Below are 72,089 nucleotides of genomic sequence, written 5' to 3'. Positions count from 1 at the left end.
CACTCTCTCTTTGTCTAGAGAGCTATTAACTCGCTCTCCCACACTTTTCTCATCTCTCACAAGCGCTCCTTGTTTATCCAATTCCAGTCACCTTCTCACTCTACGAACTCTCAGAGAATTTGACTCACACTCTCTCTTTGTCTAGAGAGCTATTAACTCGCTCTCTCACTCTCTCTCAAGCGCTCCTTGTTCATCCAATTTCAGTTGCCTTCTCACTCTACTAGCGCTCACTCACAAATGATGTCTCACAAAACAGTACGGATATATCGCTCCTTGTCTAACTCACTCTATCTCTGTATTTCTCTCTCACTTTTCTTATCATAACCTCTCGATTTTCCTTCCTTCTCTACAGATCAGTCTTCATCATGTCTTATCGCTGCCCCTTCTCCTACCATGATGATTCTCTTTTCTCTCTCACTCCTTTGGTGATGTCCACGTTATAATGGCAGTGTTTGATTAGCAATGGTATTGCTATCCTTATTGTCTATCATTCAACAAACCGGATAGCGCTATCTCTTTCTCGCTTCGCTCTGTTGCCAAATCATCTTTTACCAATGTAGAATAATTAGTTAATTTACAAAATATCTCATCATAATTATGGAAATTCACTATTAAATTATTGAAAAATATAATTGATTATTTTGAACGAGAATGAACAGATAATATTACATCAATCAGCTACCGTCTATAGAAGGCATTGACGAGACAGAGGATCGGCAACGTTGCTCTGCTATCTTTCTCCACTGCCATTATAACGTGGACCTCACTATACCTTAATCATTCTCATTTCTCTAACATTACTCTCCCAGTTAATCTCTCTTGTAAACGTTTCTCTCTCTCTCTCTCTCTCTCTCTCTTGTGTTCTAAATATCTCTCCTTTTCTATCGTATTAGAATGTTTGTTCTCTCACACGCTCTCTCTCCCACACTCTCTCTCTCTTCATGACGAATAAAGTCTATCTATCTATCTCACTCACTATCTCTCACACGTTTGATTAACACTATTAAGTCTGCGTGATCTACTCTCTCACTCTAATACACATATATAATATACACAAACACTCATGCAATTCTACTGCCACACATCCTATTAACCGATGACTATTTCCATCTCACTCTCTCTCACTGTCTCTCGTATCTCCCTCTTTCCAACACACAGAACATAAACACTGAAGAAGAAGAAGAAGAAATAAGAAGAAGAAGAAGAAAGAAGAGAAGAAGAAGAAGAAGAAGAAGAAGAAATAAGAAGAAGAAGAAGAAGAAGAAGAAGAAGAAGAGAAGAAGAAGAAGAAATAAGAAGAAGAAGAAGAAGAAGAAGAAGAAGAAGAGAAGAAGAAGAGAAGAAGAAGAAGAAAGAAGAAGAAGAAATAAGAAGAAGAAGAAGAAGAAGAAGAAGAAGAAGAGAAGAAGAAGAAGAAGAAGAAAGAAGAAGAAGAAGAAGAAGAAGAAGAAGAAGAGGAAGAAGACGGAGGAGGAAGAGTTGGAAGAATATAATGATGAAGTAAAAGGAGATATAGTAGATGAAGAAGAAGCAGAAGAAGTAAAAGAATAAAATCTGTGAGGGGAAATACGTATCTAGAATAGCATGGTGGTAAGAGATGAAAAAAAAGAATCATCTCATCTCATCCTGGTTTCTGAAAAAAAGTTTTTACCACAGTGGTGGGTGGGGACAAGTGAGAGGGCTTTGGCTGATAGAAACAGAGAATGTAGAGAGAATTGGGGGAGGAAGTTTTATTGTGATGAAGAGGATTAGGTGGAGGTGTAGGAGGGGGAGGAGTATGAGGAAGAAGGAGAGGATGATGTGATGTTGGAGTTATAGAAAGAGGTGGAGAATGATGATGATGATGATAAGGAGGGGGTTGAGGTGATGGTGGTGGAGGATGAGGAGGAGAATTTCCCCGTGATCTACTGTTGGTGTGTTAGTGTATGTGTGTGTGTGTGTGTGTGTGTGTGTGTGTGTGTGTGTGTGTGTGTGTGTGTGTGTGTGTGTGTGTGTGGTGTGTGTGTGTGTGTGTGTGTGGTGTGTGTGTGTTGTGTGTGTGTGTGTGTGTGTGTGTGTGTGTGTGTGTGTGTGGTGTGGTGTGTGTGTGTGTGTGTGTGTGTGTGTGTGTGTGTGTGTGTGTGTGTGTGTGTGTGTGTGTGTGTGTGTGTGTGTGTGTGTGTGTGTGTGTGTGTGTGTGTGTGTGTTTGTCTGTGTGTGTGTGTGTGTGTGAGTCCACATTTCGGTAGGTAGTATTAGTGGGGTAGAAAGAGATATCAGTGAGAGAGAGTGAGTGATACAAATATCCCTTGTGTGTATATAGCTATAGTATATAGCTATACACTGTTATATACATTATTCTTGCGTGCGTCTGTGTTTGTATCAGTGAGAGAGAGGGTGAGTGAGTAAGTGTGTTAGAGAGAGATAGCCCTATGTGTGTGTGCGTCTATGTTTGCATCAGTGGGAGTGAATGATTGATTGATTGAGTACTTTATGGAGATTACAATATATACTTGCTTATACACTTATATATAATAGATTACAATACAGCAAAATTATAGATGAATTTACATAATATAGACTAAGAATAGTATATTTCGCACCTAGAGCAGAAAATGAGATTTTTCCGGCTCGAAATCGGTTTTCAACTATAAAAGATTGAGAGCCGGAAAAACATTTTTGCCCATGGTGCAAACGATATTTTTCGCCACACTACAGGTATTGCTGAAAAATGAATAAAGAATACAAAATATATCGTACCTATCTCTTGATTTTAGTGGTAGAAGATTTGCAGTCAGGATTTCAGATTCTTTTAAAATTTCACTTGGAATATCACGGGCGTCGTCATGTTCAAGCATTTTTGAAAATTTGGAATGCGCTAATCAACAATAAATAATTGAATAAAACTGCTTGCAAAGCAAATGCTGAATAAGTTTGATTGGAAACTCGAACTGAAATCATGGCGACTTCAGCTGATGAAGAAAGTGGACACTCGCACGATCTAGCGGATGACTTATTAACTACGGACTTCCATGAGCGGCTGGAAAGAGATCACTTTCTGACCTAGACAGGAAAAGAAACCCTTTTCTGACGTCAGACGAGAGTCGTCTGCAAACAAGGTCTTTCAGATCTATGTAGGGACTGGAAAACAGCTGCTTTCTGTGCAGTGTGGCGAAATAGTTATTTGTGCAACTAGTGCGCAAAGTGACAGTTTGCTGCACTGAAAGAAACGTTTACACCCGAGCCGTAGGCAAGGGCGGAATGGCTACTTGAGTGCAGCAGAGGAACTTTGTGCATGTATTTCACATTAAATTTTTCCTACAGTTACCATTGACTATGAAAAGTGGGTAATTATGGATAAAATGATGGCTGAAATCCATCAAGTATCTGTGTGTGTGATGCTGTTATTAATAACAACCCTAATTCATTTAAAAATTAATAATCCAATTGAAGTTGAAAATTCTCAGCCAAAGTTCTCATTTTTATTCATTGAAGAATCAGAAAAAATACAGATAAAACAAAAAATTCGCATTCAAAATACACGCCAACATCAGCTGGTTGGGATGACTGCAAAATTGCTGAACCGACAAGCATGCGACCTAGCGGGAAGAATCGTATCTAACTTTGTTTCATCCAGCTAAAAACAGTATTCAGTCATTTAGAATTATGATTAACTAGAATTACCGAAGAATACTATAAGTAAACTGAAAAATATTTATAAAATAACATAGACAACAGAAAATATTTTATTGTAGTATATTCTAATGTTATTTTATTAATTTCATTGACATGGATTTCGAACGGTAATTATTTAACCTGAAAATTCGAATTTCAAAATGTGTGTTTGCTACATTTCTCATTGCTTTGAGTTGAAATAATTATTACTGTCAATAGAAAATAAACATTATTTTTTATTAAATGATGAGAAGTTATTATTTAATTATGATTTAGATAAACATTATTCTTGTTTTGAATTTCTAGATTGGGATTTTATCATAAATGTTGGGTAGCCATTGAAATGATTCTTATCTAAATCTAACCACAGTCATTGTTACCAACTTAATTTTTGTTTTCGTGCACTAATTCTCCATATAACCCACCAACTATTAGGTGTTGCTATGTTGCAAATCTGGAGTGCAGAAAATTTTTTTCCCGCACTAGAGCGGAAAAGTGATTCTTTGCGTTCTGTAATTAGTGCAGGAATGGCCACTTTTCAAGGTAACTGTAGGAAAAATAATTATTGAACTGTATATGATATTAAAAAGCAATTTGTAGTATAATAACTATAGATAATTATATTGTTATGCATCTACATAAATTAATTGGCGGAGCATTGGACATATCAATGTCCATTCTTCGGAAAGAGTATTAAAAAATGAGAGAGATTGTGTGATTGATTGATTGATTGATTGATTGATTATATGCCTTTATTACGACGGAGTTAGGACTCCTGGTCCTCTCTGCCACACAACCCTTACAAAATAAAAGAAAATCTACATAAGAATACAAAAATAATATATTAAATATTTAATAAGATTTAATATTAATATGTAATAAGATTAGTAGAAATAAATAAAATTTTTAATCAAGATACAATTACATATTTTATAATAAAAGATGATCTAAAACTTTATTTTTAATACAATAATTGAAAACAATATTTAGGGAGAGTTCAGATTAGATTTCTTTATTTACAGTATTTACTGTATTACAGTAATTATGAATACAGTATTTACAGGCTTATCGACGAGAATAAATATAGAAATGCAATTAGAATAATGATAATATAATATTGTAAAGTAACTTCATTAATCGACGGTGTTTCAACAAATAATTGTCGATTCTCTAAGAAGGATATAAAATAATTTCCTCCCCCTCAACACATGACCGGGAGAGAGAGAGTGTGTGAGAGAGAGAGAGAGTGAGTGTGAGAGAGTGAGAGGGAGAGAGAGTAAGATAGAGTGAGTGTGAGTGATTTAGAGAGAAATAGCCCTATGTGTGCGTGCGTCTGTGTGCGTTTATGTGTGCTTCTTCTTCCTCACCTACTCCTCCTCCTCCTCACTACCTGAACCACTCCTCATCATCATTGTCATTCTCCTTCCAATTCTTCTCCTCCTTCTTCTTCTTCTTCCTCCTTCACCACCACCTCCTCCACGTCCCCCTCTTCATACTCCTCCAACGCCTTCCTCTTCTTCCTTTTTTTCTTTCTCTTTTTCTTCTTCTTCTTCTTCTTCTTCTTCTCCGTCCTCCAACTCATCCTCTTCCTACTCCTTCAACACCTCCTCTTACTCCAATCATTTATGACCAGCACGGGTTACCCGTGCTTCGCAAGGGTCTTTCTTAAAACTTGATGTAATGAAATCTAGAAGAATTCAAAATAGGCCTATAAGAATCCTCGGTTGATTAAGAATTTATATGCTGCATTTCAAGTAAATCAGTATGACCACCTTTCAATTAAAAAAAGAATTTGGATTCGAAATGGCGGAAAAAATTTGGGTGTGACGGGAAACCTGTTTTTATCATTCGAAAAGGATCCCCAATCATACCTATCTTCTAATTTCCCTTTTAAGAGAAATCTTCTAAATAATAAATAAATAAATAAATAAATAGATTTTATTGTCGTAGACCAATATAGGTAATTGACAAAGTCATGGTAATACAATTACGAAATAATAAAGTCAAAGCAATAGTTTAAAGTCACAAAGTAGAATTACATCAAGTAGAATCGAAAAACTCTGTCAAACAATAGAAAGGTCTCAAAACCAGCCACTCAAAAAGTATTTTTTTAAAATAACAATATTTTCACAACATTTGATATCCAATGGCAACTTATTGTACATTCTCAAGCCTATGCTGTCATAGTGTTTCATGCTTATGACAAGACGTTGATATGGAATATCAATGTGGTCTTTTTTCCTGGTGTCATAAGCATAAATATTGGATCTTTTATTCAAGCTATGGAGATTCTTTCTAGTGTGCATGATTACTTGAAATATATAGAGATTTATGACAGTCAATATTTTTGTTTTTTTGAAAAGAGGTCGACAGTGATCTAGATACCCTGCACCTGTCAATATTCTGATAGCCTTTTTCTGCAAAAGCAAGACCTTATTGATGTGGCAGCTGTTTCCATATACTAAAATTCCGTATGCAATTATGCTTTGAAAAAAAGCAAAATATGAGCTTCTGAGGTATTTTTCCGGTACAAGATTCTTCAACTGCCTTAACAAAAAGATAACCCTAGATAACCTAGCAGAAACGAAATTTATGTGGGGTTCCCAGGTCAACCTGTGATCAAACATTAAGCCTAAAAACTTTAAACTATTGTTATTGTTGTGTGTGTAATCCCTGAGACCAAATGTCATAAGCTGAGTTTTATCCTCGTTCAATTTGAAGCCATTAGCTCTGAACCACTTGGAAGCTTCCGCCAAGGTATCAGCTGTCATATTATGTAAAGTGTGTGCATCTGAATGAGAATGTGCATTCTGCTGCTTCCATACAAACTGGAAGCATGACAAATGATTGAAAACTTGACAAACTGAAAACTTGATGTAATCAAATCTTGAAGAATTTAAAATTGGTTTATAACCACCCTCGGTTAAGCAAGAATCTATATGCAAAATTTCAAGTTAATCAGTCCAGTAGTTCTGACGTGATAATGCGTCAAACATAATTTCCCTATACTTTACACCTGTATAGGCTACGTTTATAATCCAGTTCTTTCATTTATTATAGTATAGAAGATGATACATGGATGGATGATCATTGTTATTTTACTAAAAGATAGAATAAGTTGAATAGTTTCCCTTTCAGAGGGAGTTTTGACAACCCACAAAACTCATTTTTCATTTGAAGATATAACGGAAAGGTGCATATGACCTTATTTTTTTGCTCAGCTTGCCAAAATACCCCTCATTCCAATATTAAAATTTTCGACTGACTGTACAGTGAGTCAGTCATTCTATCAGGGCTCGAATAATTTTGAAATTTCAATTAAATAAAAATGGAAGAATATAATTTCTTGATGTAAATAACAACACCTTCATTCAAGACATATATTAACTGCATGCGTTTTCATATTGCCGATACAGCATTGATGAAACTGTAGACGTTTATTTAGCACTTTGTCTCAAAAATTGTTCTAACTGAAAAATTAATAATCCATGCCACGTGTAGGCCTAAACATTGCATCAGGAAAACGAAGTTTCAAAACTAAGTTTTTCAGGTAGAAAGCAATATAGAAACAGATGTTCCTTTTTAAATTTCGACCATATGATTTGGTGATTTTTTAATGAAATCGAATGTACCATTAATGAATTTTAAACATTAATTCTGAAAAATCTAGAGGTAGAATTAAAATTTGGGCTTCCATGTGCACGAGATTGATATTTTTAGAATCTATGTGCAAAATTTGGAGATCTAAATCATTCCCGTTTTTCCGGTATGCAATCCACGAGTTGACATGTTTTGATGCGAACAAACGAACACACGAACACACGAACACAAGAACAAACACAACCCTACTCTCTCTTATTATATAGATTTTCTTTTGTTGTTTCCGATGTTCTTTTTTATTCTATTATTCTCCTCTTCGTTCAATTCTTCTTGTTTTTCTCCTCAATCGTGACATGGTCTCACCCCTAGCCCTCTAAAGCCGCGTCCACACTATGTCGATCGACACCGATCGACAAAGTCGATCGACAATGTCGAACAAGTCTGGACGTGTCGCTAGACATTGTTGAGCGCTGTCGAGTCGAGTCGAACGCAACCCGAATCAGGTCGGTCCGGATCAAAGACAGTCGAGTCGAAGGCACCAGTGTGGACGTGTCACTGCCGTTTTAAAAAATAGAATAGTGCTATACTGTTGTTCAAGTGCTTACATTTTTATTGAAAATGAATTGGAATGATACCCAGACGTCAAATTTTATTGAAATGTACCGTGATCGTTCTTACTTATGGGATTCAAGTGATGTTGACTATAAAAACAGAAACAAACGGCATGATGGTTTGGTGGAAATTGCGGTGTCATTTGGCATTGAAAAAGTGGAGGTGGAAAAGAAAATTAGAAATTTGCAAAGTCAATTTGCAAGGGATAAAAAGAAAGAGAGTGAGTCGAGGAAGACCGGGACTGGCGCTGATGACGCCTATACAAGTGGTTTGCCAATGAAGTGTATGAATCGCCAGTTGCCAAAAAGCGCAGCGTTACTGCAAGGCGATGGTTTACTGGAATTGCTTTTCTGAATGGTGTGTCTTTTTTAATTACGTTAGGCGCAATCATTTTCAAAAGATTTTCAAAATCGGAACTTTTCATTCTAAAAAAGTTTTTAAAGCCCGCGTCACATCTATATTCTAGATTTAATTCGTCAACCTCATCCAGCAATAAATCTTCCATAAATTCCTCCGTACTACACTTTTTTTGCCTCGAACAAGGCTAGGCCGTACCCAAAATCTCCGCGGACGACGATCTTTTTGGCTTCCCAAGATGGCAATAAGAATTGCAGCAGAAGCCGCTGCTCCAGCATCTTCATCATCACTCATTTTTTATAAAAACTCGATTTATATTTAAAATAAAACACTCGATTAAATATAAAACACTCGATTATGTATGAAAATTTATGATGGTTGTCGGTCGACTCGTCCACATGTACTGAGGAAATTTTGTCGAGTTGACACAGTCGAAGGTGTCGAGCGACTTCATCGATCGACCGGGTCGACAGAGTCGATCGACATAGTGTGGACACGGCTTAAGGCTGGCCACTAACGACGGGACATGCAAGATCTACATGTGTGTACAAGCATGACGTCATAATTATATTATTGCGTGAATTGCGTCTCCACAGCGGAAGTCTTGCAACAACGTTTTCCGAGGTAGGATTTTTGTATTTCCGATTCTTGGTTGGTAGGCCTACATTTGGTTATTTGGTTGGTTATTCTTCACCATTCCATTCGAGGTTATTTTTTTCCCTACAGTTACCTTGGAAAGTGACCATTTCTGCACTGATTGCAGGCCACAAAAAATCACTATTCCACTCTAGTACGCAAAGTATTACTTTGCGTACTCTTAATACTTTGCGTATTATCTTGCAGCCATCCCAATCAGCTGTAGACATTGTTGGTGTGTATTTCGAATGCGAATTTGTTCTATACAGGGTGTTTCAGAAGTAGTGTCGAGAATTTTAGGGTATTGTACCTGGATGCTAGGAGACTAAAAATGTCATATTTGAAGTGTCCAAAACTCAGCGGTTATCCTTATAGCTGCCATTTTGTTTTTTTCACTTAAAAATTTTTATCTCAAGAACGAAATGTTGTATTGATCTGAAATTTGGCATGAATATTTATGCTATAAAGACTCAACTATAAAAAATAAAAAAAAATTTTTCGTTGAAATTTTTCAAAATGGCGGCCATTTTAAATTTTTGATGGCGAATATCTCGAAAACCGTCCATTTTACAGAAAATTTACAAGAGACAAAAAAGTTAGCAAATTTTTTCACAATTCCAATGATACCTAATTTATTAAGATTGGTAGAAGAATAACAGAGAAATTAATTTTTTTCGTACTGCATGCATGACCACTTTTCACCATTTAAAGATCAATATTAATTTTTTTTATAATTTCATGAAAACCGTTCTTATTACAGAAATATACAAGAATAACTTCCCTCCAAATTTTATTTTACATTGAAAAATATTAATTTCACTCAAATCGGTTCACTGATACTAATGCAGCAATTGCTCAAAATGCCGTCCTTCAACTTGATTACACAGTCTGCACCTTTCAATCATGGACCGAGGTGCATTATAAAAAATTAATTTCTCTGTCATTCTTCGACCAATCTTGATAAATTAGGTATCATTGGAATCGTGAAACAATTTGCTAACTTTTTTGTCTCTTGTAAATTTTCTGTAAAATGGACGGTTTTCGAGATATTCGCCATCAAAAATTTAAAATGGCCGCCATTTTGAAAAATTTCAACGAAAAAATTTTTTTTTATTTTTTATAGTTGAGTCTTTATAGCATAAATATTCATGCCAAATTTCAGATCAATACAACATTTCGTTCTTGAGATAAAAATTTTTAAGTGAAAAAAACAAAATGGCAGCTATAAGGATAACCGCTAAGTTTTGGACACTTCAAATATGACATTTGTAGTCTCCTAGCATCCAGGTACAATACCCTAAAATTCTCGACACTACTTCTGAAACACCCTGTATATATTATTTTCTGATTTTCAAATGAATAAAAATGAGTACTCATTAAATTATACATTCTTAATATTACAGTATTAATTATTCATTGTTTCAAATAATATTTTTTTCATTCATAAATTGATTGGTTGAAAATTATTTAGAAATTAAGATTTATTCAAATTTTCAAGTTAATTGGATTAATTTAATTTGTAATTCGAATAAATTTTTGATTATTAATTTTCAATTGGATTATCAAGTTTAGAATAAATTAAAGCTGTTATCAATAACAAAATTATACAGACAAACATTTGATGGATTTCAGCCATCATTTCACCCATAATCAACCACTTTACTACATATTCAATGGTAATTGTAAGAAACATTCAATGTGAAATACGTGCACAAAGTTCCTCTGCTGCACTCAAGAAACCATTCCGCCCTCGCCTACGGCTTGTGCATGAACGTTTCTTTTGGCGCAGCAAACTGTCACTTTGCGCACTAGTTGCACAAATAACTATTAATTTGTTATTTCCCAGTGGCTTATTTATTTCTATTGGTTGTTTATATTATGTTAGAAGTTTCTAGCTGATGACAAAACATGCATGATTAAGATGTGCATGTACACACATGTTCTACCGTTAAGGGCACGCCACACCAAGCTCGCTACCGCGGCGGTAGCGAAGTTTTAAAAATCGCTAGCCATGTATTCAGGTTGAGCGCGCCACACTGAGCTCGCTTTGTCCGCCGTACTACCTCTCAGCGAACTTTTGTTGAATCGCCTAGCAGGCGGTCGTAGGTGGTAGTGCGCAGTACTACCGCCGCGGTAGCGAACTCGGTGTGGCGCGCTCAACCTGAATACATGGCTAGCGATTTTTAAAACTTCGCTACCGCCGCGGTAGCGAGCTTGGTGTGGCGTGCCCTTTAGTGGCCAGCCTAACATCCCCTCCTCCTTGTACCCCACCACCTCTCTCTCTACATTCATGTCCTCCTCTTTCAGCACCTACAACACACCTCCTCACCACACTTCCTCTTTCTACACCCATTCATCCTCTCCTCATTCTACTTTTCCTCAAATCTCTCAATATTCGGACATACGCAAGTTGCGCCGAGCGGTCAAATGGGAGTGATACATGGCTCCCTTACACAAGTACACTGTTCACGTAGTGACGTCATCACTGCCAGTCCTATTATTTGTCCCACTCACACTCTTTCTCTCTGTCGAAGAGATAACTGTATATATGCTTTTCGATAAACATCTGCTGTATAACGACCACTACTTCCTATTCGCCTTATCCGTTCGAACATACATAACTACCGCTCAGCGGTCAAATGGGAGTGATACATGGCTCCGATACACACGTACACTGTTTACGTCGTGACGTCATCACGGCCAGTCACATTATTTGTCTGTATCTCTCTCTCGCTCTCTGCAATATTGTATTCACTATTACTCATTCTAATTTCATTCATTCATCCCATAATTCTAAGATTCAAATCAACTAGTTTTTCACTTATTAAGTAGAGTTTCTTACTTTATAATTTGAACATTACTTGGAGTTATAATTCCCAACAGCTCTAATTGATCACAGCCCGGTCGAGTGTTGATGGGAAGGATATTATTTTATATCCTTCTTAGAGAGTCGACAATATTATTTGTTGAAACACCGCCGATTTATGAAGTCACATCACATTATTATATTATTGTTATTCTAATTGCATTCAATCTTCATTCTCATTGATTAATGATATTTATACCTTGTAAAATTCGTTGAATAACTAGCATTATCGTCATTCAATGTGTATTAGTGTATAAGCCAGTAAATATTGTAACATACATAAATAAAGAAATCTAATCTAATCTCTCTGAAAGTGATAACAGTATATAAACTTTCCGACAACCATCATCTTTATAACGACCATTCCTTTCCTATTCGACTCCAAAAGTGTAACATTGATTTAGCTCGACTTGTAACGAATTTTGAAATCATGAATACGCATAGAATTTCCAGCTCTGACAGTATGTTGAAAAGGTTGACGACCAGGAATCCCCCGGTTTGTCAAAACCACATCACTCCATCAACTTTTTGATAATTAGCACATATTGACTCTTTTAGGCTGTCACCATGAGTGAGAAAATGAACGGTGTTGATATGTTTGCTACGCTGAGTGACGGATGTTCAAAGTTATCAGTGATTGAAGGCTTTAAGTATTCGAAAAATATATATTTATCTATCACCCACATTGTCTTTGTCATTAAAACGAAATTCAGAAATGAAAAGTCAAAACATTAGAATGAATGATTGAGACGATGTGTCTGCTAGAACCAATTTGACAGTGATCATTCAAGCTCATTTCATGCTCCATCACAGGACACAACATCAAAACCTGCCCTTCAATCGATAAACCTCCAGTATGTTTTAACTGCAAAAGAGCTGATAAACCCTCAGACCACAAAGTAAACTATCTAAAGTGTCCCAGCTATGTGAAAGCATTGCAACAATCAATTGATCGAAAAAATTATGGAAGTGCTTAAAAAGATTAAAAATAGAATTTCCAGCTCAAAATCATCGAATAAATTCACAGCATCAAATATAAAAATAGATATTCAAGATTTCCTATCATCTATTAAAAAACAGAATTAATAAAACAGTCAGCGAAAAGTAGGACGTCTTTGATTTTCAGCTCTGGTCAATATACAGATTTTAATTTATCATTAGCTCGCTGGAATAAAAATAGTTTACGTATTTCAGAAGGCCTTGCACATTCAATCAAGAAGAAAACGCTGAGTCAAGATGAATACAATAGCTTACCTACTGTTTATTTACGAAACGTAAATAATAGCTCAAGTCGTTTTCATCTTGCTAAAAATTCATTGACATTGATATTAGCGCAAAATAATAACAATGAGGCTCAATTAGGTATCCGTGACCTCTTAACTGGTAATAGACGAATATGCATCGATAAATCTTGACTCAGCGTTTTCTTCAACATTACGATTGGAATAGATTCTTTTGATATTGACTCCGTATTTACATGCTTGGACATTTTAAGTTTAGTAATTAAAACTAAAAACCTGAATTATGTATTCTATTACAGAGGAATAAACAATCTAAATTTTTTGGATATACCACATGAAAACGATGGCTCTGAAGATTGTCCAAAAGAATACCTACCGCATGATTCTATTTTCTATGCTTATTTGAACAGTATGATAGAACTAAGGAACTTTATTCAACAGTATGATGTTCTGAATGCGGATTTATATAGGGAAGTACTATCATCACTGAGTAGTACTTCAGCAGCATGTATACAAGAGATAAGGCGAAACGAGATGAACATCTACGACAACCAACTTAAGACTTTCCTGTGGCCGACATCCACTACATATCGAATGGGCTTCTGTTTTGAAAATGAAGGAAAATACGTACCCTACAATGAAACAACAAAGTCATTCTTAACTAAGGAAAAGTATATTCTAGTCAGTAGAGACACCCAAATCATGCTGAATGCTGAGCTACTGAAGAATATTCTAAAAGTTGACATCACAAATTGTAAGATGCCAAAAATAACTTGGATGGATGGAGTTCCAGGTTGTGGTAAAACTCACTTTATCCTTCAACAACATACACCAGGTAAAGATCTCATCTTGTGTCAGACAAGAGCTGGAATAAATGAAATTAGGCAAGAGGTGAATAGAATTCACAAAAATAAATATGAAAGACTAATTAAACAGAATTATAGAACAGTTTCATCTTTTATAATAAACGGATCAAAAAAGCAGTAAAAACGTGTATTCATAGATGAAAAGGCATGCAGGTTTCGTGGGATTTGTCTCATCTCTCGCTGGTGCTTCTGAGATTATTCTGCTAGGAGATTCAAACCAAATACCTTACATAGAGAGAAGTAAATTAACAGCTGAATGGTCACACATTTCTTCTCTCTGTGAGAAGAGAATCCATCAGACAGTAACTAGAAGGTGTCCAATAGACGTCTGCTACATCCTTTCCAGCTACTACCAGGACATTGGTACGAAAAATGAGGTCCTGTTATCCGTCAGACCTCCAATAATAAATGGAGAACTTGGACCACTTGAACCCAACACTCTGATTCTTACATTCACTCAGCTAGAGAAGAAAACAGTGCTAGAAGAGCTGCAATCAAAACTTCACCCTTCAATTAAAATCCATACAATTCATGAAGCACAGGGCTTAACTTACAAGAATGTAGTTTTGATAAGGAACAATAAAAAACAACTTGGAATATATAACAGCACACAACATGTAATAGTAGCAATGAGCAGACACACACAAACCTTCAGATATATCACAACAGGGCAAGAAGATTTAGTGCTGAACCTAATTCGAAAACTAAAGGATGTTAGTGGAGAGTTTCTCTTGAGCTGGAATGAAAGAAACATGGAAAGTATTAATGAGAGTTTAAATAATGAGTAACAACAACTTATCAAATTTGCTCAGCTTCGAGGATCTTGATTATTTTGAAGGAATAAAATAATGATGAAGTGATCAACAACAGTCAACAACTTTGTGCAGCATTGAGTTCTTGTGATTTGAGCATCTTCTGTCTCAATATAAGGAGTATCAGAAGAAATTTTGATGAGCTGATGATTCAATTGTGCGACATTAATTTTTCTTTTGATGTTATTATTCTAACCGAATGCTGGATTAGGACTGAATTTGTACTCCAGTCCATTCGAGGATATGATGTATTTTTCACCATAAACAACCCATTACAAAATGATGGTGTAGTTGTTTATGTTAAAGATAGTATAAATGTACAATGTGTTGAGCTACGGATTAACCAGGCAAATGTCCTACATATTCGGTTGGATGCAGCAGACAAAAAGTGGAACATCCTTGCAATATACAGATCACCGTCCTTCAATGATATTTCAGATTTCCTGAGTGACTTAGAATCGATCCTGAATGAATTAAGAGGGCAACGAGTCATATGTGCAGGAGACATGAATATTAACACCCTTCAAATTCGTCCACATCATCAATTGAATGACTACTGCGATCTTCTAAGCGAGCATGGGCTCAGACTCTGCATTAAGCAAGCAACCAGAACTACAACACAAACTGCTTCTTGCATAGATCACATAGCTACCAACTCCAGAGATAATTTTTTCCAATCATTTATGAATCAACAATAAATGACCACTTCACCACAATTCTAGGAGTGCAACATATTTCGAGAAATAGTGCAAATGAAACTGGAACACATGAAATAAACGAGAAAATAGACATTAATACCTTGAAGAATGAACTACTGAATGAGGAGTGGATTCATGTTTTAGAAGATAATAATCCAGATACATCTTATGACACCTTCTTATCAACTCTGAGACAACATATACAAAATAATATCAAGCAGCATCGGCGGCAGAAGAAGTACAAACCCATCAAACAATGGATCACCAGAGGTATAGTAGCAGCAATAAGAACCAGAAATCTTCTCAACAAAAGAAGAAAGGAAGACCCAAACAACATTAACTTAACCAACTTCTATCGTCGGTATAGGAATACACTCACAGCTTTAATTCATGAAACAAAGGACCAATACTATAGAGAGAAATTGTATGAAGCTGGAAAGGATAATAAAAAAATGTGGAAAGTAATCAAAGATGCTACTGACTCTAAATCAAAAACAAAAATGAAATTGGATGCTATTAAAATGCATGATAGGATTTTCAATCTAAAGGAAAATCCAGAAACTGTGCTCAACCACATGAATAACTTTTTCACAAATGTAGGTGAAGAAATGGCGGAGACAATAATAGATTCCTTGAGAAAACCACTAGACCAAATCATATCCCAATATAAACCAAGAACTTTACACTCCATCTACTTTCACCCAGTAACTGAAGATGAGCTTCTTGAAGCTATTAGTAGTTTGCGAAATGACAGTGCTCCAGGACTTGATGGAATCAATAATAGAACATTGAAGTCGATAAAAAATGTAATTGTAAAACCATTAATTCACATATTTAATTTCAGTCTGTCAAAAGGAATTTTTCCAAAAGCTATGAAAGAGACTTGTGTCAGACCATTACATAAAGGAGGCGACAAAACAAATGCCACCAATTACAGGCCTATTTCACTTATAAGCAATATTTCTAAGATTTTGGAAAAACTGGTAAAGAAACGTATTGTGAATTACATGGAAAAAAACAACTTACTATCTAGGAATCAATTTGGCTTTCGTGAGGGGAGGAGTACAGAAGATGCGGTATTAGAATTGTCAAATTTTGTCACAGATAAGCTAGAAAATAACAAAAAATGTGCAGCAGTGCTCCTGGACCTAGCAAAAGCTTTTGACACTGTTAATCACAGTTTGCTGCTGAAGAAATTAGAAGCCATGGGAATTAGAGGAGTTCCTCTAGCATGGTTTAGATCATACCTCTGTGACCGGCGTCAAAAAGTCAAAGTTGAAGAACATCTCAGTTCAGAGGAAACGATGAAGTTTGGGATTCCCCAAGGAACACATCTTGGGCCAATTCTGTATTTGGCATATGCAAATGAGCTATGTTCAATTAAGATAAGAGGAAGAGTAATAGCTTTTGCTGATGATACGTGTATACTATTTGAAGGAAACACCTGGGAGGAAGTTTTTAATCTGGCGCAGGAAGAATTGATGAAAATCGATAAATGGTTGAGAGAAAATTTGCTTACAGTAAATGCAACAAAAACGAAATTTTTAGCCTTTTCTCTGACAGAACGGACGAGACCACCGGATTCTTCAATAATCCTGCATCACTGTGGAAGCACCAACAACCCGTGTGATTGCCTGCCCTTCGATTCAACAAGTCAATGGAATAAAATATTTAGGAACAATAGTGGACAACAAATTCAAATGGAACAAGCACATTAATCTATCAATTACCCGGATCAGGAAGCTTCTCTACAAATTCTATCAACTCCGTAAAATCCTCAACTATGAGACATTAAAAACTGTTTATTTTTCTTTAGTGCAATCAATTTTAAGATACGTCATAATTACCTGGGGAGCTACGAATTTTATACATGTTGAACCTCTCTATAAACTTCAAAAACGAATACTAAAAATAATAGGCTTCAAGGAGAATCAATTCCCCACGAACATTCTTTTCAAGGACAGAAAAGTACTGAGTGTAAGACAACTAACTCTACATCCAGGCTATCATCACGCGAATGAGGAGAAACAACGAACACATAAGACTGGCAGATCATAACCATCAAACAAGGCAGAGAAACACGCATTCAATAGTACCAAGGATGAACACTACATTTGGGCAGAGAAACTACATATATTTGGGACCAAAAATTTACAATTCAATACCAAGTTACATTAGGGCAGAATTCAATAGACACAGGTTCAAGAAAAGTTTATTTTCCTGGTTGGTTGATATTGGGGTGGAATATTGTGAAAATTTAGTTAGACTGTAAATATTGAAACTATTTATTCTTCATTCTTCTCTTTACTGTTTTTCATTTTTCTAAAATAACCTTTCTTATTATTATCCTTAGTAGAGTATTAATATTTATCTACTAATTCCATAATTTTGTTTGTATTATAAATTTTTACCAATTTTATTATAAAAAACTTTAATCCTATATCAGTGAATGAAGTTTGTAAATAGTAATTATAACACGCAATAAGCAACTAATTACTTATACCCCAACACATATAATTTATAGTGGGGTGTATATTTATTCATTGAAGTTATTCAATCTTCATTGTAATTAATACGTTTTCATAATATGTGAAACTTGTTGCATGATTAGCTGTTGTACTGTAATTTATTGTAGCTCATACCTTTATAATAGGCAACAATGTGTGAGAGATAAATTGTCCGCTAAATCTTCTTCATATGCTTTAGTCCCAAATGGAGTCCCTCAAGGATCCGTACTAGGAGCTTTGCTTTTCTTAGTATATATTAATGATCTGACAAGTGCTGCACCTGATATAAGATTAATTATGTATGCAGATGACACAACTGCTCTGGCAACAAGCCCCGATCACATCACTCTTGCAAGTAAATTGAAGAGTGCACTGTCAGCAATGTCAAAGTGGTTTGAAGCAAACGGTCTATCGTTAAACTATAATAAAAGCCATCTTATTCAATTTAGCTCTGCTCGTAATCAAACAGCAGTGAACAGAGTACATCTTCCAATAATTGAAGACAGTGTTGAAGTGTCCTCTTCAACAAAATTCCTGGGACTTATAATAGATCAGAGTTTTACTTGGAAGGAGCATATTCAGGTCCTTGCAAAAAAACTAAATCAAGCTTATTTTGTAATTCTCACCCTCTCTCACTCACTAGACAAAAGCACCCTATTGGCCGTCTACTACGCATATGTCTACTCATATCTAAGCTATGGAACCATTTTCTGGGGAAATTCTGTTGATAGCGGTAAAATTTTTATAATCCAGAAAAAAATAATAAGAGTCATTTGTGGATTGAGATCAAGAGATTCTTGCAAAGCATTCTTCAAAAACCTAAACATTCTAACGCTACCATCTATTTATATCTATCAATTGTTGGTTTTTGTTAAACAGAATTTAGATAAATTTCAATTTTGCACAGATAATCACGGGTATAATACACGCAATAGTAGTCTCATTGCTTTTCCAGTACATAGACACACAGCTCTAGAAAAAACTCCATTCTACTCTGGAATACGTTATTTTAATAAATTACCCGCAGCCATCAGAAATCTAGATTCAATAAACAAATTCAAACTAACAGTCAGAAAAATGCTAGTAGAGAAAGCCCTATACTCTGCTGCCGAATTTTAATTTGTGAAAAGGGGCTGTAGAGTGTAACTTAACTTTTTGTGACTTTCATTTCCATGTGAATTTGATGAGATACATCATGGAGTGTATTTATTTATTTTACTTTTAAGAAGTTAGAACTAAGTCTTTTAGATATAATTTTGTTCTAGTATTGACATGTCACCAGTCAAATGAGTGTTACTCAAAAATTGATGTAATGTGACGATAAATAAATGAATGAATGAATGAAAAGTAGATTCGTGTATAGACCGGAATGTATTGTGACTTACTTGAATAAATAAATTTTGAATCTTTGAAAAAAAAAATTCATTGAAGATGATTCTTGATGAATGATTGATCGTACAATCAGTGTTCTAACCCAATTTTTTATTATCAATTAGAATGGAATTACAGGTTGAAAATCTGTATCTCTTTAAGTAGGATAATAATTAGTCATAATACAATAGTGTTTAACTTGAAGCATCCTTAGGATAGTGTGGTGAATTTAAATTTCCCTCCTTCAATTGGGGAACGTAATGTCGGCTGCTAGTGAGAGCGAAATGGCATCACTCGTGATGACGTCACGGACGTTCACTTTGTTACGTTCAATCTGTGAGTGCCCAAACACATTCTGACCGCCGGGCGCAATTTGTAGATTCCCCTCTGAACATGCATCTCCTCCTCACTCACCACCTATCCTCTTCATGCACTCAGTCATCCACTCCTCATTCTACTTTTCCTCAAATCCTCTCATGATTTCACCTCATCCTACTTCTATTTCTCTTTCATCAATTCCTCCTCATCATTATCCTACTAGACCAACACTCACTAATACTCCTCCTCCAATTACTCCTCCTACTCCTCCTCCTCCTCCAATTACTCCTCCTACTCCTCTTCCTCTTCCAATTACTCCTCGTCCTCCTCCTCCTCCTCCAACTCCTCCTCCTCCTCCAACTCCTACTCCTTCACCTACTCCTCCTCATCCTCCATCTCCTCCTCCTCCTCCTCCTCCTCCTCCTCCTCCTCCACCTCCTCCTCGTCCTCCACCTCCTCCTTCTCCTTCTCCTCATCCTCCACTTCCTCCTTCTCCTCCAACTCCTACTCCTCCCCCTCCTCCTCAAGAGGAGGAGAAGAAGAAGAAAAAGAAGAAAAAGTAGATGATGTTCATGATGATAATGATGATGATGAAGAAGAAGGAGAAGAAGAAGAAGAAGAAGAAGAAGAGAAGAAGAAGAAGAAGAAGAAGAAGAAGAGAAAGATGGAAAAGAAGATGATGTTCATGATGGTGATGATGACTCCTCCACCCCCTCCTCCACCTTCTCCTCCAACCCATACACTTCCCCCTCCTCCTCCTCCTCCCGTTGCTTATCAGCTTCTACCCCTCCTATCTTTGATCCTCCTCCCCGTCCAATTACTCACCATCATCTACATCATTAATAACAAGTAAATCCATAATCAAAATCATGTCTCTCACCTTTTTGCTTGTTGCTAAAAACGTTCTCGGGTGTAGCACTCTTCCTCTCACTCACTCTCACTCAGAAATTCGCTACATCTCTAGCATTAATCTCTTTCTCTCTCAGAAATTCCCTCCTTCTGTAGCATCCTTTCCATTCTCTCCCAGAAATTCCCTCCTTCTCTGACATCTTTTCCTTTCTGAATCAGAAATTCCCTCCTTCTGTAGCTCCATTCCCTTTCACACTCATGAATTCCTACATTTTCTAGTATCCTTCCCTTTCTCACTCTCAGGAATTTCCTCCTTCACTGGCACCCTTTCCTTTCCCTCTCAAAAAGTTCCTTCCTTCTCTGGCATCATTTCATTCCTCTCTCAGAAATTTCTTGCTTTTCTAGCATTCTTCGCTTTTTCTCCCAGAAATTCCCTCCCTCTGTAGCTCCATTCCCTTTCTCACTCATGAATTCCCACATTCTCTAGCATCCTTCACTTTCTCTTATCCCAGAAATCCCTCCTTCTCTAGCATCCTTTCCAATCTCTCCCAGAAATTCACTCCTTCACTAGCATCCTTTCCAATCTCTCCCAGAAATTCCCTCCTACTCTAGCATCCTTTCCAATCTCTCCCAGAAATTCCCTCCTTCTCTAGCATCCTTTCCAATCTCTCCCAGAAATTCCCTCCTTCTCTAGCATCCTTTCCAATCTCTCCCAGAAATTCACTCCTTCACTAGCATCCTTTCCAATCTCTCCCAGAAATTCCCTCCTTCTCTAACATCCTTTCCAATCTCTCCCAGAAATTCCCTCCTTCTCTAGCATCCTTTCCAATCTCTCCCAGAAATTCCCTCCTTCTCTAGCATCCTTTCCAATCTCTCCCAGAAATTCCCTTCTTCTCTTACATCCTTTCCAATCTCTCCCAGAAATTCCCTCCTTCTCTTGCATCCTTTCCTTTCCCTCTCAGAAATTCCCTCCTTCTCTGCCATTTTTCCTTCCCAGATCAGAAATTCCCTCCCTCTGTAGCTCTAATCCCTTCCTCACTCATGAATTCCCTCTTTCTCTAGCATCCTTTCCAATCTCTCCCAGAAATTCCCTTCTTCTTTAACATCCTTTCCAATCTATTCCAGAAATTCCCTCCTTCTCTAGCATCCTTTCCAATCTCTCCCAGAAATTCCCTCCTCTCCAACAACCTTCCCAATCTCTCCCAGAAATTCCCTCCTTCTCAAACATCCTTCCCAATCTCTCCCAGAAATTTCCTCCTTCTCTAGCATCCTTTCCAATCTCTCCCAGAAATTCCCTCCTACTTTAACATCCTTTCCAATCTCTCCCAGAAATTCCCTCCTTCTCTAGCACCCTTTCCAATCTCTCCCAGAAATTCCCTCCTTCTCAAACATCCTTTCCAATCCCTCCCAGAAATTCTCTCCTTCTCTAACATCCATTCCAATCTCGCCCAGAAATTCCCTCCTTCTCTAGCATCCTTCCCTTTCTCTCTCAGGAATTCCCTTCTTCACTAGCATTCATCTCTTTCTCTCTCAGAAATTCCCTCCTTCTAAGGTATCCTTTCCTTCATCTCTCTTGAAATTCCCTATCTCTCTCTGTCATCCTTTCCTTTCTGAATCAGAAATTTCCTCTTTCTCTAGCTCCATTAACTTTCTCATTCATAAACTCCCTTCTTCTCTAGCATCCTTCCCTTTCTCTCTCAGGAATTCCCTTCTTCTCTAGCACCTTAACCTTTCTCTCTCAGGAATTCCCCGCTTTTCATGAATCCCGCCCTCTCACTGTCAGAAATTCCTCCCTTCACTAGCATTCTTCTTCTCTTTCTCCTAATAATATTTCTTATAAGACGTGCCCCCTCACCGCCGATCCACTGAAATACCTATCACTATATTTTCTGATACTTTTCCGCCTCAACATTATTCTTCTTTCATTTTCTCTTGTGTAAACTATGCTATCTACCCTTTATTTTACCATCCCTAAAAGGAGAAGAAGAAGAAGAAGAAGAGGAAAAAGTAGAAGGGGAAAAGACGAAAAAGATGAAAAAGAGGAAGAAGGAGAAGAAGAAGAAAAAGAAGATCTTCTTCTTCTTCTTCTTCTCTTCTTCTTCTTCTTCTCCTCCTTCTTCCTCTTTTTCATCGTCTTTTCCCCTTCTAAGGGGAAAGATCTTCTTCTTCTTCTTCTCTTTTTCATCGTCTTTTCCCCTTCTAAGGGGAAATATCTTCTTCTTCTTCTTCTTCTTCTTCTTCTTCTTCTTCTTCTTCTCCTCCTCCTTCTTCCTCTTTTTCATCGTCTTTTCCCCTTCTACTTTTTCTTCTTCTTCTTTTCATCTCCTCCTCCTTCTTATTCTATTTTCTATTCTTCTTCTACTTCTTCCTGTCCTCCTACTACTTCTTTTTTCCCCCCTCTTCTGCCTTTTTTTCATCTTCTCACTGCACACATTCACTCCTTCTACTACGCTATCTCCAACTCCTCCTCCTCCTCAAGACAGGCCTGTTTCAAATTCCCCCACTTCTTCCCCACACCTCTTACTCCATTCTCTTCCAGTTCCAAACAACACCCCACCCTCCAACCGGACCGTCTCTCTTTCCACTTTATCATCATAATAATATTGAACTCTTCTTCTTTTTCTTCTTCTTCATGTGCCTATACTTTTTGTGTTTTTTTGGGAGAGAAAAAAAAACGGTGGTTTCCTTCCATTTTATCCACGACCACAAGCAGACAGACGATTCCACTTCCGTTTCTCTATCCTTCTTCAACTATGGTGACGTCCACGTTATAATGGCTATCTTTTTCTGATCGTCTTCTAACAATGATGGCTTAAATCCATCAAATGTTTGTGTGTGTGATGCTGTTATTAATAACAAACTTAATTCATTTAAAAAATAATTATCCAATTGAAGTTGAAAATTCTCAGCCAAAGTTCTCATTTTTATTCATTCAAGAATCCGAAAAAAATACAGATAGAACAAAAAATTCACATTCAAAAACATGCCAACAGCTGATTCGGATGGCTGCAAGATGGCTGAACCGACAAGCGCGCGACCTAGCGGGAAGAATCGTACCTAACTTTGTTTCATCCAGCTACTGAAACAGGATTCAGAAATTTAGTCTTTTGCTCAAATTACCGAGAAAAATGCTCAAAGTAGACTGAAAAATATTTATAATAATAACATTGACAACAGAGAATATTTATTGTAGTATTGTTATGTTTTTTATCATTTTTATTTATATGAATATCGAACGGTAATCATTTAACCTCAAAATTCGAATTTTATAATGTATATTTGCTACTTTTCTCATTTCTTGCCGTTGAAATAATAATTATCAATAGAAAAGAACAACTATTTATTATTTAATGATGAGAATTCGTCAATGATGATTATTTAATTATGATTTAGATGAACATTATTCTTGTTTTAGATTTCTATATTGGAATTTTATCATAAATGTAGGGTAGCCATTGGAGTGATTCTTATCTAAATCTAACCACAGTCATTGTTACCAACTTAATTTTAGTTTTCGTGCACTAATCCTCCATATAACCCACCAACTATTTTGTGTTGCCATGTTGCAAATCTGGAGTGCAGAAAAACTTTTTTCGCCACACTGCACAGAAAGCAGCTGTTTTCCAGTCCCTACGTAGATCTGAAAGACCTTGTTTGCAGACGACGTCAGAAAAGGGTTTCTTTTCCGGTCTAGGCCAGAAAGTTGTCTCTTTCCAGCCGCTTATGGCTGGAAACAACGCGCTAATTATTATTAATAAGTCATCCGCTAGATCGGGCGAGTGTCCACTTTCATAATAAGCTGAAGTCGCCATGATTTTAGTTCCAGTTTCGAATCAAACTAATTCGCTTCGCAACCAGTTTTATTCAATTATTTATCGTTGATTAGTGCATTCCGAATTTTCAAAAATGCTTGAAGATGACTGTGGTATTCCAAGTGAAATTTTAAAAGAATCTGAAATCCTGACTGCAAATCTTCTACCACTAAAATCAAGAGATAGGTACGATAGCTTAACGAGTATTCTTTATTTTGTATTCTTTATTTATTTTGTCAGCAATACCTGTAGTGTGGCGAAAAATATCGTTCGCACCACGGGCAAAAATGTTTTTCCAGCTCTCAATCTTTTCTAGTCCTCGGCCTACGGCCTCGGACTTGAAAACCGATTTCGAGCTGGAAAAATCTCATTTTCTGCTCTAGGTGCGAAATATACTATTCCCGCACTAGAGCGGAAAAGTGAATCTTTGGGTATTGTAATCAGTACAGGAACAGCAACTTCCCGAGGTAGCTGTAGGAAATAGTATATTTCGCACCTAGGGTCGAAAATGTACGTTTTCCGGCTCAAGATCGCGGTTTTCAAGTCGTGATGAAGTCGAGAGCTTGAAGCGTTCGAGAGCCAGAAAAACATTTTTGCCCATGTTGCGAACACTATTTTTCGCCACACCAAAAAAAAAAAAAAAGATGTTAAGTTGGCAATTTTGAAAGCAAAATTTTAAGGTTATGCTACTATAAATCATACAATGTTAATGAGGTTATGATAGTATCATCGTATTCTATTTTTCGGTATCAAAACTAAAAAGTAATTCATATCAAGTTATAGAAATGATCATTTATTGATAGTTTAAATACCTATTTAATTATACCTATTTAATACATAAATACATATTAACATGTTAATTCTTTGTTTTTCATGTAAAATAAATTATACAATCATTATACTTTTTATACAACAAATCTCTATTATTTTATTCTTTATTATTCAAATAGAAGTCGAATGTGCAGTTATGATTGTTTGAGAACATGAATCCTCTAGCAGATTCTACTACTTTTTCTTGAGAGGTCAAATGTACATTCAAATTGTTTGTATTTACAGTCTATTCTGATTGGTTCTCATGACATTTAATCACAAATATTCAACAGACTTTTGTGCAATCTGGCCTTATAATACAGTATTATAAATAATACTTCCAAAATAAATAATAATTCATCTATTTATCGGATGAAATCCATTTACCAGGTAAAAGTGCTTTGCCCCCGGTGCAATATCTCATGGATAAATGGATGAATAGAATTTTCATTATTATTTTGAAATAATGTGATGAAAAAAATTAATATAATTGCATGTTTCACAGTTTTGTCTTAAATTACTCAAAATATATCTAAAAAATTGATTGAAATTTAAAAAAAAAGTAAGTACAGTAACTAATATAGAAAATAGCTAATAAAAGTCGAAATTCATCGACAAAAAAAAATGTCATTGACCGAGATTCGAACCTTGATCATGTTAATCACCGAATTATGAGTACTGATGTATTACGCCTTTACACTCTCGACCATTGCGTATTGTTGAACATGAGGGCCTGACTCGTAAGACTAAGCAGACACGTGATACTGTACTGTGAACTAGACTTCTAAAGTTTACTTCACTCCTAAAAAGCGTACAACAGACTTTGGCTCATGACTTATATTATTAAAATTAATATATTATCTGTCTCACAATAAAATTTTCACTCTGAATTAAGTCAGGTAACGTATCTAGGCTACTACTATAATATAGTGTATAGCGGCAAATTTGAAGCCGGATTGCCGGTATTTTCACAACAAAATATTGCTCTGAAAATAGTTAAATCATAGAGAAAACATTCGAAGATTCAATCTTGAGTGGGCCTAATGTTTTCTCTATATGGTTTAATATTGAAGAAATCTATTATCTAACAGTTTTAATAATGAATTTCGGAAAAATTACTAGGAATTTTCAGTCAAGGATGAGTTTCACCAGTAGTCTTACCTTAAACTTCAGAACTCTGCTGTATTCTCTTATCATTATTGTTGATTGTATTGCATTAAGAAGTGGAATTCGATAATAAAAAGAAACAATAATTGTTAATAATTATTATTAATTTTAAATATTGATACAATTATTGTACTTTGATTTTAAATTCGATTCTTCACTTTTAAATACTAGCGATACGCACCTTTCTGACAATGGACAATGCAGCCAACATTATATATGTTGAGACTATTTATAAATATTAAATTATGAAACAGTAATTTATGAAATATATTATGGACATAATACCGCGATTCACGATACATAATTATATAGATTATTACAGTCGTTATGAGATTATCTCTCTATGATTTGTGAGATCGGACACGATCAGCTGTTATTCAAGGTCATTTTACAGCCCTAGGGCCGTAAAGTTTTACCGGCCTGGTCGGAAAACAATCACTTTCGGCCTCCATATGACGCACGTAAACCAGCTCATTACATCCAAGTGTGGCGAAAAAATAATTCTTGCTTAATAAAATATAATCTATCATTTCAAACGAGATTGAACAGTTTATATTACATCAATAAACCTGTATCAGCTATCGTTTATAGAAGGCATCGACAAGACAGAGGATCGGCAACGTTGTTCTTCTATCCTACTCCACTGCGATTATAACGTGAACCTTACTATATAAAGTGTGAGTGAGAGAGTTATTTGTGAGTGATTGCGATGAGAGGTGTACAGACAGAGTGAGAGAGTGAAAGTGCGAGAGAGTCAGATAAGAATGAGGAACACACTAGCGAGTCCTTTTTTCATTGTTGTATATTTTTCTTCAATCCCAGGATTTTCTTCCTACGAATGAATGAACGTATATCATCATTCTCTCACTCAGTCCTTCCCTCACACTCACAATCCCTCTCTTTCTCTCTATCACTCTCTTCCACCCCATTCTAGCACCCTCTCTCACTAGCCGTCTCTCTTACACCCTTCCTCACTCACACAAACACTCCCACTAATACACACTCTTTCTCCCACTCACTCTCTCTCTCTCTTTCACTCTATCTCTCGTTTTTCACAGGGCAGTCATCCGTTTTGTTTACACTTCCATTTCCGGAGTCGGGCATTCTTCTTTCTTTTTCTAGTTTTTCTACTTTCACACAAATTATACTTCTTCATCTTCTTCTTTTTTTTCTTCTTCTTCTTCTTCTTCTCTTTCTCCTCCTCCTCCTTCTCATTTCCTGTATCCTCCTTTACCTTCTCCTTATCTTCCTTCTCCTTATCCTTGTCCTTCTCCTTCTCCCTCTCCTCAACCTCTTCTTCGCCTGCTCTTTCTTCTTCTTCGATTTCCGGAGAAGGGCATTCTTCTTTCTTCTATTCTATTCTTTCTTTTTCTAGTTTTTCTCCTTTCACACAAATTATACTTCTTCATCTTCTTCTTTTTTTTTTCTTCTTCTTCTTCTTCTTCTTCTTCTTCTGCTTCTTCTTCTCTTTCTCCTCCTCCTCCTGCTCATTCCCTGTATCCTCCTTCACCTTCTCCTTATCTTCCTTCTCCTTCTCCTTGTCCTTCTCCTTCTCCTTGTCCTTCTCTTTCTCTCTTTCTCTCTCTCTCTTCGTTCGTTCAGCAGTAAAAGATGAAGAACAAGAAGAAGATGAAGAATAGGAAGAAGAAGAAGAAGAATATGATCAAAAGAAGAACCAGACGAAGAAGAATCTCGCAAAGTTTTTCTGTTCCACATCGTCTCTTCTCTGTTCGGTCGGTCTATGTCAAACACTGCAACCTGCAAAAGTTTCTCTGCTGCTTTGTTTTTCTATTGGCAGAAAAAGATAGAGAAGAATTACGCGTTGAACAAAGTGGAAGACAGAGAAAGAGCTATAGTAAGGTTCATGTTATAATGGCAGTGGAGAATGATAGGAGTTGATCTTCATTATAGATTAACTGAATAGGTAACTGAGGATTGTTATAAAGTGTGTGTGACAAGTCCGAGAACGGCTTAATATCTCATACACAAAGGTTATTTGATTGGGGATCCTACTCAAATTGAAAAAAACTACTTTACAATGACTTCAAAAATCTGGTCCGCCATCTTGGATCCGCCATATTGAATGCAACTTGATTTTTTTAAATAGGAAGTTGGTCATGCGGTACATGATTTCAATGAGGAATTTCAAGAAAAAATGAATGGCGCAAACCGCATATCGATATCTCAAACCGTTTCAGAGATATTCACATTATTAATCAATACAATTCAAAGCAGAAAAGAGAGAAAAAAGTCTGAGAACGGCTTAGTATCTCATAAAAAGGAGTGATTCCAAGGTGGGTGTGATTGAGGATGTTACCCGAATTGAAAATACCACTTTACTATGACTTTAAAAATCTGGTCCGACATCTTAGATCCGCCATTTTGAAAGCAACTTCATTTTTTTAAATAGGTCATGTGATACATGATTTTGATACGGGATTTCAAGGGAAAATGAATGGTGAAAACCGCACATCGATATCTCAAACCGTTTAGAAGATATTCATATTATTAATCAATACCACTCATGTATTTAGTCTCTGATATGTATGATACTGATTGATAATGTGAATATCCTCTGAACGGTTTGCGATATCGATGTGCGGTTTTCGCCATTCATTTTTCCTTGAAATTCCATATCGAAATCATGAATCACATGACCACCTTCCCATTCAAGAAAATAAAGTTGCATTCAAAATAGCGGATCCAAGATGGCGGAACAGATTTTCAAAGTCATAGTAAAGTAGTATTTTCAATTCGAATAGGATCCCCAATCACACCCACCATCAAATTATCTTTGTGTATGAGATATTAAGCCGTTCTCGGACTTGTCACTCATCCTGTAGGTATATTTTCAATTCTTCAAGATTTAATTTAGACAAGTTTTCAGTTTGTCAATTTCTAAAATAGACCTTTGTAGAGCACGGGTTACCTGCTAGTAATAAATGAATGAATAATTACATAATTCACATAGTTAATTGAATAATTACATAATTCATGATTCGCATAGCGCTATCTGTTGGCAAAAGTTGTAACAACAATGGCCAACTCAACTACAACTATGATGAAGCTTCCGTTTCAAATTTGGTTAGTTTAATGAGGAATATTCATTGGCTGGTATTTTGAATAACATGGAATTTGAAAAAAATATTTATGGATTCTCATAGTATACTGATTTGAAGTCTGTGACAACTTTAGCATACAAACATGTGCTGTACTAGCCGTCAGGCTCGCTTCGCTTGCCATATCCGTCTAGCCAGGGGGCTCCGCCCCCTGGACCCCCGACTGGATCATTTGATTATTTTTCATTTGATTATTTTTATCATATGTTAGGACAATCCAGGCGGAGTCCAGACTAAACGTCTGGGCTAAACGGATATGGCGAGCGAAGCGAGCCTGACGGCTAGTAATATAATATTCCCAGGATTGAAGTAGCAGTGCCCAATCAATTTTTCTGCGATAATAATACAGTTAAATCTTCAACTTGGTGCCAACCTAACAAAGTCGACTCAACTTAATGCCAACCTGACAAAATTATTAATTTAGTTGCCAGTTAACAACTGTTTCGAAGAGGTACTCTATCTAGATTATAGTTCTATAGTAACATGTGATATGGAAATTTCAATTATGATTAAGAGATTGGGAGAAGAAGAATATTCGTTGACTGGTATTTTGAATAACATGGAATAAAAAAGTTTACATTTTTTTTGTATAGTGATAATTATGGAGTTTGTAATAATTATTTTTCGCCCCACTTGGATGTAATGAGCTGGTTTTCGTGCATCATATGGAGGCCGAAAATGATTGTTTTCTGAGCAGGCCGGTAAAATTTTTATGGCCCTAGGGGCTATAATAGTATATTTCGCACCTAGGGCCGAAAATGAGACTTTTCCGGCTCGAAATCGGTTTTCAAGTCCGAGGCCATAGGCCGAGGACTAGAAAAGATTAAGAGCTGGGAAAACGTTATTTTTTGCCACACAGGAAAATAAACAAATATAAATATGAGAATAATTGTTTATTAGGCACTCCCGAAAGCAAAACAGGAAGGTCATAGCTCTAGCAAATCTGAGGTAGTCTGAATATCAGAAAATTGTCAAAGTATTTTTATTTTTTATCCTGATTTTTCTAAATAACCTAAAAGATTATGTTCAATTATGTAAGAGGTTGAGTTTATACTCTTTGTTCTTCCAAATGACAATAAGATGATAATATTATAAATGTTTTGATTCTTGAATAATAAACACAAATAATGAAAAGTTTTTTGATCAGCTGTTTTAGCACACTTGAAATTTGGCCAATCTGAATGTCAACGTCAACAATGCTTGTTGTTGTTGACTTCGGAAGTTTAGGTTAGAAGTTCTTTCCTACTCTGAAAATCGAATTTGAATAGTTTATAATAATTATATATCTTATCTGTATTTTATTCATCCAAATAAAATGATAGTATCTTATTGCAGAATACTTATTCAATTCTAGAAGCATAAACTGATTCCGTTTCATAAACCATTTTGTAAACACGTTCACATCAAATCAGAATCAGCTGATTTCAAGGTTATTTTACAGCCCTAGGGCCGTAAAACTTTTACCGGCCTGGTCAGAAAATAATCATTTTTGGCCTTCATATGACGCACAAAAACCAGCTCATTACATCCAAGTGGGGCAAAAAATAACTCCGTTTCATAAACCATTTTGTAAACACGTTCACATCAAATCAGAATCAGCTGACTTCAAGGTTATTCTACAGCCCTAGGGCCGTAAAACTTTTACCGGCCTGGTCAGAAAACAATCATTTTCGGCCTTCATATGACGCACGAAAACCAGCTCATTACATCCAAGTGGGGCGAAAAATAACCTTGAAGTCAGCTGATTCTGATTCGATGTGAACGTGTTTACAAAATAAGTTATGGAACGGAATCAGCTCCTAGAATTGAATAAAGTATTTTTCGCCACACTTGGATGTAAAGAGCTGGTTTACGTGCGTCATATGGAGGCCGAAAGTGATTGTTTTCCGACCAGGCCGGTAAAACTTTACGGCCCTAGGGCTGTAAAATGACCTTGAATAACAGCTGATCGTGTCCGATCCCGATCTCACAAAAATCATAGAGAGATAATCTCATAACGACTGTAATAATCTATATAATTATGTATCGTGAATCGCGGTATTATGTCTATAATATATTTTATAAATTACTGTTTAATAATTTAATTTTTATTATTGTGTTTTTGATATCAAACAATGAATACAATGGCTGCATTGTCCATTGTCAGAAAGGTACGTATCGCAAGTATTTAAAAGTGAAGAATCGAATTTGAAATCAAAGTACAATAATTGTATCAATATTTAAAAGTGAGGTAGAGTAATAATTGTTTCTTTTTTATTATCGAATTCACTTCTTAATGCAATACAATCAACTATAATAACAAGAAAATACAGCAGAGATCTGAAGTTTAAGGTAAACCTACTGGTGAAACTTAGCCTTGACTAAAAAATTCCTAGTAATTTTTCCGTAATTCATTATTAAAACTTTTAGATAATTTTTCTTTAATATTGAACAATATAGAGAAAACATTAGGCCCACTCGAGATTGAATCTTCGAATGTTTTCTCTATGATTTCAGAGCAATATTTTGTTGTGAAAATGCCGGCAAACCAGCTTCAAATTAATATGCCGCTATACACTATATTATAGTAGCCTACATACGTTACCTGACTTAATTCAGAGTGAAAATTTTATTGTGAAACAGATAATAATATTAATTTTAATAATATAAGTCATGAGCCAAAGTCTGTTGTACCTTTGACTATAGAAAAAACCTTCTTCTATAGAAAGAACAACCTTCTTTCTATAGTCAAAGGTTGTACACTTTTTAGGAGTGAAGTAAACTTTTTTAGAAGTCTAGTTTACAGTATTACGTGTATGCTAAGAGTTATCAGTCAGGCCTCTCCCTTCAACAATACCCAATAGCCGAGTGCGTAAAGGCGTAATACAACTGAACTCAGCTCAGTGAATAACAAACATGATCTAGGTTCAAATCTCGGTCAATGACATTTTTTTTTGTCGATGAATTTCGACTTTTATTAGCTATTTTTTATATTAGTTACCATAATTTAAATTTCAATCAATTTTTTAGATATATTTTGAGACAAAACTGTGAAATATGCAATTATATTAATTTTTTCATCACATTATTTCAAAATAGTAATGAAAATTCTATTTATCCATCTATCCATGGGATATTGCACCGGGCGCAAAGCGTGAGCTATAAAAATTCAAACAATCATTCGAAATATTAATAGTATAAAAATATGGTAACTATTGTAAATTATTAATTAGTAATATTGAAATTAATTGACAGTAAAAGTTGTCATAACCAAGATTCAAACTATCAAAATAGGCTGTTTGAATTTTATTAATTTTTCAATTTCTTATAAATATTGGGAAGTTTTTTTTTTGGGGTGGCGAAAAATAGCGTTCGCAACATGGGCAAAAATGTTTTTCCGGCTCACGAACGCTTCAAGTTCTCGACTTCGTCTCGAACTTGAAAACCGCGATCTCGAGCCGGAAAACGTACATTTTCGACCCTAGGTGCGAAATATACTATTGCAATAAGATACTATTATTTTATTTGGATGAATGAAATACAAATGAGATATTATAAACTATTCAAATTCAATTTTCAGAGTATAATAGAATCTAACCTCAAACCTCCTAGTACTGCGTTTATCACGAAACATGGTGGATAAACGGAATCAGTTTATGCTTCTAAAATTGAATAAAGTATTCTGCAATAATATACTATCATTTTATTCGGATGAATGGAATACAGATGAGATATATATTATGAACTATTCAAATTCGATTTTCAGAGTAGGATATAACTTCTAACGTAAACTTCCATTGACATTCAGATTGGCCATATTTCAAGTGTGCTAAAACAGCTGATCAAAAACTTTTCATTATTTGTGTTTATTATTCAATAATTATTAAAACATTTATAATAATATCATCTTATTGTCATTTGAAAGAATAAAAAAGTATAAACTCAACCTCCCACATAATTGAACATAATCTTTTAGGTTTTTTAGACAAATCGGAATAAAAAAAATACTTGGACAATTTCCTGATATTCAGATTTGCTAGAGCTATGAGCTTCCACTTCTGCTTCCAGAAGTGCTTAATAAACATAATTCTCATATTATATATTGTTTATTTCCCTGTGTGGCGAAAAATAGCATTTGCACCACGGGCAAAATGTTTTTCCAGCTCTCAATCTTTTCTAGTCCTCGGCCTACGGCCTTGGACTTGAAAACCGATTTCAAGCCGGAAAAGTCTCATTTTCGGCCCTAGGTGCGAAATATACTATAGCATACAAACCTAAATTTCATATATTGATCACATGTCTGGTTGAGGTATTGAATTTAGTTGGTTTAATGACCACTCTATATGCTTCCTCATCTGAGCTTAGACCTTCTAACCTATTACAATGTAAGTTTTTAAAATAGAGATGCTTCCCATGTTATTTAAATGGAGTCACTTTTCCTCCCTAGGGAGTTTTTCTGTTTTTTACTACCGAGAGCGAAAAAGTGACTCTTTAGTATTATGTTTCAGGGAGTAGAGTAAGTACTTTAGACAGTAGGTGGAGGAAAAATTAATTTTTTTTTGGAACCCTGTATTAGATGGCCAGGCACGGCCCTAGGGACTTTGCCGCCCTGGGCGAGATCGGCAACTGACGCCCCCCCCCCGCAAGTATCCCGTCTTTAATTGTTAATCCCGGGTTCCACCCGTCCTTGAGCGATCGCCTAACGCCGGTTACACACTGGGCGGTTCCTGCCGGGGCGGTAATTCCGCCGTCGCCGCCGTTCGAGCAGTAGTCTATGGACTTGAATGGAAGCTTACACACTGGGCGGCAGAAACGCCGCGCGGTTATATTGCCGTTGGCGGCAGCTGTGCAGCCGTCCCCTGCCACTGCGGCTGTCGGTGTTTTTGCTGCTCTTGTCTACGTAGTGGCGTACGTGATCAAATGGGCGTTAACACATTTGGCGGTTGTCTACGGTCGCCACTGAGCAGTCGTCTTTCCCAGTTGCTCCAAGTCAGAGGTCTTTGAAAATCAGCCTTTTAATTTGTGTCTTGTTGTAACATTTGTAAGTTGTTTATAACATTTATTTATTGTTTTAAGTGTTTGTGGTTGACGAGTGTGAGAAAATGAGTAAGTTAATAGACGATGTGTTAATATCATTTGTAGAACAGAGGCCAGTTTTGTGGGACAAAACCCTCGACATATTTAAGGATCGAGATGCAACAAGGAATGCGTGGAAGGAAGTGTGTATGGAGATTAGGGGGGATTTTGAAACCCTGGATGACAAGGAAAAACCTGTAATATGTTGTATATCACTGTCGATTTGATTAAAACGTTCATTTCAATGAATCCAAGCAAGGCGATTTCTCTGCTGTCTTCTTTTCCTTTGACGGTAAAAGTTGTTGCCTTTCCATTTTAAGTTGAACACTTAATAATATATACTTTTGAAAAATGTGCAAAATACAATCAACTGAACACTCATGAAACAGAGAAGTCACAACACATTTGCGATGAAGAACTACAAGAATTTTTTTTGCTACTGATCGATCATACGTCACGGTAATTTTGCCGCTCGATGTTTGGCGGTATTTTTTTCGCTGAATGTGTAAGCTCGACTTTTTTTTCGAGGCGGCGACGGCAGTTTCGCCGCCGCGGCAGAAACCGCCCAGTGTGTAACCAGCGTTACTATTGTGTCTCCGCTGTGATGCGACACCACAGAGTCTCAGTAAACTCTAAAAAAATATTTTTAACAATATTTATTGACATTTAAACAAATATTTGACAAATATAAATATTGGGGAACAGTGAAGTCCAGTCAATATAGACATAAAAATGGGGGTTTGCTTGCAATTTTGTTGTAGTTATGATTTTTAATATTTTATTTGGATACATGAGAGAGGTTCAGAACCAAATTCTTCATGTAAAATTCCCTTTTGCTAATACAGAGTGCCCCAAAAAGTTCGTATTTTAGGTTCATTTTCCAGTTTTCAGCTATTTCCGGCAAAATCAGTGATCGGACAGAACAATTTGCTGTAGCCTTTTTTAAGATCATAAAATTCTGAATGAAATGAGATCATTCGGAACTCTCAATCTCCAATGAGTACTGAGTTATGAATCTTCAAATATTAGTGATATTTTAAGAAAAAAATCAATCTTGATCATATTTAGTATTTGATCAACAATATATCCCGATTACAATCTAGATGTAAAATTCAAAATCCCTCTGGGCGTAATTTTGTGCTCTAAAATCTGAGACTAGGTAGAGCGCTCTATCTCATATAGATTTCCAGGTTCACTTGACAACAATGCTCATTGTATTGTGAAAAACACCTCATTTTTAGCTTCAACCATCATCACCATGTTTATTGTCCCCACAGTGATATTTCACACAATGATATAAGCTCATGAGATTATGTTCTATGAGAACCACCCGTTAGTTGCACTTCATTTCAGTATTTCCTAGTGGAGAGGCGCGCGAGGATCAAGGATCGCTTAAGGATCAAGCTATCAAAATGAAAAAGTTTTCTTAGGAAAACATTTTTTTTCAATCATTATTTTCTGAGACATGAGCGCTTAAAGTTTAAATTTTTGAACATTTCAAATTCGGAACAAGATGAATCCATAAAATTCAAAGGACAAATCTTCATGGTATTTTTGATTTAATAAAACAAAAATTTTCTGAAAATATCAATTTTTGAGAAAGTTATTCAATTTACTAAAAATGACCAAAAATAGTGTTCAGTTGAGTTTTTTTGTAAATTGAATAACTTTTTCAAAAATTGATATTTTCAGAAAATGTTTCAAAATTGTATTGTTTTATTCAATCAACAATACCATTCTCTACCGAATTTGAAATGTCCTGTCCCAAAAATTAAAACTTTAGGCGTTCATATCTCAAAAAGTAATGATTGGAAGAAAATGTTTTCCTAAGAAAACTTTTTCATTTTGATATATACCGGTAGAAATCGAAAAACTTTGAAAAATATCACCAGTACAAGAAAGTTTATTTTTAGCCTTTGCACAGCCTTAAGACGTAGACTGTAACATAGTATTAGACCTACTTAACTTGCTAAGTAATTAGAACTACAATTTCTACAAGTTTGTTTAACACACCTGTTTAATTAAGTAGAACTCGTCTGACCTTTGCATGGGGAAATTCCTTCACCAATTCTTCAAGATCTGGGTACTGAACTATTTTATGTTCGCTAGACCACTCAGACGTTCCTGGGACATTGTTGATCTTAGAAAAGTCTTCATTAGCTCGAGGTTGAAAAGCTTCTTATAAAATTTTACCATTCACATTTGATATTATGAATTTATTATTTATTTGTATTTCAAAATTTCCCGTTCCTTTAAATTTGCCGCCCCCAAAACCTGCCGCCCTGGGCGGCCACCCGGTCTGCCCACCCCTGGGGCCGGGCCTGTAGATGGCAACCTTCTCTTTTAAAATATTAGTTCGGATTCACATGAGGAACAGAAATGTCGAACCAACAAGATTCAAGATTTTGTTTTATTGCAGAAAACATTTGTACAAATGCATAGCATCGTCATAAATCAAAGAAAATAGATACAAAGTATTTACATTCGAAGAAATAAAAATTCAAACACAAGCATACAAACAGCTAATAGAATAGCCTACCCTCAAATGAGAAACTCCTCTTCCCTATATGGACATACATATTTCTATTGAAACCTTTTTCATGGATCTCTTAAAATCACCTATTTCTAGCTCCTTATAGCTTATTATAAGCGTTCAAACTCCTTGAAGCAGTTCAATGAACTCTCATAACTGCACTGGTTCACTCTAAGAAATTCAGTATTTCTAGTGTAATGGTTGTAAACGTTGCTATTTTACTGAAATACTTGCTAAATTATTTTTACATACATAAGACACTCAAGAATGTAAATAGCTGGTACAGTCAGAATTTTGAGTTTTTTAAATAAATCCACACTATGAAAACGACTATTCACATTAGCAATGACCCTTACTGCTCGTTTCTGAAGCACAGATAATATTTTTTAAATTTGTATCAGAGTAATACAATTTACAGTTTACAGATTAATATTTGATTGGTATTTTTTTCAAATAGGATCCCCAACGGAGCCTCTAACTTTGAGAAACGTTCAATTCGTGATAAACTACAGCAGCTCTTGTTAAACTTTGACAATTTTCTTACACAAAGATCCACCGAATATTGACAGTATTATTTAAATGGGAAGATTCAGTGTTCCTTCATAAGTGATGCTGACATTGTTAGTTGGGAGATAAGTGCAGGTGTTCAATAATTAATTCGAAATTGACATAATTGGGCTGAAAATTAATGCAGTGGGTGATGGAAAAGCCGAAAATAGACACTCCTCATAGGTGTTGTGTTGCTAGTAGGCTATCTCGGTTTTTCCATCTGCTTTCAATCTTCTTGTTCAAAAATTGGTTGAAATCGTGTGTAATATTCGGCCAAGTCCTATGGAGGCCCACTCCAGAGACCCACAATATTATTAGCCCAGTCAATGAAGGCCCAAAAAAGCAATCCGAAAATTAAATAAAAGCTGAATTTATCACCATCGATAGAACCCTCCCAGAGGGTCATTCTCCCAAAAGTCCCAAGAAATCCCCCTGGAGCTTTCCCCTCCAGCCCCCTACAACATGAAAAATGCCGGTAATCACGGAAAATCAAATATCTCTGTAATCATTGATCGGAAAGAGTTCTATTAATGTCATTCGATTCGTTATATAATGGACTACAATATTAGTACCATTAAAATTTTTCAATAGAGCGATCAGTTTTCTTTATAAAATAATATAAATGTAAAAATCTAGGGGGGTAGCGATTTTATTTTTTGTTTTCTCCGATTAATTTCGAAGCTAGTGAGTTAAAAGAGAAATGAGTCGTATAATCAATGTAGCCACTTCCATTGCAAATCTATTGTTGTATATTTTTACGTATTTGCGATATGATTTGACGCCTTGGAAGGGAGAACAGCCGACGCGGTACAACGCGGCTGACTCTCTTCGCCATAGTAAACAGTAAACAGAAAATCAATTATCTTTGTAACCATCAATCGGAAAAAAGATCTATCATATGTCATTCGATTCCTTACATTATTGACTACAATATTAGTCGTATTCATTTTTTCAATAAAACAAACAGTTTCCTTGATAAAATAATATATAGTATATATATGAAAAAATTTAGGGGTTTCTCGATTTGATTTTTGTTTTCTCCGATTAACTTTTAAGCAAATGATTTTAAAGAAAAATGAGCCAAATTATTAATTTTTCATTGCAAATCAATTGATGTGTATTGTTATGTATTCTTGATTCAATTTGACGCTGTGGAAGGGGAAGCAGCCGACGCGGCTGACTCCCTTCACCATTGTAAACAGTAATAGTACTGCTTTCTACATTGCATCATATTCACACTTTGGCGCTTGAAACAATCAATTTTGTCTATTGTTTTGACATGTTTTGAATCTAGATTTTCACTTTTCAATGCTATAATATTATAATTTTCTTGATTTAACTACGCTGATGATAAAAATCAGGCTTTCGTTGTATGCTTACAGAATTTATTAATTTGAAGTGTGCCTTCTCAATACGAGTCAGACGTATCAGAATTTGATAAATCTAGTTTTAGATATTGATGTTCTTCAATGAAGTTCGTAGATTATGACGTGTCCGACTTCTTTATCTTATCCTTATTTTGTGAAAAATGAAGATTCAAAATTTCTTTTCATAGCTTTTTTGTGTTTCTTCTTGTTTGATTACTCTTTATAATTCAAACACTTGATAATGGAATGAATATCATCGGATCGGGTGAACAATGAAAATAAAAAGGTAGGTATTTAATAAAATTAAAGTGAATAAGATTTCAGAAAATAAAAGTAAAAGGTATTTGAAACAAATAACAAAATCTCTAGTAATAATGCACTTTTTTCCAATATGTACTAATTTCAAGGCTCTCAAAATGACTTTTTCCCAATCACAAGCAGAAATTCCAAAAATCATCATAATAGTAATTTAATGACAATTGTTCGTTGTATTGTCCATTGTTCGACGTAAGATAAGCTACATCCTTAAGGTAATCAACTTATTTAGGATTATCATGTTTATGAATGAAAGCGAGACTGTGATAAGAGATTAGTCAAACTGAAATATAAATATTATATACAATGCATATTTCTGATCAACTCAAATTAAAAATGATAGTATCAAGCCGAAATGAATTGAGCAACTGAATTTTCAAGTGACTATCCACTGTTCAATTTGCACTGTGATTTCCTTTCACTTCCAAATGGATTAAATTGCTTGACTCTCCAATGTAACAATTATTGTAAAAAAACCAATGGAATGTGAACGTCATCCAAATAGCATTTAAATTTAATTTTCAGATCATCAAATTCATAACAAACTAATTCTTGAGAGAATAGTGATGAATTGCAATCAGTGCATGTAACATTGATACAAGCGATATAATGAAAAACAACATCGATTAATTTAATATTGGGCTTATCAAATTTATATTACCGTACCTTCAAAGCTTTTAAAATGTAAAACTAACATTTCCAAGTTTCTCTACTGGAGCAAAACATCGATAGAAAATGAAGAGAGCCCATCATAATCGCAAAATAATTGTACTAAAATTCACTTGAACTACTCACTTCAACCCTTCAACGAGCACAATGAACTAGAATGCTGTGAAAACTATAATATTGATAATCAAATACCGTACATTTTTCAAATATCTTCACCTAACTAACTAAATCTGTGAATGCCAAGTCATGAGGAATCATGTTCAATAGATTTAATTTGAATGCTTCAACATATAAATAAAAATTGTTGAATTCTTTTGGTGCCCGAAGCAAAACCAATATATATCAACATTAATCGACATCAAGAATAGCTTCTGCCAACCTTGTAATTCCAGTATGATTCTGCTCATGCTCTACTTCCATTATTATAAAGTTCTCATTGAGGCCCTTGTATAATGAATGACAAGATGAGTGGAGTTGAGGCATTGATGTATTAACAAATGATAGAATAAGATTCTTTACGGAATTTCCATCTCCAATGGACTGAACATTTAGTTTTCAATAAATTGAATATTCAATTTTTTACTTTCCTTGCCCTATTACCATAGGTAAGGAAAGTATTGCTTTCCGAAAAAAATTAAGGGACCCAAATTCTGAATTTCTATACGTATCAAGGTCCCCTGAGTCCGAAAAGTGGTTTTTGGGTGTGTGTGTGTGTGTGTGTGTGTGTGTGTGTGTGTGTGTGTGTGTGTGTGTGTGTGTGTGTGTGTGTGTGTGTGTGTGTGTGTGTGTGTGTGTGTGTGTGTGTGTGTGTGTGTGTGTGTGTGTGTGTGTGTGTGTGTGTGTGTGTGTGTGTGTGTGTGTGTGTGTGTGTGTGTATGTGTGTGTATGAGTGTATGTGCGTCTGTGTACACTATATCTCATCTCCCAGTTAACGGAATGACTTGAAATTTGGAACGTAAGGTCCTTACACTATTAGGATCCGACACGAACAATTTTGATCAAATGTAATCCAAGATGGCTACTAATATTTATAATAATTAAATATTTAATATATAATTTAATATACTTTGCCCATCTTTACAAAAATTATAGGCATTTTTGGTGTATTCTTTTTGAAATTCGATGTTCATCAATTTTGGAAAAAATGTCACGTTTTTTGGAAAAAATGTCACATTTTTTGGGAAAAATGTCACGTTTTTTTGGAAAAAATGTCACGTTTTTTGGAAAAAATGTCACGTTTTTTGGAAAAATTGTCACGTTTTTTGGAAAAAAATAAAAAATTAAATTTTAATTTTTTAACCAATAATTAGTATAATCTTTTTTAAAATCATAAAACCATTTAATTTTAAAAGAAAAAAGGGGCACTTTGTTCTGTGAGTGTTTTTTTTACAAGAAAAATATTTGATAAAAAAAAGGATCTAGTTTTTTAAGGAAAAATAGATGTTTTTTTTTTAATAGCAAAATAGTTTAAATTAGTGCACTATAGGGAGATGCCTGAATAAAGGAATACCCTGATAGGGTATATAAAGTAATTAAAAAGATTTACTCTTCTTAATTTTATAAAAATTAGAATAAACTAAAACCTGAGAAATCAAAATTCTTTATGCTATTACAACATTTTATAAAAAGATAAGCTAAACTAAAAGCTATTGGGCCCATAACACAATTATGATAATAATCTCTTTTTAATTAAATTAAATATATCTAAAATAATTTTTATTAGAATAATTTTTGTATCCTCCTTCATTCCTCTTAGAATAAATAACTGATTTTCAGTATGAATTATTATAGAAATTTCACTTTTTATATTTATCCCCCTGATATCAAAAAATAAAATTAGTGATCAATCAATCAAATATTTTATTATCCAAAGAATTTCATCTTACCTATTTATTTTTTCCATTATCATTAATAGAATAAATGAAATATATAGTAATAACCCCTTAACGTTATTAAGTCTGATACTAAAAATTGGGATACCCCCATTCCATATTTGAAAACCAGAAATTATAAGTAAATTACCCTGAATGGAATGTCTATTATTAACAACATTAATTAAAATTCCCCCAATAATTTTAATTAATAAATTAATTAGATTTAAGATATCAATAATCCCCCTATTAATTACTCTTATTATCGGAAGATTAAGAGGATTAAATCAATTAAATTTAAAAAAAATAACAGCATATTCTTCAATTTTCAATTTACCTTGAATGTCCTCAGCTTTTCTGATTGGAAAAAAATTATACTGAACTTCTTAATTTTCTATATTATATTAAATTTTAAATTAATGAGACTATTTAAATTGAATAATTTAAATTATTTAAATCAATTGAATTTTTACCATTAAAAACCAAAATAACCATAAATCTAAATATATTATCCCTAAGAGGTTTCCCCCCCCCTTTTAGGATTCTTCCCAAAATGAATAATTTTGAATGAATTAATTAAAACCCTTGTAATATTACATTTTTTCTCGATTGGAATCGAATATTCAATTCGAGATCTATAAAACTTGATAGTAAATATCAGAGTAATCGATATGCGGACAACTTTTTAACTGAGAATTTATTGTAAATAATTGTGTTGCATTCCATGGTATCACCGAAACAGAGAAACAGAATTAATAGATTATTTAAATATAGATGATATATAAATTTAAAATAACAGTTTCGAAATGGGGTTTTATTGAGAACAAATGTAAAATGTAAATTCCAAACTTGTAATTTATAATCTTTTGGAATTTAATATCAATGACATGTCCATAACGTTGACACTAATTTTGAGGTGTGGTCTTTGCTCTGTACTTTGTGCTTGTTCTTCTCTAAAAAAGTGGTGGCTGGCTATGGAAAGTGTTTTGTCCTCTCTGAAAATTTTTCTGTTTAATTGAAATTTTAATGTTTTAAATTGAGTTTTGAACAGTTTTATGGTGTTCCAATTTTGTATTAAATTGTTTTGTGTGTATACAAGCCTATAGCCATTGTTTTCAACTATATAAACTGGATAAGTATTTTAGCTTGTAATGATGCTAGGATGTTTAAGTGTGTAAGGTATTGTATTGTGGATTTGTGTTGTATATTGCCAAAATTCTTCTGAAGATTATAAGTTGGTTTGCTCTGAAAACTGGATTTCTCATTCATAGGCGATAGATCCATTCATAGTTTATCAAGAATCTACCACTTTGGAGCCGATAACTTCCTGTAGGTTAATAGGTGTGAAATGCTATCCAACCTATTTAGGAGAAATTGGTAGCATGGCAAATGTTACCCCTGGTGTGGGACTGAATCTCCAAATTGTCCCAAATGGTACGCCCTGGTGTGGGACTCAAACTACAAAATATATCCCTTGTTATGAAAAATTATTGGTAGGATAGATGTCTTGATAGGTTATGAATGGTATACTGCTGAATGGGAGGTCAGTTCTGGAGTGGTCAAGTTTTAATGAATAGATATCAGTGCATATTACAAAATGGCAAAAAATGATCTGAATCTTATAGCGTTCTTAACACAAAGGTTTGATGAGCAAAATGCTAAGATTGATAATTTGAAACAAGATCAAAATGCTAGGTTTGATGATATGAAGCAAGAATTTGCTAGCATTAGACTAGAGCAGGTTAGTATAAACCTTCTATTGAAAGATGCACATGAGACATTGATTGATAGTCATGAAGATGAAGGCAAATTGAAGCAGGATGATAGTAGTGTTGAGATACAAGATCAATTATTTCAATGTAGGCCTAGTTAATGTTATTGAAAAAGTAAATCCTAGTGAGATAGTAGAATTGAGTAATGTAGTAGGTAGGGAGTTGTCTTTATTGAAAGTCAACAGTAAAGAAAGTAGTATTGCCAAATTGAAAGTTAGGAAATCAGTAAATAAAGTGAATGTTTACATGAGACAGGTTTCTGTAGAGGTTGGGAACAATGTAAACAAAATGAATCTTGCTTTGAATCAAGTTGATGAATTCAACTTTCAACTGAGAATTGAAAAGGTGTATGCAAAGCATTATCTAGTGAACATGACTGACTTTTGTAAGCAAAATGGCTTTGTTGAAACAAATGAACCCATGAATAAAATCATGTTCTTGAAGAAAACAAAGCACAAAGTCACCATTGATGTGTTAGTATTCAAAGGTTGTTTCAAGTTGCTTACTTACAAGATGATGACTGTGAATCACATGATGAAAGGGTATTCCCCAGCACTATGTTATGATTAGGAATCCTGTGTTATGCCGGGATTCAGAATAGCATAATCACTACGCAGTGTATGGTAAGAGTCCATAATTGTGTCTTTTTTCTTTCCTGTAGCCTATTTTTCTTGGCCCTTAATCTTTTCAAAGTTCGATTCTCTCCTGTCTTTGTGTAATGTTCAGTAAAATTCTTCTATGATGCATATCTTAATCAATCTCGTCCATAGTCATTTAAATTTGTATTTTTCTGAAATAATTTTGGAAGTTAAAATAGTAGCTTATTTTCCTAATCTTTAAATCGTTGATACAACTTAACTTTTCTAAAATCTATCCATTGTAGTGTAAATAATTGTTTGCTTGCGGTATATTTTTTCATCATGTATTACATATTTTAATTATGTCTATTTTTTGTCAGGTATTATATTAGGTAACTGGGTTTTTCAGAGCAATTTATGTCCCATTTTCTCATCTTTCATTGCATATCGTGCCATAAGCCATATGTAATTAGGTTATAGTTTTCTTCTGGGCTTTTAACCCATTTTACATTTTTTTTTTTGCTGTCCAATACTTTGGATTTTTGGTAGACAAGTAGGTGTGATTCTTTTAGAGGTGTGGGCGTGAACCACATATGGCTGGACTCGATTATCTGACCTACTTGTTTGCGATATAAAAACTTTAAGACTGCAACATCAAATGTTTGTAAAAACTTTTGCATACTTTTGTTTTTGTGGTCCGATACTAGAGTCTGCTATCACATTGCCTTACAGACATCTAGGAACTCTCCACCCAGTCACAATAGTCAAAATATTTTTTCCTCCACCAGTTGTTTTTGTGGGAGTGATAGCTCACAGTTATAACAAATTAGAGTCATACTTGGAATCTACAAAATTCCATAGTAGTATATTTTATTAAATATACTTCCTTATGAAAGTTTAGAACTGACATGTAGGATAAGCTCTAATCAATCTTTCTCTTCCTTGTATTATTTAGGAAATTTATTTACTCAATTTTTCTTTTTCTCTTATTTGTATTTTTTAGGGAACTTATTTACCCATTATCCATCTTGATCATCTTTGTATTGTAATCTTGAAATGTTTGTACTTATTATACAGTCTTCAAATTCTGAAATCATTTAAAAAATAAATGGTACAATTTAGAACATGCTGAAATTTAATCTTATGTATAAATTCTTTTGTTATAATAATAATACTTCAAAATTTGAAAGTATTAATGAATTGTGTCGCCATATATATGAGATGTTCAATATAAATTAAAGTTAACTTGAATTATGTTTTCATTAAATAAAAACGTCTTGTCATATTATTAATTGAAAGGAGTTAGAGATTAAAATTTCTCTAAAGTTTTTGTCATTGATGTCTTTTTCTAAATTTTAAAAACTGTTTGTTCTATAAATTTTGATATGATCAATTATCGTTTGAAATGGATGCTGGAGTGTATGTAGAATTTTTAGTGGGGTTTGTTGATTAGAATTTTGCTGGTATGTGATTGTTTTTTGAGATGGAAACCCATTATTGCCTAAAGAAGGAATAACAGAGGTTATTACTTAGAGAGGCAGTAATGAGATAATATTTTTTGTGTTGATTACTTATGTTGATTGCCATAGATGCAAAATAATGATTAATAATGTTGATTGCCATAGATGCAGATGATTACTTATGAATATTGATTGCCTTTGAAGCAAAATATTATTGATGCTTTGAATGATTTCTTGTTTAATGATTGATAGTAAAGTTTTGTCATGAAATGTAGTTTGTGTTTAGAACATTGAAAAGTCGAAATAAACTATAGTATCCAACAAACGATGATTAATAATATTAAATAGTTTACTTTTTATACAATATTTGAACAAAAAATTAAAATGAAAATTTATAAATGTGTTCACATAAATAATTTTGAATCCCTGAATGATAAATCATAAATGTGAAATGAATTTGCTATAAATGCTATAAATGAAATGTTATACTAAATGATAATGAAATGCAGATATATTGTATTATGAAATGATTGTGAATAGAAGACAAATTGTCTGAAATTATTGAAATATGTATTGAAATTATTTTTGTTGTGATGATCTGATGTTTTTTACAATTTTGATAATGATACAGGTTGTAATGAAATTTATGTAACATGTATTTGTTTATGTTCTAAATTTTGAAGAATGGATTAAATTTTGTTATTTGAACAGTGAATAAATGGAAATGAAATTTTTTTATTAAAATTTTGTAATTGATGTCTCCAAATTTCACAATTTATGTATTGCTGACTGTATAATAAGATGTTAACAAATTTCATTTTTATATTGATTATATACTTAGAAATAATTTTCATGTGTATTAGATTGTATTGGTAGCCTAATAAAAATTTTCTTTTTAGTTTATAAACATTTTAAGATAACAGGTACAGCGTGGACATTAACATCGAAATAATTATCACGTGAATCTCGAAATCAGCAACAAGTGAACGCTATGAAGAGTGTTAAGAACATTTGGGTGATTTTCGAACTAGTGTGACTCATTAATTGACTATCAGCGCCAATGTCGATGCCAATGCCAATATCTACACCAATAACTACGCCAATATCTAGCTGATGCTTATGCCAATGTCAACGCCAATAACTACACTGATGTCTACGCCAATGCCTGCGCCAATGTCGATGTCAATGCCAACACCAATATCTACACAAATAACTACGCCAATATCTACGCTGATGCTTATGCCAATGTCAACGCCAATAACTACACCGATGTCTACGCCAATGCCTGCGCCAATGTCGATGCCAATGCCAACGCCAATATCTACACCAATAACTACACCGATGTCTACGCCAATGCCTGCGCCAATGTTGATGCCAATGCCTACGACAATGCCAACGCCAATGCCAACACCAAAGCATATGCAAATGACAATGCCAACGCCTATTGCTGACCATGTAACTCAAACTTCAACACTACCACATTACCTGGAGGTGATTGCCATCCATGTTCACATTCACAACTTTGAATTCAGAATAACAGTCACAGTATCATGAAAGAATTGATTCAAAAAATCTCTCCTAAATTATTCCTGTATGCAGAACTCTAAACCTTGAAATCTGAAAATATCAAAAAACCAAACCTTACCTAAATTAATCCTCACCTAAGTTAATCCTGTATGCAGCAGCGTCTATCTCTTTTCCAAAAAACGAATTACATTGTCATTTCAAGCCTGAAATGTACATTGTATAATTATATGATACAAAATTTATGTGACTCTGTATTGAGTTTGGTATGCAGCCGTCTACTACAAGCATGAGGCAATGCCAACTGAGATGTCACCTGTATCGAGTTTGGTATGCATCAGTCGACTACAAGTATCAGCCCAACACTACGTGCATCCAGATCAGCCCAACACTACGAGTATTCGGATCAGCCTAACACTGATGTCATCACACTGGAGTCACACTTAACTGAAATTCATACTGAGTGCCTTAACGGACTGTTTTCCAAAATTTGCATTGATAAAATCAACCGTGTCAATAGTGAAAGAAATGAACATTTTTTAATTTATTGAAATTTTATGTGAAAATTAAATGTAACAATTCATTTAAAAAAAGTTTTTTTTGTTCAACATACTAAATTTTCATGCAATAAAAAATTGAATTTTTTTTATCTATTAAATTTATGTGCAATTTCAAAAACTATTCTTTATATATATTAAATTTTCTGTTGAGATATTTTCCTTAAATTATGAAGCTAAATCAAAAGTAATTTTGATATTCTATACTTTGAAATATTGTTCGGAAATGCATAACAAATGCTATTGATGAATTTTTATAATAATTTTCAATTATAGTTGACATGTAATGTTTTTATAGAAAAAATTGTTACTGTTCTCAAATTTAATTTCAACAATTTCCATTTGTTTCAATGTAATTTTTTTTCTTTAAATTCTCAAACAGTAAAATTTTTTATGTCAAGAGGGGGGTATTTGTAATATTACATTTTTCTCGATTCGAATCAAATCTTCAATTTGAGATCTATAAAACTTGATAGTAAATATCAGAGTAATCGATATGCGGACAACTTTTTAACTGAGAATTTATCGTAAATAATTGTGTTGCATTCCATGGTATCACCGAAACAGAGAAACAGAATTAATAGATTATTTAAATATAGATGATATATAAATTTAAAATAACAGTTTCAAAATGGGGTTTTATTGAGAAAAAATGTAAAATGTAAATTCTAAACTTGTAATTTATAATCTTTTGGAATTTAATATCAATGACATGTCCATAACGTTGACACTGATTTTGAGGTGTGGTCTTTGCTTTGTACTTTGTGCTTGTTCTTCTCTAAAAAAATGGTGGCTGGCTATGAAAAGTGTTTTGTCCTCTCTGAAAATTTTTTGTTTAATTGAAATTTTAATGTTTTAAATTGAGTTTTGAACAGTTTTATGGTGTTCTAATTTTGTATAAAATTGTTTTGTGTGTATACAAGCCTATAGCCATTGTTTTCAACTATATAAACTGGATAAGTATTTTAGCTTGTAATGATGCTAGGATGTTTAAGTGTGTAAGGTATTGTATTGTGGATTTGTGTTGTATATTGCCAAAATTCTTCTGAAGATTATAAGTTGGTTTGCTCTGAAAACTGGATTTCTCATTCATAGGCGATAGATCCATTCATAGTTTATCAAGAATCTACCACTTTGGAGCCGATAACTTCCTGTAGGTTAATAGGTGTGAAATGCTATCCAACCTACTTAGGAGAAATTGGTAGCACGGCACCCTTATATCTCCCCAGAATTATAATTTTAACCTCCATAATCTTAATATTCATGTATATTCAAATCAATTCTTTCTGTATAAACAATTTTTCCTTTAAAAAGAAAAATTTTAAGAACAATACAGCCAAATCTTTTACTATTCTAAATTTAATAGTATTCCATATAATATTAATTTTTTGAATATAAACCCCTTAGAAAACATATTTACCTTCAAATTTGCAATTTAAAATCATTTTTGAATATAAGGTTTAGAAAAACCGAAGGATTTAAGTTATCTAAACTATTAACCTTCAAAGTTGAAAATATCCCTTAGGTTTAAGCCTTAGATTAGTTTAATAGGAGGAAGTTAACCCTTAAATAAATTTACAATTTATTACCTAAATCAGACACCCTATTTAGATTCTAGTTAATGAAAAAATGGCTAATATCTACTAATCATAAAGACATTGGAACCCTTTACTTCATTCTAGATATTTGATCAGGATTTGTAGGAACCATAAGAAGTATAATTATCCGATCAGAATTAACCCAACCAGGATCCCTAATTAAAAATGATCAAATCTATAATGTTTTAATTGCATCACATGCTTTTATCATAATTTTCTTTATAGTTATACCTATTCTAATTGGAGGATTTGGTAATTGATTAGTACCCTTAATAATTGGTGCACCAGACATAGCCTTCCCACGAATAAATAATATAAGATTTTGACTTTTACCCCCATCTCTAATCTTATTTATATCAAGATCTCTCACTGGAACTGGCTCTGGAACCGGTTGAACCGTTTACCCCCCCCCCTTTCTAGAGTAACATCCCATTCAGGTCCATCTGTAGATTTAACCATTTTCTCTCTTCACATTGCAGGGGTTAGATCAATTATAGGTGCAATTAATTTCATTTCAACAATTATTAATATACGATCAAAAAATATTTCAATAGAAAAGTTGCCCCTATTCTGTTGATCTGTATTAATTACAGCTATTTTACTCCTTTTATCCCTTCCCGTTCTAGCAGGAGCAATTACTATACTATTAACTGACCGAAATCTAAATACATCCTTTTTCGACCCCACCGGGGGTGGAGACCCAATCCTCTACCAACATTTATTCTGATTCTTCGGTCACCCAGAAGTTTACATCCTTATTCTTCCAGGATTTGGATTAATTTCTCATATTATTATACAAGAAAGAGGAAAAAAAGAAACTTTCGGATCTATTGGAATAATTTTATGCAATAATTGCAATTGGAATTTTAGGTTTTATTGTTTGAGCCCACCATATATTTACTGTAGGTATAGATATTGATACCCGGGCCTATTTTACATCAGCTACTATAATTATTGCAGTCCCCACTGAAATTAAAATTTTTAGCTGAATCGCAACGATTTATGGTTCCAAAATAAACTTTTCCCCTCAAATAATTTGATCATTAGGATTCATTTTACTTTTCACTATTGGAGGATTAACGGGTGTTATACTATCAAATTCCTCAATTGATATTATCTTACATGATACCTATTATGTAGTGGCTCATTTTCACTACGTCCTTTCCATAGGAGCATTATTCACTATTATCGCTAGATTTATCCATTGATTTCCTTTATTTACAGGTAGAAACATAAATAATAAATGACTAAAAATTCAATTTTATTCTATATTTCTAGGAGTAAATTTTAACTTTTTTCCCCCAACATTTTTTAGGATTAACTGGAATACCACGACGATACTCCGACTATCCAGATATATATACCCTGTGAAACCTTTTTTCTTCTTTGGGTTCATTTATTTCCTTGATTAGAATTTTAATATTAATATTTATTATATGAGAAAGATTAAGATTTAAACGAAAATTAGTGTTTAAAACCAATCAACCTCAGTCAATTGAATGAAAAATAAACTTACCCCCTAGAGAGCACTCCTTTAATGAAATTCCCATATTGATTAAGTTCTAATATGGCAGAATAGTGTAATGAATTTAAAATTCATTCATGAAACCATAAATTTCTTTTAGAAATTTCATGAACTAAATTAAATCTGCCTGACGCCTATAGCCCCACTATAGAACAACTAACTTTTTTTCATGACCACACCATATCTATTATTATTTCAATTACAACCATAATTGTATTTTTATTAAATTCACTAATTTTTAATAAACTTATTGATTTAAATATTAATGAAAATCAAGTTATTGAAACTTGATGAACTATCCTACCCACAATTATTCTTTTCTTTGTTGCAATTCCTTCACTTAAAATTTTATATTCTATAGAAGAACTAATTAATCCAACAATTTCAATTAAATATATAGGTCATCAATGATACTGATCTTATGAATATTCTGATAAGCTAAAAAAAGAATTTGATTCCTACATAAAATATTCTAAAATTAGTGACTTACGACTAATTGAAGTTGATAATCGAATAAAAGCCCCCTTCCTTACCCAACTACGAAAAATTTTTTCATCCTCAGATGTATTACATTCCTGAACAATTCCTAGTTTAGGAGTAAAAATAGATGCAATCCCAGGACAAATAAATTAATCAAGAATATTAATTAAAAAACCCGGATTATTTACTGGTCAATGCTCCAAAATCTGTGGAACAAATCATAGATTTATACCTATTATACTTGAATCTATTAAACTAGAAAAATTTGTAAAATGAATAAAGTAAGTTGGTCATTAAGTGACTGAAATTAAGTAATGGTCTCTTAAACCAATTTATAGTAAACTAAAGAATACTCTTAATGGGAGAATTTAGTTTAAATTAAAACCTTAATTTGTCAAATTAAAATTACTCCATCAGTATTTCTTTATTTCACAAATATCCCCATGCAGATGAATAACAATCTTATTTGTAACTAATTTTACACTAAAATTAATTAAAATAAACTTATTTTTTGAAAAAAAATATTAAGAAATCTATTTTCATCTTTTGACCCCAGAACAACTTCTCCATTATGAACAAACTGAATTTCTTTAATATTAATTTTACTATTTATACCAAATAAATTCTGAATTTCAGAATCTCGAAATTCTATAACTAAATTAATTTTAAAAAATTTCATTATAAAAGAAATAAATTTTATTTATTTCAACAAACAATTTATATTAAATTTGCAATTGGATTGCCCATTTGAATTTCTTTATTAATGACATATAGATGATTGAACTTCACCAACCTCATATTTAGACATCTTTTGCCTGTAAGAACCCCCCCCCCATAATAGCCCCATTTATAATTATAGTTGAATCAATTAGAAACTTAATTCGACCAATTTCATTAAGTGTACGACTTTCTGCTAATATAATTGCAGGTCATTTATTAATAACTCTATTAGGTAATATTAATGAAATGAAAACTATTATTTTAATTGGATTAATCCAATTTTTTCTAATATTATTTGAAATTTCAGTTGCCCTAATTCAAGCTTATGTATTTTCTATTTTAATAACCATATATTCTTCAGAAGTACCACATGAAAAAAAAACCCATCCATTTCATTTAGTAACTAAAAGACCTTGACCTATTCTAGTTTCATTTTCAATGTTAAATATTTTAATTTGATTCATTAATTTAATAAATGAAAAACCTATATTATTTTATTTATCTAGATTAACTATACCTAACTCAATGATGACGTGATGTAAAACGAGAATCTTCAATTAAAGGAGACCATACAAAAATTGTCAAAGAAATAATCAAAATAGGAATAATAATATTCATTTTATCAGAAATTATATTTTTCCCATCATTCTTCTGAAGATTTATACACTCTAGACTTGCCCCTAGTATTGAAATTGGAATAAAATGACCCCCTAAAGGGGTAACCCCATTTAATCCAATAGAAATCCCCCTTCTTAATACTATCATTTTAGTAAGTTCTGGAGCTTCAATTACATGAGCCCATCATTCTCTTCTAATAAAAAAGTTAAACCAAACAATTAGAAGAATGATTATTACTATCACAATAGGGTTATACTTTTCTATTCTTCAATGGTGAGAATATAAAAATGCACCATTTACAATCTCAGACTCAATTTTTGGTTCATCTTTTTTTTTAACAACTGGATTCCATGGAATCCACGTAATTATAGGTACAATTTTTATTTTAACAGCCTTAGAAAGAGTTATAATAATAAAATCCAATTATATTAATCATATTAGATTTGAACTTTCAGCCTGATACTGACATTTTGTAGACGTAATCTGATTATTTCTTTATATTATTTTATATTGATGAATAAGTTTTTCTTTAGTATAAAAAGTATAGTTAACTTCCAATTAAAAGGTTTAATATTTAAAGAAAAAATAAAGATATTTATAAGTCTTTTAATAATTCTATTTTTATTAATTTTATTAATATCAACATCATTTTTAATTTCTAAAAAATCAATTCTAGATATTAATAAATCTTCCCCATATGAGTGTGGATTCTCAAACTTTTCCTCGTCACGAATTTCATTTTCTATTCACTTCTTTATAATTGCTATTATTTTTATTATATTTGATATTGAAATAGCTATTATACTCCCAATTTTCATCTCTGTAAAATTAATAACAGTAAAAAAATGATTTACATTAGTATATTAATTTGTATATTAATTCTATATGGTCTTTACCACGAATGAATAAACGGAATTATTGAATGGTCTAAATAAAGGGGAGAATAGTTAATCATAACATTTAAATTGCAATTAAAAGGTACGAACTTGTTTCTCTTAAAATAGTAAAGAAGTAAAGCTACAATTAATTTCGACTTAATTTAAGAGATAAATCTCCATACTTTAACTAAAGCTAAAAAGAAGCATTTTACTGTTAATAAAAAAAAATGATTAAAAATCTAGTTAAAAGGATTAATAGTTAAGAAGCTGCTAACTGTCTTAAAGACATTAATATGTCGATTCCTTGTTTATGTAGTTTAATAAAAACAAATTATTTTCAATAATTAGAAAAAAAATATTTTCTTAAACTTATTTAAGGTATTAAAATACATCTAAACATTTTCAATGTTAAACTTTAAATTTAAGCTACCTACTTAAATATATAATTATTATTAAAAATAATATTAAAACAAAAACATCAAATAAACCATCAATGAATTTAATAAAAATTTATTTAAATAAATATTCATAAAACGTAATTTATTAATTAATTTAAAGAAATCAAATACTCTGTTCAACCTAAATCTGTAACTAAAAAAGTTAAGTGTCTTAAATTAAAAAACTTGCTTACAATAAATTTAGAAGAAAAAAAAGGTAAAAATCATATTTGTCCTATAAAAAACCCCCAAAAATTATAAATATTTTTATCAAGTAAAGAAAAGATATCAGTTAAAATAAAAAAATAAATAAATAAAAAAAAAAAATAAATACGGTATTTATAAATCTCATCAAAAACATTAATATAACTTAAATTTAGTAACCAAAAAAGTCTTGATCCACAAAATAGATAAAGTTAAAAGAATTAAACAAGAAGTATTTATATAAAAATCATTATTAAAATTAAATAAACTTATTTTAACCCTATTTATATATAAATAAAAAAATAATCGTAAGGAATAAATTGAAGTTAAGTAAATTGATAAAAAAAAAAAATTAAATTAATTTCAGTTAGAATTACTATTTCAACAATAAAATCCCTTGAAAAAACCCTGAATAAAAAGGTAAACCACATAATCTAAATAAAGAAATTAAAAAACTTGATCTAATTAAAGGACTTTGAAATCCTAAATTACCTATATACCGAATATCCTGTATACCTAGAAATCCTCTAATAAAAATTCCAGAGCATAGAAATAGTAAAGACTTAAAAACAGCATGAATTAATAAATGTAAAAATCTTAAATAATGAGAACCTATTAAAATTGAAAAAAATATAAATCTAAGTTGACCTATAGTAGAAAAAGCAATAATTTTTTTTAAGTCATTTTCGTATAATGCCCCTAGAAAGTAAAATAGTCAACAAACTCAAATTTAATAGAATTAAATCCAACTCAATAGAAATAAACTTATTAAAACGAATTAATAAGTTGCCGTGCTACCAATTTTTCCTTAAACGGTTGGAATAGCATATAACACCTGTCACACTAAGGAAAGTTGTCGGCTCCAATAAAATAGATACTTGATAAACTGTGAATGGATCTATTGCCTATGAATGAGAAATCCAGTTTTCAGAGCAAATTAACTTATAATCTTCAGATGAAAATTTTTGCAAAAACACAGAAATATAGGTACAAAGAACAATAACTTATAAGCTTAATGATTTCAAGTAACTACGAACTAAAATACTTATCTAGTTTACAGTTGAAACACAGTGGCTATTGGCTTTACTACACTAATAGCGAATTTTGCACAAAAATTTATATAAACTTCAATCTAAAACATTAATAAATTCATTTAAACAGACAATAACTCAGAGCACAAAATTATACAAGCAACAGCCAGCCATTAGTTTCAGAAGAAGGTCAAACAGGAAAAAGAACACAAGTTGCCAGTCACGAAAGACAACGCCTTCAACATTACAGACACGTCACAAAAAAATTATAATTTACAAGTTTAGAATTCACATTCTACATCTGTTCTCAATAAAACTTTAATTTGAAAATGTTATTTTAAATTTTTATACATTATTCTATTCAAATAAACGATCTATTTAATAATTTGTTAACCCTACCTCGGTGACATTATGGAACAATGCAACAAACATTTACGATAATAATTCTCCGTCAAAAATTTATCCGTCTATTGATAACTCTGACATTTACTATAAAGTTCCATAGATCTCGAATTGAAGATTCGATTCCAATGTGAGAAGAAAAATGTAATATTACAAATACCCCCTCTTGACATAAAAAAATTTTACTGTTTGAAAATTTAAAGAAAAAATTTACATTGACCCTAATGAAAATTGTTGAAATTTAAATTTGAGAACAGTAACAATTTTTTCTAGAAAAACATTACATGTCATCCAAAAATATTGAAAATTATTATAAAAATTCATCAATAGCGTTTGTTATATGTTTCCAAACAATATCTCAAAATATAGAATATCATATTACTTTTGATTTAGCTTTATAATTTAAAGAAAATATCTCAACAGAAAGTTTAATATGTAAAGAATAGTTTTTGAAATTGCACATAAATTTAATAGATAGAAAATTTAATTTTTATTGCATAAAAAAATTTTAGTATGTTGAATAAAAAAATTATTATTATTATTTTTTTTTTTTTTTAAATGAATTGATGAATTGTTACATTTAATTTTCACATAAAATTTCAATAAATCAAAAAATGTTCATTTCTTTCACTATTTACGCAGTTGATTTTATTGATGCACATTTTGGAAAACAGTCCGTTAAGGCACTCAGTATGATTTTCAGTTAAGTGTGACTCCAATGTGATGACGTTAAGTGTTGGGCTGATCTGGATGCACGTAGTGTTGAGCTGATACTTGTAGTCGACTGATGCATACCAAACTCGATACAGGTGACATCTCAGTTAGCATTGCTTCATGTTTGTAGTAGACGGCTGCATTCCAAACTTGATACCGGTGACATCTCAGTTAGCATTCCTTCATGTTTGTAGTATACGGCTGCATTCCATTCAATACAGAGTCACATAATTTTGTATCATATTTGTAATTATACAATGTACATTTCAGGCTTGAAATGACAATGTAATTCGTTTTTTTGGAAAAGAGATAGACGCTGCATACAGGATTAATTTAGGTGAGGATTAATTTAGGTAAGGTTTGGTTTTTTGATATTTTCAGCTTTCAAGGTTTAGAGTTCTGCATACAGGAATAATTTAGGAGAGGATTTTTTGAATCAATTCTTTCATGATACTGTGACTGTTCTTCTGAATTCAAAGTTGTGAATGTGAACATGGATGGCAATTACCTCCAGGTAATGCAGTAGTGTTGAAGTTTGAGATACAGAGTCAGCAATAAGCATTGGCATTGCTATTGGTGTATGCTTTGGTGTCGGCTTTGGCATCGGCGTTGATATTGGCATTGGCGCAGGCATTGGCATTGGCATTGGCGTAGCTATTGGCATTGGCGTAGCTATTGACATCAGCACAGGCATCGGCGTTGATTTTGGTGTTGGCATCAGCATTGGCGCAGGCATTGGTGTAGCTATTGGCATTGATTTTTGTTGTTGGCATTTGCGCAGATTTTGGCATCAGCATTGGCGCAGATATTGGCTTCGGCGCAGGCATCGGCGTAGTTATTGGCGTTGGCATCAGCACAGGCATCGGCGTAGATTTTGGCGTAGTTATTGGTGTAGGCCGCAACGTTGATTTTGGCGTAGATATGTCACACTAGTTCGAAAATCACCCAAATGTTCTTAACACTCTTCATGGCGTTCACTTGTTACTGATTCGAGATTCACATGATAACTATTTCAATATTAATGTCTGTGCTGTACCTGTTATCTTAAAATGCTTATAAACTAAGAAGAAAAACTTGATTAGGCTATCAATACAATCTAATACACATAAAAATTATTTTAAGTATCTATGAAATTGAAATTTGTTAACATCTTATTATACAGTCAGCAATACATAAATTGTAAAATATGGACATATCAATGATAAATTTAAAAAAAAAATCATTCATTTTCATCTATTCACTGTTCAAATATCAAAATTTTAATCCATTCTTCAAAATAGAAATATAATTTCATAACACCCTGTATCATTATCAAAATTGTAAAAAACAAACATCATAACAACACAACAAAAATTTAATTTCAATACATATTTCAATAATTTCAGACATTTGGTCTTCTATTCAATCATTCATAATATATTGCATTTCATTATTATTAATATAACATTTCATTTATAGCATGTTCATTTCACATTTATGATTTATCATTCAGGGTTTCAAAATTATTTAGTTTTAATTTTGTTCAAAAATTGTATAAAAAGCAAATTATTTAATATTATAATCATCGTTTGTTGGATACTATAGTTTATTTCGACTCTTCAATGTTCTAAACACAAACTACATTTCATGACAAAACTTTACTATCAATCATTAAACAAGAAACCATTCAAAACATCAATAATATTTTGCTTCAAAGGCAAACAATATTCATAAGTAATCATCATTTTGCATCTATGGCAATCAACATTATTAATCATTATTTTGCATCTATGGCAATCAACATAAGTAATCAACACAAAAAATATTATCTCATTACTGCCCACGGTATATAGAAGAAGACGGTAGGTGTCACGCGCATGTTTGTGCTAAATTCCGGTGTAGCTGACGTCATTATATCCATCATCTGTTTTTAACAAAAATAAGTTATAAATTTCTAATAGGTGTTAAAAACCTCGTTTGGTGGCGATGACGCAATCTAGCTTGCGGCCACTGCGCACACATTTCATGACCCCTACCGTTTTCATCTAAATACCGTGATTACTGCCTCTCTAAGTCATAACCTCTGTTATTCCTTCTTTAGGCAATAATGGGTTCCATCTCAAAAAACAATCACATACCAGCAAAATTTAATCAACAAACCCCACTAAAAATTCTACATACACTCCAGCATCATTTCAAACGATAATCAATCATATCAAAATTATAGAACAAACAGTTTTAAAATTTAAAAAAAAAATCAATTACAAAACACTTTAGAAAAATTTTAGCCTTTAACTCATTTCAATGATAATATAACACAACATTTTAAATTAAACCAATTATTTTTTAAAATAATTTAAAATTTAAAGACTGTATAATAAGTATAAACATTCAAGATTATGATACAAAGATGATCAAGATGAAATACTGGGTAAATAAGTTCCCTAAAAAATACAAACAAGAGAAAAAAGAAAATTGGGTAAATAAATTCCCTAAAACAACACACACAAATTGATACACTTCACATAAGTGATACATGATGAAAAAATATGTCACAAGCACACAATTCTTACACCACAATGGATAGATTTTGGAAAAGTTAAGTTTTATCAACAATTTAAAGATTAGGAAAATAAGCTACTATTTCAACTTCTAAAATTATTTCAGAAAAAAATACAAATTTAAATGACTATGGACAAGATTGGTTAAGATATGCATCATAGAAGAATTTTACTGAACAAAGACAGGAAAGAATCGAAAATTGAAAAGATTAAGGGCCAAGAAAATAGGCTACAGGAAAGAAAAAAGACACAATTATGGACTCTTACCATACACTGTGTAGCGATTATGCTATTCTGAATCCCGGCATAACACAGGATTCCTAATCATTGTGTGTTGGGGAATACCCTTTCATCATGTGATCACAGTCATCATCTGTAAATAAGCAACTTGAAACAACCTTTGAATACTAATACATCAATGGAAACTTTGCGTTTTGTTTTCTTCAATAGCATGATTTTATTCATGGGTTCATTTGTTTCAACCAAGCAGTTTTGCCTACAAAAGTTCGTCATGTTCACTTGAAAATGCATTGCATACACCTTTTCAATTTTCAGTTGAAAGTTGAACTCATCAACTTGACTCAAAGCAACATTCATTTTGTTGACATTATTCCTAACCTCCACAGAAACCTGTCTCATGTAATCATTCATTTTGTTTACTGTTTTCCTAACTTTCGATGTAGTAATCTGATCCATAGAAACATTCGATTTGTTTACTGTTTTCCTAACCTTCAATGTAGCAATAGTACTTTCTTGATAGTTGACTTTCAATGAAGACAACTCCCTACCTACTTCTTTACTCAACTCTACACTTTCACTATGGTTGACTTTTTCAACAACAGTAACTAGGCCTACATTGTCAGAAACTTGAATGAGTGATCTTGTAACTTAACACTACTATCATCCTGCTCAATTTGTTTTCATCTTCATGATTATCTTTCACTGTTTCATTTGCATTTTCAATAGAAGGTTTATACTAACTGCTCTAGTCTAATGCTAGTACATTCTTGCTTCATATCATCAAACCTAGCATTTTGATTTTTAAACATTTGGTCTAACTTAGCATTTTGCTCATCAAACTTTTGTGTTAAGAATGCTATAAGATTCAGATCATTTTTAATGTTTGCCATTTTGTAATATGCACTGATTCATTAAAACTTGATCTCTCTTGAACCGACTTCCCACTCAGCAACAAACCATTCATAACCTATCAAGATATCTATCCTACCAATAATTTTTTATAACCAGGGATTTCATGGTGCACCATTTGGGACATATTTATTTTGTAATTCTGTCCCACCACAGGGCGTACCATTTGGCGTGCTACCAATTTTTCCTTAAACGGTTGGATTAGCATATAACACCTGTCACACTAAGGAAAGTTGTCGGCTCCAATAAAATAGATACTTGATAAACTGTGAATGGATCTATTGCCTATGAATGAGAAATCCAGTTTTCAGAGCAAATTAACTTATAATCTTCAGATGAAAATTTTTGCAAAAACACAGAAATATAGGTACAAAGAACAATAACTTATAAGCTTAATGATTTCAAGTAACTACGAACTAAAATACTTATCTAGTTTACAGTTGAAACACAGTGGCTATTGGCTTTACTACACTAATAGCGAATTTTGCACAAAAATTTATATAAACTTCAATCTAAAACATTAATAAATTCATTTAAACAGACAATAACTCAGAGCACAAAATTATACAAGCAACAGCCAGCCATTAGTTTCAGAAGAAGGTCAAACAGGAAAAAGAACACAAGTTGCCAGTCACGAAAGACAACGCCTTCAACATTACAGACACGTCACAAAAAAATTATAATTTACAAGTTTAGAATTCACATTCTACATCTGTTCTCAATAAAACTTTAATTTGAAAATGTTATTTTAAATTTTTATACATATATTCTATTCAAATAAACGATCTATTTAATAATTTGTTAACCCTACCTCGGTGACATTATGGAACAATGCAACAAACATTTACGATAATAAATTCTCCGTCAAAAAATTTATCCGTCTATTGATAACTCTGACATTTACTATAAAGTTCCATAGATCTCGAATTGAAGATTCGATTCCAATGTGAGAAGAAAAATGTAATATTACAAAGTATACACCTGCAGTAACAAGAGTTGATGAATGAACTAAAGAAGAAACTGGTGTTGGTGCTGCTATAGCAGCAGGTAACCAACTAGAAAAAGGAAATTGAGCTCTCCTAGTTAAACAAGATAAAACCAAAAAAAATTATTTAATAGTTTGATCTATTAAAAGGAAAAAATATATAAATAATGTCAACAACCATAATTAAAGCTACAACAAATACATAAAATTAAAAATATATTACTCAAACGATTAATAAATAAAGTTAAATAACCTGAACTTAAACTATTTAAATTTTGGTAATAAATAACCAAACAATAAGAGACTAATCCCAAACCATCTCAACCTAATATCAAGCAAATAACATCAGGTATAATAATTAAAAAAAATATTCTCAAAACAAACATAAAGACTAAAAAATAAAACCGAATAATAAAATTGTCTCCCTTATATAACCTAAACTATATAAAAAGACACACCCAGAAATTATAAAGAAAACTGATAACAAAATTAATCTTAATCAATCAAATAAAAAAAAAATCTGTAAATACAAGAATTAAAACTGAAAAAATTATAAGTTAAGATTAAAGATAAATTTAATATATGAAAATATATACCTAAAAAAAACAACAGAAATAAGAAAAAAAATTAACATTAAAAAATAACATTATTAAATCTAATGAATCTTCAATATCACAAATTGAAATTTTTTATTAAACTAATTTAATTAAATAAAATAGTTTAAACTAAAAATAAATATATAAACAGGAAAAATATGTAAAAAAATAACATAATATTCACGAACTAAGCCAGAATCTATGTTTATAAATAAATAAGAATAACCACCATGACATATAAATCTAAATAAACAAATTATGGCACAAGCAGAAAAAAAGATATAAATTAAAGTTGCTGGATGTCACATTAATAGTCTGAAACAAATAAAATCCTCTGAAATTAAATTAAGTCTAGGAGGACAAGATATATTTCTTACAATTAAAAAAAAATTATTAAAGAAGGACAATAATTAATTATACCCCTTATCAAAAATAAACTCTGTGAACTAAAACGATCAAATAAACAACCAACAAAATAGAATAAACCAGATGAAATTAATCCATGACTAATTATTAAACACAAAGAACCTATATATCCATAATAACTACAAGTGAAAATCCCACTAATTACTAAACCTATATGACTAACTGATGAATAAGCCACCAAAACCCTCAAATCAGACTGTAATAAACAAAAAATCTTACATATAAAGCTCCCAAGATTCTAACTGAATAAAGAAATAAGAATAAAGAAGAACCAAATCCTTAAATAAATAAAGTACACGAATAAGACCATACCTCCCTAATTTTAATATAACCCCTGCTAAGATTATGGAACCAGAAGAAGGGGCTTCAACATGAGCCTTTGGTAACCATAAATGAAAGAAAAATAAAGGCAACTTAACTAAAAAATAAAAAAAAAACATAATATTCACGAACTAAGCCAGAATCTATGTTTATAAATAAATAAGAATAACCACCATGACATATAAATCTAAATAAACAAATTATGGCACAAGCAGAAAAAAAGATATAAATTAAAGTTGCTGGATGTCACATTAATAGTCTAAAACAAATAAAAACCTCTGAAATTAAATTAAGTCTAGGAGGACAAGACATATTTCTTACAATTAAAAAAAAAATATTATTAAAGAAGGACAATAATTAATTATACCCCTTATCAAAAATAAACTCTGTGAACTAAAACGATCAAATAAACAACCAACAAAATAGAATAAACCAGATGAAATTAATCCATGACTAATTATTAAACACAAAGAACCTATATATCCATAATAACTACAAGTGAAAATCCCACTAATTACTAAACCTATATGACTAACTGATGAATAAGCCACCAAAACCCTCAAATCAGACTGTAATAAACAAAAAAATCTTACATATAAAGCTCCCAAGATTCTAACTGAAATAAAGAAATAAGAATAAAGAAGAACCAAATCCTTAAATAAATAAAGTACACGAATAAGACCATACCTCCCTAATTTTAATATAACCCCTGCTAAGATTATGGAACCAGAAGAAGGGGCTTCAACATGAGCCTTTGGTAACCATAAATGAAAGAAAAATAAAGGCAACTTAACTAAAAAATAAAAAAAAAACATAATATTCACGAACTAAGCCAGAATCTATGTTTATAAATAAATAAGAATAACCACCATGACATATAAATCTAAATAAACAAATTATGGCACAAGCAGAAAAAAAGATATAAATTAAAGTTGCTGGATGTCACATTAATAGTCTAAAACAAATAAAAACCTCTGAAATTAAATTAAGTCTAGGAGGACAAGACATATTTCTTACAATTAAAAAAAAATATTATTAAGAAGGACAATAATTAATTATACCCCTTATCAAAAATAAACTCTGTGAACTAAAACGATCAAATAAACAACCAACAAAATAGAATAAACCAGATGAAATTAATCCATGACTAATTATTAACACAAAGAACCTATATATCCATAATAACTACAAGTGAAAATCCCACTAATTACTAAACCTATATGACTAACTGATGAATAAGCCACCAAAACCCTCAAATCAGACTGTAATAAACAAAAAAATCTTACATATAAAGCTCCCAAGATTCTAACTGAAATAAAGAAATAAGAATAAAGAAGAACCAAATCCTTAAATAAATAAAGTACACGAATAAGACCATACCTCCCTAATTTTAATATAACCCCTGCTAAGATTATGGAACCAGAAGAAGGGGCTTCAACATGAGCCTTTGGTAACCATAAATGAAAGAAAAATAAAGGCAACTTAACTAAAAAATAAAAAAAAAACAATATAAATTTAATAATTCCAAATGTATACCTAAATAAAAATAACCAAATATATTATTTAAACTTAAAATTAATAGTAATAAAGGTAAGGAACTAAATAAAGTATAAAAAATATATATAGACCTGAAAACACTCATTCAGGTTGATAACCCCACCCATAAATTACTAAAAATACAGGAATTACACTTCATTCAAAATAAAAATAAAAATTAAATAATCTTAATCTTAAAAAAACATAAAAACAAAAATATAACTATCATTAGTATAATAAACTTTAAATAAAAGAAATATAAACTCTTTCAATTTAATAAACTGTATAAACTTAGAATAAAAAGTTAAAAATATTAAAAAATAAGAATATTTATCTATTCCAAGACTAAAACTAATAAAACTAAAAAAATCATAGAATTCATATTTAGATATAAACACTATAAATAATAAAAAAAAATATATATATATATATGATTATATAAAAATCAATTTTAAATCTAATTAGGGTCAAAAAAAAGTAGAAACAATTAAACTTAACATAATGTAAATCTACTAATATAAGGTAAATTAACCCTTCGAACTAAATAAACTAATAAAGATAAACCAAATCTTGAATCTACTACACCTATAATTAAATACACCAGACCTAGTCTATTCTCAAAATAATAGAAGTTTAAATAATAATAAAATAAATTTATCAAAGTAATAAAAATAATTTCAATCACAATTAAAGTTATCAAATAATGTTTAAGAACAACTAATATTCTAATTAAATTGAATATAATTATAAAATTAAATACCATAAGTTTCAGAAAAAAAATTAATTAAATTAAATTAAATTTCTAACTGTATCAAATTTATTCAAATAAGATTAATCCTTAATAGAATTATAACAATATTTATGAATCATCCCATTAGTCTAGGGACAACATTAATAATTCAATCTATTTCAACAAGTTTATTTCTAAATCTATTAACGAAAAACTCTTGAAACCCAATAATTTTATTTATTACATTTAGAAGAGGACTAATAATTATATTTATATATATATAATATATATATAAACTAATATATATAAACTACTATATTTATATATATATATATATATATATATATATATATATAATATATATATATATATATATATATATATATATATATATATATAGCAAGAATTTCATCCAATGAAAAATTTAAATGATCATTAAAATTATTTTTACTAATTGTATGCTTTATATTAGCCTCAACAGTTTTAAAAGAATTAAAAGTTACTAATAAATTCAATATAAATGATATAAGTGAATATAATTCACACACACACACACACACACACACACACACACACACACACACACACACACACACACACACACACACACACACACACACACACACACACACACACACAACACCACACACACACACACACACACACACACAACACACACACACACACATACAGACCAATACCCAAAACCACTTTTTTGGACTCAGGGGACCTTGAAACGTATAAAAATTTACAAATTGAGGTACATTATTTTTTTTCGGAAAGCAATACTTTCCTTACCTATGGTAATAGGGCAAGGAAAGTAAAAATGGCAGATAGTTATTCTTAAGCCCTATTAACTGACATGAGTCTCATTTCTGGGAAAATTGCAGGAGGTCCGTAATATTCTTGAGAAAAATGGCGGATAATTACTAAAAAACCATGTTTTTCACGATTTTCTCAAAAATGACTTGACTGATTTATTTCAAATTCATACTCTGTATAGTAATTTATCAGCTCTATCAACTGACATGAGTCTTTTTCCGAGGGAACTAATGGGGTCCACCCCATCCTTGAGAAATGGACTTTGTAAACTCCTTCTCGTGCATGAGGTAGGTAGGAACAGCAGTTCATAAAAAGAATACATAGTCGAGATATTTCATCTGTAGAACAGCTGTTTCTACGACTTTCAAAAAAATCATCTTATTTCAAAATTTACACAAAGGAAAAAGTACTCTGAAAACAATTATAATACACACATATACAGTAGTCTGATCGTAGTTCCAAATATGTTGCCGCCAATCGTCATTATGTTTATTCCCCTACATTATTCTCGTTTAAGAATGAGGCTTACAGTTCAATGAGCAAGGAAAGTTGTGTGAGTGTACCACACCAGATTTTTTTCATTTCAAATCCAATGAAACATAATTCAAACTCTCTATCGAAATCATATATTACATGACCACCTTCTCTTTTGAAAACATGAGTTTGGATTTATATGAGGGACGAAAATTTTGAAGGGACAAAGTAATATTTTATTAATATTTTTTAAAATTTTTCATTTCAAATAGGATCCCCCAACGGAGCCTCAAACTTTGAGAAACGTTCAATAAGCCACAGCTACTCTTGTTAAACTTTGACAATTTTTTTACACAAAGATCCACCGAATATTGGCAGTATTATTTAAATGGGAAGATTCAGTGTTCCTTCATAAGTGATGCTGACATTGTTAGTTGGGAGATGAGTGCAGGTGTTCAATAATTAATTCGAAATTGACATACTTGGGCTGAAAATTAATGCACTGGGTGATAGAAAAGCCGAAAATAGACACTCCACATAGGTGAACCGGATTTGGAATAAGATCATTCTAGCCCAGTGTCTTGTGTTGTTAACATCTCGGTTAGTCTATCTTTTTGTTCAATAATTGGTTGAAATCTTGTGCAATATTCCGCAAAGTCATACCTTTATAGGCCTACTCAACAGACTCAGATTATATCCAGTTTCAACTAGTGTAAGTAAAAATCTGCTTCCTGAGTTATTAAGGCTATTTTCTCACATCATTTACATTTTCTGCTAATCTTTTTGATCTCACATCATTTGAATTTTCTGTTTTTTTTTTTTGTAATTCTTTGGTGATATTCCTCCAAGTCATCATTTAGGGCCGGTTTCCGAGCTCAGGATTTAGCTAAGTTCCAGACTTCAAACAGGTGGAGTCAGAAAATTGGCTTTCTGAAATTGGGCATAGTCTCAGTTTTTAAGATAATCTTTATTTTCTCATTTCTATGATTGGAAACGTTTTTCCTTGACGAAATAAAACATTCCTGAATAATTTAAAATAGCTGAAAATTTACACTCTTTATTATATTTTGTGTTCAATACTCTAGTTTTCGTAATTTAATTTAAACGTGGACTGTGACTACGCCCTGTTTTGGAAAGCCAATTTTCTGACTCCAGCTGTTTTTATAGTATAGCACCTGAAACCGTAAATATCGAAAAGTGAAACAAAAAAAAACCACAGCCTCGATTTTAATCTTTCATAGCTCAAATTGTTCGTTAGGATGTGTAGAAAAAACGCTATAAGTTTTCAGGGCGGGGAAAATTAAATTTAACTCTTTAAGGGTTAAAAAAGGGTAAAATAAAAAAAGTTATAAAATTTCGAAAAAAATGCGAAAATAATTAATTAAAGGCCCAAATTTTTTTGAAATATTAAAAATTAGTTAAATACCAATGTGAGATACAAAATGAGCCCAACGTAAGGGTTAAAAAGGGCACATTTATGGGCAACATTTGGTAACTTTCGTTATATTTCAATAAAATTTTTACTGCGTGTGTTTAAAAGGGCAGTGATTTAAAAAATGAATTGTAATGTTTGAAACTTATATATTCCATCATCCAAAACCCAAAGGGCAGCCCTTAAGGGCAAAATGTGTATGTAGCGTTAAATTATCATAAAAATTTATTTGAATGTTGTTTTAATGAGAACTACTAGTTAGGTGTGTTTGAACATATTATTTCTATATTGCCAGAAATGTATTCAAGGGCCGGTTTCCGAGCTCGGGTTTTAGATAAGTTCTAGACTATTAGTATAGCACCTGAAGCTTTAGACCTTGCATAAAATTTTCTCAGGTTTATTTGAAACTTTTTGTAGTTAAAATGTTTTGTTAGTATGTTTTAAGTATTCGCTATATATTTTAAGGGTGGGGACTCTCCCCCCCCCGTGGGGCGGTAACCCCCCCCCCACCGTAAGCCATAACCGGAAAATGAAAAAAAATAAAGGAATCGTATTTTATATATTATTTGAAGAAAAAAACTTCCTCATAACTTTTCCTGAAAATGCTTTCCCTTGGAGTTACAGCGGTTTGAAAATTTGAATTTTCACCCCTCAAATCCACGGTTTTCCCTTAATAAATCGAAAAGTACACGTCAGAAAATGAAGTTTAATGGCTTAAAAGAAAGCTAATTGAAACTGGAAAAAAATCAGCTTTTTTTGCGGCTATTGGGAAAATAGTTACAGTTCATCAAAGATGGCGCTGTCACTGACAACTCTCATTTTTCACTCTTTACCCCCAATTTTCTCAGAAATGGCAATTTGTACACAAAAAATTGTACATTTAAACATTTAAACATTTAAACATTTAAACATTCAAACATTTAAACATTTAAACATTAGACAAAATTGAAACATTTAAGGAGTATCCTTAGTTTTTCTCTCCCACTCAGTGTTTTTTGTAAAAATTAGAATAATAGAATGAATAAATAAAATAAGAGTAAACTAATAAAGTGTTATAATTATAATAATTAAACATTTAAACATAAAGAGAAATGCCAAACCGTCGACTTGAATCTTAGACCTCACTTCGCTCGGTCAATAAAGTCTAAGTAGATTATCATGGCTTGGTACATTTAAACATTTAAACATTTAAACATTTAAACATTTAAACATTTAAACATTTAAACATTTAAACATTTAAACATTTAAACATTTAAACATTTATACATTTAAACATTTAAACATTTAAACATTTAAACATTTAAACATTTAAACATTTAAACATTTAAACATTTAAACATTTAAACATTTAAACATTTAACATTTAAACATTTAACATTTAAACATTTAAACATTTAAACATTTAAACATTTAAACATTTAAACATTTAAACATTTAAACATTTAAACATTTAAACATTCAAACATTTAAACATTTAAACATTTAAACATTTAAACATTTAAACATTTAAACATTTAAACATTTAAACATTTAAACATTTAAACATTTAAACATTTAAACATTTAAACATTTAAACATTTAAACATTTAAACATTTAAACATGTAAACATTTAAACATTTAAACATTTAAACATTTAAATGTTTAAACAACTCTCATTTTTCACTCTTTACCACCAATTTTCTCAGAAATGGCAATTTGTACACAAAAAATTGTACATTTAAACATTTAAACATTTAAACATTTAAACATTTAAACATTTAAACATTCAAACATTTAAACATTTACACATTTAAACATTTAAACATTTAAACATTTAAACATTTAAACATTTAAACATTTAAACATTTAAACATTTAAACATTTAAACATTTAAACATTAGACAAAATTGAAACATTTAAGGAGTATCCTTAGTTTTTCTCTCCCACTCAGTGTTTTTTGTAAAAATTAGAATAATAGAATGAATAAATAAAATAAGAGTAAACTAATAAAGTGTTATAATTATAATAATTAAACATTTAAACATAAAGAGAAATGCCAAACCGTCGACTTGAATCTTAGACCTCACTTCGCTCGGTCAATAAAGTCTAAGTGGATTATCATGACTTGGTTCCTGTAAAATTGTTTTCAGTTTATATACGTTTAGTTAAGCCAGTTACACACATATCGATTTTCGGATGTACAATTTTTGCCTTCCTTATATAAATTCTACGAGATTTAATGGATCTTGACATACACTAGATCACATCATATGTTTGAAAAGTTGTGTTCAATCTAATAGAATTTATAAGGATAGCAACAAATCATTGGTCCTAAAATCGATTTGTGTGTAGCTAGTCTATAGTGAGGTCCACGATATAATGGCAGTGTTTGATTAGCAATGCTATTGCTATCCTTGTCTCTCTTTCTACAAAGCAGAGAGCGCTATCTCTTACTTGCTCTGCTATGTTGCTAGATCGTCTCTCAACAATGAAGAATTAATAATTAATTAACAAAATATTCCATCCCGATTATTTTAATTCATCGTGTGATTATTGGAAAATTTATAATTACAATGGAAAAATATAATTTTTGAAAAATATAATCGACCGAGCTTCGCTCTGGAGTGCGTGCAATAGCATAGAAAACTCTTTACGAGAGAGTAGATTATAATATATTGATAGTTGTTCATACAGAAAGGTTCTACCTAATCACAGTGGATTGAGATTGAGATTCCCAGTGCAATGCAAAAATGTCTCTCACAAAGGCCCGGATGCACAAAAGCAGGTTAAATTTTAATCCTAATCAATTTCACGTGAAACAAATTAGAGAAGACCATTTAAAAAAAGGCTTCTCTGATTGGTTCTCCTGGAATTAATCAGGATTGAAATTCAACCGGCTTTGGTGCAACCTGCACAAGTTCCTGAATGAATGATTGCAATAGTTCAACAGATGAGTCATAATTTTGTCTCAATCCCACACACATGCACTCGCTCACTCACTTCCATTATCGACAAACGAAGAAATTATTATCTCTTTTCCCAAGGACTAATATTATTAGTATCCTTTTTATGTTCTTCATCGAGTTTTCCCAGGAATGAGACCTGGTGCAGTCGAATTTTTATATAATAAATGTATAAACCATAGAGAAACAATAGCATAAGTAGATATCCAATGGTATTGGGCGTTTATGTCGCAACTTTTACTGTTATCTCAAGCCGATGCTTCATGTAATTCTTTCCCGTGAAGCTGTGTGACACTGGTAGTCTCTCATACACTCTCACCCCAACAAAACAGTAGAATTCGACAATAGTCGACAGTAATCGGCTTGAGATAACAGTAAAAGTTGCGACATAAACGGGATATCTACCTACGCTATTGTTTCTCTATGAATAAACCTACTGTTCCAAATTTCATGAAAATCGTTAGAGCCGTTTCCGAGATCCGTTGAACATACATGAATAAATACATACAGAAATTGCTCGCTTAATATAATAGGATATTCGTTTTTCTGTAATATTTCATTACAACATGACACATACAGTAATACACGGAATGGAATTTATATAAGAAAAGTAATACATGACTACTTTACAGTGCATTACGAAAAAAAATGTGGTGTGGCACACTCACACAACTTTCCTTGCTCATTGAACTGTAAGCCCCATTCTTGAAGGAGAATAATTTAGGGGAATAACATAATGACGATTGGCAGCAACATATTTGAAACTACGATCATACTACTGTATATGTGTATATATAATTGTTTTCAGAGTACTTTTTCCGTTGTGTAAATTGTGAAATAAAATGATTTCTTTGAAAGTCGTAAAAATAACTGTTCTACAGATGAAATATCTCGACTATGTGTTCTTTTTATGAAGTGCTCTACCTACCTACCTCAAGCACGAGAAGGAGGTTACAAAGTCCATTTCTCAAAGATGGGGTGGACCCCCCATTAGTTTCCCAGGAAGAAGACTCATGCCAGTTGATAGAGCTGATAGATAACTATACAGGATATGAATCGTGAAAAACATGGTTTTTTAGTAACTATCCGCCAATTTTCTCAACAATATTACGGAGCTCCTGCAATTTTCCAAGAAATAAGACTCATGTCAGTTGATAGGGCTTATGAATAGCTACGCATGGTATAAATTTGAAGAAAATCGTTGGAGCCGTTTTCGAGAAAACCGTGAAAAACACGTTTTTTTAGTAATTTTCCGCCATTTTTCTCAAGAATATTACGGAGCTCCTGCAATTTTCCCATAAATGAGACTCATGTCAGCTGATAGGGCTCATAATTAGCTATCTAGGGTATAAATTTGAAGAAAATCTTTAGAGCCGTTTTCGAGAAAACCGTGAAAAACATGGTTTTTTAGTAATTATCAGCCATCTTGAATTGAATTTCTTATTGTCGGATCCTCATGGTATAATGACCTCAAGTTTGAAATTTCAAGTCAATCGGTTAATTAGGAATGGAGTTATCGTGTTCACAGACATACACACATACACACACACTCACACATACACACACACAGACCAACACCCAAAAATCAAGTTTTTGGACTCAGGGGACCTTGAAACGTATGAAAAACTTGAAACTAGGGTACCTTAATTTTTTTTGGAAAGCAATACTTTCCTTACCTATGGTAATATGGCAAGGAAAGTAATAATTAGGCTATCCTATTTTCAACTGATGTGAGTGAAAACCTGCTTCTTAAAAGTTATTTAAGCCCAAATTCACCAAAAACAAAAACTTAGTTTGAGCTGCAGTTTGTTCTAAGTCTGATGCCTGTAAATATTGGATTTTTCATATGGTTTTTTGTTTGTATTATAAATTGTCACTAATTTTATCATAAAAAACTTTAATCCCATATCAGTGAATGAAGTTTGTAAATAGTAATTATAACACGCAACAAGCAGCTTACATACTGTGGGTAGATGACACAAG

At 32.5% G+C, this 72,089-nt stretch overlaps 1 protein-coding gene and 1 pseudogene across 5 annotated transcripts in view; one reads left to right on the top strand and one right to left on the bottom strand.

The window, feature by feature from the left end:
* Positions 1 to 53,828: 53,828 nt before the first annotated feature.
* Positions 53,829 to 61,559, bottom strand: LOC120352926 (annotated as a pseudogene).
* A 4,723-nt stretch (positions 61,560 to 66,282) lies between these two features.
* LOC111057722 overlaps positions 66,283 to 72,089 on the top strand; it is a 104,315-nt gene continuing 98,508 nt past the window's right edge. For 3 of the 5 annotated variants that reach the window (XM_039435558.1, XM_039435559.1, XM_039435557.1), the window contains exon 1: positions 66,286 to 66,443. The gene's annotated coding sequence lies outside the window, so the exon portion shown is untranslated. Of the gene's footprint in view, positions 66,444 to 72,089 lie in introns of all 5 variants that reach the window. The other 2 variants (XM_039435561.1, XM_039435560.1) reach the window with 2 other exon arrangements.

Source organism: Nilaparvata lugens, chromosome 9, assembly GCF_014356525.2.
Source record: "Nilaparvata lugens isolate BPH chromosome 9, ASM1435652v1, whole genome shotgun sequence".
Lineage (NCBI taxonomy): Eukaryota > Metazoa > Arthropoda > Insecta > Hemiptera > Delphacidae > Nilaparvata > Nilaparvata lugens.
This window is presented reverse-complemented; position numbering and strand designations above follow the sequence as displayed.